At 45.2% G+C, this 69,135-nt stretch overlaps 1 protein-coding gene across 2 annotated transcripts; it reads right to left on the reverse strand.

The window, feature by feature from the left end:
* Positions 1-3,902: 3,902 nt before the first annotated feature.
* LOC141085221 (sodium/potassium-transporting ATPase subunit gamma-like) lies at positions 3,903-27,738 on the reverse strand. Of its 2 annotated transcripts, none has more exons than XM_073570475.1 (6): positions 27,614-27,738; positions 10,972-11,007; positions 8,980-9,054; positions 7,158-7,191; positions 6,334-6,374; positions 3,903-4,681 (listed from the first exon to the last, which is right to left on the reverse strand). In XM_073570475.1, exons 1-6 carry the CDS (start codon positions 27,705-27,707, stop codon positions 4,662-4,664), a joined length of 300 nt encoding a protein of 99 aa, XP_073426576.1. In that variant the 5' UTR covers positions 27,708-27,738; the 3' UTR covers positions 3,903-4,661. The 2 variants fall into 2 exon arrangements, with proteins under 2 accessions (XP_073426576.1, XP_073426577.1); XM_073570476.1 differs by lacking the exon at positions 27,614-27,738 and adding an exon at positions 25,171-25,466.
* Between the last annotated feature and the right edge of the window lie 41,397 nt (positions 27,739-69,135).

The following is a 69,135-nucleotide window of genomic DNA, read 5'->3' on the forward strand; positions in this document are numbered from 1 at the left end:
CACACACCCTAAGGGTACGTGCACACGCTGCGGAATCCGCTGCGGATTAATCCGCACGGATTTTGCAAAAACCGCAGATAATCCGCAGGTCCAAAGACCTGCGGATTATCTGCGGTTTTGCCTGCGGTTTGGTCCTGCGGATTCACTATCTCCATAATGGTGGAGATAGGAACCCGCAGCGGTTTCCGCAGAAAGAATTGACATGCAATTCTTTCTGCGGATTCAAAACCGCAGCAAATCCGCGCGTTTTTTTCCGCAGCGTCGGCACAGCGGTTTTTTTTTTCCCATTCAAATGAATGGTACTATACACCGCAGCTAAAACTGCTGCGTGTCCGCAGCGGCCAAAACCGCTGCGGAAACGCAGCGGAATCCGCAGCGTGTGCACACAGCCTAAGAGAAACTGGGGTCAGAACCACAGAGCTCAGTGGAACAGTCCTAACTTCCATACCAGGGATCCCTTTAAGAGAGTCCTGGGGTCAAAACCAAAGCACTGGATGGATTTACTCTGACTTCCATACCAATGATCCCTTTAAGAGGGAAGATGTGCCTATATGATGGAGGATGTGTGATGTGTATATGGGTACAGGAGGGGGGGATTCATTTCTGTCATGTGCTCTGTGCTCCTTTTTTGGGGGCAGACAATGGCTGGGAGTTTATGTTCCTGGGGATGCTAGACTTCTCCCACCATGTCAGTGTCTGCTGAGGTGTTGTCAAGTGGGAAAACTTGCTCATAGCAACCAATCACAGCTCAGCTTCTTTTAACCAGCTCTGGTGAAATGAGAGATGCTTAGTGATTGGTTGCAAGGAAAACTGTTGCTCATAGCAACCAATCATAGCTCAGCTTCTTTTGAACAGCTCTCTTGAAATGAAAGTTGCTTCGTGATTGGTTGGTGATACACACACACACACATTCAGTTTTATATATAGAGATTATATCATCATTATCAGACATTGCAGCAAGTGCCCTAATGTCCCCAGAATAAAATATCCTGTAATTTCATGTTCATCTGCTTCTAGGAAAAGTGGGAGAAAACCCAAAGTAGAACAGCACATAGGGGGTCCACCAAAACCTCCACATTACAAGGGAAGGGGAGAAGTGGAAAATGGCACACAGGGGGTCCACCAAAACCTCCACATTAACAAGGGAAGTGAAGAAGAAGAAAATGGCACATGGGAGTCCACCAAAACTTACACATTACAAGAGAAGGTAAGAAGGCATTTTCGGACGTATACGCCTACTGGAGGCCAACACCCTGACGCACTCTACTATGACTGAGTGTCCGCCTCCTGTGTAAGTACACGCCCAAAAATAATGCACCGCAGAGCCCACATTCGCCCTGTCAGCCCGATTATAGTCTATGGCCACGTCGGCTCATATGCCTGAATCCCGTTTTGGGTGGGGTTTCATTATAAACCCGACAGAGCCTAAAGGCAATGTGAAAGCAGCCTTAGAAAACTCTTCTGTCCCATGAAATTTACCCTGGTGGTGACTTTTATTTTCTTTCCACGTGTTAGCACCTGTTCTTTCAGAGAGCAGCGCTTTCCCCTACAACACCTCTTCCCCCATATATTTGACTGTTATCTTGGCTCCCCTCAAGATTCCCTGGTTATCTGGACTGTCTCTTTCCCAAGAGGCGATGTGGCTCTGTTATCTGGGCACTATTCCCTGAGGTGGCTCTGCTATTTCTACACTTTATCCTCTCCTTATTTACCCACCTCATAGCAGTGGCTATCTTGTTTTTGAGCTATGGAAACCCAAACCCTTACCCCAGGAATGGCTCTGTTATCTGTACTCCCTCTTCTTCTCCTGGGGCTTGGTGCTCTGTTATTTGGGCGCTCTTTCCTTGGGGGCCGGTTCTGTTATTTGGGCTCTTCCTTACGGTGTGGATTTGTTATTCGGACACTCTTTCCGGCCAGAAGTTGCTCTTTTATCCAGGCACCCTTAGGGGTGGCTCTGTTTTTTGACCTCTTTCCCATGTGTGGCTCTGAGATCTTTCCCAGGGATGGCTGTTATCTGACCTCTTTCCTTGGGATAGCACTGTTATTTGAGCAGTGGCTCTGTTATCTGGGCTTTTCCCTGGAGGACTTGGCTCTGTTATCTGGGCTCTTCCCTGGGGGGGCTTAGCTCTATTATGTGGGTGCTCTCCTTAGGGCTTGTCTCTCTTATCTGGGCTCTTCCCTGGGGGGCTGGGCTCTATTATTTGTGTGGTGGCTCTGGTATCTGGGCTCTTCCTTGGGGGGGGGCTTGGCTCTGTTATCTGAGCTTTTTCCACTGAAGGCTTGGCTCTCTTATCTGGACTCTTCCCTGGGGGGCTTTGCTCTGTTATCTGGGTGCTTCCCTGAGGAGCTTGGCTCTGTTATCTGGGCTCTTCCCCTGGAATATTGGCTCTGTTATTTGGGCTCTTCTCTGGGGGGGCTTGGCTCTGTAATCTAAGCTCTTCCCTGGGGGGGGCTTGGCTCTGTTGTCTGGGCTATTCTCTGCAGGGGCTTCGCTCTGTTATATGGGCTCTTCCCTGTGGGGCTTGGCTCTGTTATCTAGGTGCTTCCTTGGGGAGTTTGGCTCTGTGGGACTTGGCTCTGTTATCTGTGTTCTTCCCTGGGGGACTTAGCTCTGTTTTATGGGTGCTCTCCTTGGGCTTGTCTCTGTTATTTGGGCTCTTCCCTGGGGGGCTGGACTCTATTATTTGTGTGGTGGCTCTAGTATCTGGGCTTTTCCTTGGGGTGGGGGCTTGGCTCTGTTATCTGAGCCTTTTCCTTTGAAGTCTTGGCTCTGTTATCTGGACTCCTCCCTGGGAAGCTTGGCTCTGCTATCTGGGTGCTTCCCTGAGGAGCTTGGCTCTGTTATCTGGGCTCTTCCCTGGAATATTGGTTCTGTTATCTGGGCTCTTCTCTGGAGGGGCTTGGCTCTGTTATATGGGCTCTTGCCTGTGGGACTTGGCTCTGTTATCTGAGTGCTTCCCTGTGGGGCTTGGCTCTGTTATATGGGCTCTTCCCCAGAATATTTGCTCTGTTATCTGGCCTCTTGCTGGGGGGCTTGGCTCTGTTATCTGGGTGCTTTCTTGGGAGGCTTGGCTCTGTTATCTGGTTGCTTCCCTGGTGAACTTGGCTCACGCTTCTAGCGGGGTGTTTGGCTTTGTTATCTGGGCGCTTCCTTGAGGAGCTTGGCTCTGTTATCCTGGGCTCTTCCCCAGAATCTTGGCTCTGTTATTTGGGCTCTTCCCTAGGAAGCTTGGCTCTGTTATCTGGGCTCTTCCCTGGGAAGCTTGGCTCTGTTATTTTGGATCTTCCCTGGGAAGCTTGGCTTTGTTATCTGGGCTCTTCTCTGTGGGGCTTGGCTCTGTTATTTGGGCTCTTCCCCAGAATATTTGCTCTGTTATCTGGCCTCTTGCTGGGGGGCTTGGCTCTGTTATCTGGGTGCTTTCTTGGGAGGCTTGGCTCTGTTATCTGGTTGCTTCCCTGGTGAACTTGGCTCACGCTTCTAGCGGGGTGTTTGGCTTTGTTATCTGGGCGCTTCCTTGAGGAGCTTGGCTCTGTTATCCTGGGCTCTTCCCCAGAATCTTGGCTCTGTTATTTGGGCTCTTCCCTAGGAAGCTTGGCTCTGTTATCTGGGCTCTTCCCTGGGAAGCTTGGCTCTGTTATTTTGGATCTTCCCTGGGAAGCTTGGCTTTGTTATCTGGGCTCTTCTCTGTGGGGCTTGGCTCTGTTATTTGGGTGCTTGCTCTATCCTGGTTCTCCAATACTTTGATTATGCAGGCACAGTTTCATCTTATGTCACTGCTCTTATAACTCAACAGAACCATTATCGCTGATCCCTTTACAGTTAGCAGCCTCCTTTAATGCATTCAGTTACATAGAATTTACTGTGTAATCAATCCCAAGACACAATCACACAAGACTAAGAATTTATAGAAATAACTTGTTTTATTGACGCGTCTGGGGAAGAATAGCGAAAAAAAATCTAAGTTGCATATATAATCCATGCGCATATATCAGATATAGATCTATCCTCTTACAGCCATTTATTAATATAGATTTATGTCACACCATCCACCAGATTTAACCCATTCATTCGTGGAAGAGAGACCTGCAGGAGAGCAGCGGCAACAGACTTTGGTGATCAGCGTCAGACCTGGTAGAGGGCTAATGTTGTATATTCGTGTGGGGAAGAGGAGTCAGTATTACCCATAAACCCCTTAGAGCTTGCGATTTGGAGACATTGGGAATCTGTCCAATTTTTGGGGTAACTGCTTGGACCCTACATTCTAGGTGCGGTAGCGGTGGGGGAGGGAAGGAGGCAGCCCGCAACTTTGTGCTAAGTTTTGATATTTTAGGAGAATATTCCCATTGGATGTATCTGCTCAGCCATGGTGCCCCCTGTCTGAATCTCTTTGTGCATCTCGCTCTGTGTTTCTGGTTGGAGGCGTCTTGGAGTCAATCTTCTAGGATGAGGAGAAATGGAAGCTCTGTAGTTTTTTTTCTTTTTTGGCCAGGGGAATGGGGGAGTCACGCAGGGGAGAGACACACATGCATTGAACACGCTATCCGGGACATTGACATTGATGGGGGCAAATTTTTTTTGATCCCTTCCCCCATCGTTACATGACGAGAGGGAGTCCAGAGACTGAATCCTGCAGCAGAAATGAAGGGTGGAGGACTGTGGACTATACACTTCCGGCAGGAGCTGAGGGGGAAAAAGATACACAAAGGAAACGATTGATATATTACATAATAGATGTCCAAGGAAAGTGACATCATCTCCACCCCCTCTAACAAGTGGAGCAAGGCCAGGTCTTCTTTCCCTCCCAAATATTTTAGGACAACTTCTTTTAAGAAATGTAGCACCACTCTTCTCCCCCTTAAAGGAACCATGCCTCTTTGAAAAATGGATCACGACTCCCTTTAAAAAAAAATTGAAAAAATTGCACCATCCCTTTCCCATTTAACAAAATGTAGCAGTATCCCCAAGGAGAAATCTGGCACCACTCTACAACTTCTTCCACTACCATCCAACTGAGAATTCTTCCTTCAAAATCTTTCAAGTCATCTGGCACCAATGCAATTCCACTTAAATCTGACCCCACCACCGTTGGGAATCGGGCTCCACCCCTATAAGGACATCTGGCCACACCTTCATTAATTTAAAAACGTCTGACTCACCCATATTTGGATATAATGCCCCACTTCCACATTTTTTTTTTGAGAAATCTGTCCCTGCCCTCATTCTTTAGAAATCTGGCTCCATCTCCATTCTTTTCAGGAAATCTAGTCCCACCCCATCAGGAAATATGGCCTCGCCCCCATTCCATTCTAGATAACTGGTTCCACTCCAATTCTTTTCTAAAAATCTGGCCCCACCCCCATCCCTTTTTAGAAATCTGGCCTCACACCCGTTCTTTTCAGGAACTTTAGCCCAACCCCATCAGTAAATATGACCCTGCCCCCATTCCATTCTAGAAATCTGGTACCACCCCCAGTTCATTCTAGAAATCTGGCCCCACCCCATTAGAAAATATTGCCCCACCCCTATTCCATTCTAGAAATCTGGCCTCACCCCCCATTCCTTTCTCGAAATCTGACTCCACCTCCTATCTATTCTAGAATTCTGGACCCACCCACATATCATTAAAAAAATCAGAAAATACTCCCCAATAGTTCCAGGAGCAGCACTTTCAAGCATATGTGGCACCACTGTCTGGGACATTTCCAGTTGGGGGATTTACTAAAAATTACAGGTGAAAGTGGTTTTCGTTACTTAATCCCCTCCCATTTTCCGAAGCAGAGATCTGCTACTATACAAGAGCGACTCTGTCTGGAGCACCCAGCAATGAGGCCTGTGTAAGGGTAAGTGCACACGCTGCGGATTGGTCTGCAAATTTAGCAAAATCCCCAGGTAAGTCCGCAGGATCTGCGGATTAGCCTGCGGTTTAGCCCTGCGGTTTGACACCTGGACAATGGAGCAGGTGTAAAACCGCTGCAGAATCCACACAATTGACATACTGTGGATTTGAAACCGCAGCAAATCCACGTGGAAAAATCCGCAGCATGTGCACAGCATTTTTGTATTGCATTGATTATAATGGTACTGTAGAACGCAGCAGAAACTGCTGCGGATCCGCAGGGCCAAAACCGCTGCGGATCCGCAGCAGAATCCGCAGCGTGTGCACACACCCTTATACATCGGGTCTCCTGTGGTGGCGCTGCAGAAGAATGAAACACTTGAAGATTCAGGAGGATAATCCGTGATCAAAGGAGGACAATCAGTTGTCAGACAGTCATAACAACAACACAAAAAGGGATTAATCAGTAGAGAACTCTATAAATGATTCCACTTACTTTGAGTTTGTAGAGGTTGTCGTCCTTCAGATTGGGATCCACTAAGTTGAAAAGTAAAAAAAAATGTAAATTAGTATTATATTTTATATTAAAATATTTGATTCAATAATGAGCAGCTCTGAAACAAAATATGCTGCCCCAGATGGCAGCTGTAGAGAATGACAGGAGTTACAGTATTTCTGATTAGCCTTGCTGGAATGCTCATGCTCCCTTGTGGCCGCTTAAGTGAATTACTTCTCAAAATGTAAACAGCAAATGTATAGGCATCAGAGGGGGGAGGTCTCAGAAAATGAGGTTTCAAGTAAATGGACCACTAGATAAATGCAATAAGTGCCTTTGAAATCTATTAAATGATTAATGCTGATTTTAAGAGCTATTGATGAATACCAGACAGAGAGGGAGAGGTGGGGGAACTCTATAAATATAACATGTCTGTCTGAGCCTCAGCTGCGGCAGCGGCTGGTATAAAAGAGTCTGGCAATTCATTATAGAAGCTGGCACAGCAGGTGCGATGCCTCTGATGGCAGCGGGTTCACCCAGAGCCGACCTCTCGCCGGGAGCAGATTGACAGCTGCTATTGTTATGAATGGTATCACACTGGCGCTGATACAATGTATTCTTCCTGCCCGGCAGGAGCGGCATCGAGGAGACCGAATGTTCAGTCTGATAGAAAGGTTCCAAAAAAAGGTTATAATCTGGTTAAAGTTAAGATAGAAAAGTGTCAGAATATTTAAGCTGGGACAAAGAGCTGGGCGCGGGAGGAGACAAGTGGATGGGCGAGGGCGGAGACAAGTGGATGAGCGAGGGCGGGGCTTGTCACTTACTTTGCATTCCTTTGTTTGCATTTGAATTTATTACCTGTTGAAAAATAGATAGTAAATGGTTATTAATCGTTGGGGGCCGACAGAAGGATACAGGGCACTTTTGTCTTTGTAATAATGGATTGACATTGTACACAATGCAGCAGCCATGGAGATCAATGTTCATATGTGTGATATATAGACTGATCGAGTTCTCCATACTAGGAGCCTCTTCTAGAGAGCTGCTCTCAGTTCTGGCTCATAGATGGATGGGGGTCCAGGAAGGGAACCAGCATGGATGGGGGGCCAGGATGGAGGGCATTATACCAGGAAGGGAGGGACCCAGGATGGAGAACATTACACCAGGAAGGGGTTCAGTATGGTCAGTATGGGGGACATTATAACAAAATGAGATAGAGGATGGGGGACATTATACTAGGAAGGGGCTCAGGATGTGGAACATTGTACCAGAATGAGGTCCAGGATAGGGGACATTGTACCAGGAAGGGGTCCAGGATGGAGAACATTACACCAGGAAGGGATTCAGGATGGAGTACATTATACCAGAATGAGGTAGAGGGTGGGGGACATTATACAAGGAAGGGGATCAGGATGGAGGACATTATACCAAGAAAGGGCTCAGGATAGGGGACATTATACCAGAATTAGGTCCAGGATGGGGGACATTAAACCAGGAAAAGGCTCAGGATGGGGGGCATTATACCTGAATGAGGTCCAGGATGGGGTACATTATACTAGGAAGGGGCTCAGGATGGGAGACATTATGCAAGGAAGGGGCTCAGGATGAGGGACATTCTACCAGAAAGGAGCCCATGTTGACTGACATTGTAAAAGGAAAAGGCCCAGGATAGGGGATGTTATTACAGGAAAGGGCCAAGACTGGGAGCTTAATTACAAAAAGAGGCCAGGACTGGACATTACTACAGAAAGGGTCAAGGATGGACGGGGGATATTATACCAGGATTAGGTCAATGATGGGGGACATTATAACAGGAAGGGGCTCATGATGGGGGAGATTATACCAGAATGAGGTCCAGGATGGGGGACATATACCAGGAAGTGGCTCAGAATGGGGGACATTATACCAGGAAGGGGCTCAGGATGGGGGACATTCTAGCAGGAAGGGGCCCATGTTAACTGACATTATAACAGGCCCAGGATAGGGGATGTTATTACAGGAAAGGGCCAAGACTGGGAGCTTAATTACAGAAAAAGGCCAGGACTGGGAACATTACTACAGAAAGGATCAATGATGGAGGACATTATAACATGAAGGGGCTCAAGATGGGGGAGATTATACCTGAATGAGGTCCAGGATGGGGGACATATACCAGGAAGGGGCCCATGTTGACTGACATTATAACAGGAAAAGGCCAAGGACAGGGGGCGTTATTACAAGAAGGGGCCAAGAATGGGAGCTTAATTACAGAAAGAGGCCAGGACTGGCAACATTATTACAGAAAGGGTTAAGGACGGGGGATAATATTCCAGGAAGGTGCCAGGATGGGGACACTATTACATAGAGAGTGAAGGTGTATGTCTTATAGGATATAGAACACTGCAAAGGCCTAAACATCTGCCAAACTTGGAAGTGGAGGCCCAGGGCCACATTTTGCACCAGGGTTCATTGGACTGAAGTTATGCCACAGGCCACTAACACTTCCAAAACAGGTGAAATTGTGCGTTTTAATGAAGGGCCCAAATATTTTTCTTGCACAGGGGCCTCTTCTGTCTGTGTCCGCTACTTCCATAATAGGAGCTATGGACAGGGGTCTTCTACATGAAAGTACCCCTTTAATTATGGCCAGGGGATGGCAATACTTACTAATAGCAGTGATGATCCCCAATACAAACATGACGATTGCAAGAATAAGTCCGGTCATCCGTAGAGTTTCATAATCTGAAATCAGAGAAGGCTGGAGAAGTGATGGATCCGCGGAGGCAGTACAAGGACATGGGAGCTTATTGTCCTGTTGCCGCATGCTAAACATAACACAATGGGGCAGGATTCGTGTGACTACAGGGGGGTATTTCTATACGGTCCTCAGATGGGGTCAGTCACTGATTACTGCTCCATTTTCCAGGAGTGATCAGTGCCATCCTCTAGGGCAGAGCTTTTTATTTGCAGACTCTCACAGTTTCTACTAAGTGCAGTTTTCATGCGATCACCGTGTGGCAGCATTATTATTGTGCTGTGTACATTGGTGCTATTAGGGAATAGTATAGAGCTATAGGAATACTATAGGACAGTGTATTTCAGCATTATTTATAATGTGCTCCTTGGTATTATTTGAGCATAGTATAGTGCTACAGTGTGATCACTGTATAGAAATACTATTTGGGCACTGTATGGCAGCATATTTATACTACTGTGTACATTGGTATTATTTGGGCATATTATACTGATAGGCGTATTACTACAAAGTGCTCACATCATGTCATTATAATATTCCCAAATAATCCTGATGTGCACAGTGTTATATATAATGCTGCCATACATTGCATCTACAGTATTGCTGAACAGTAATCTCCCTTTCAACCTCTTAGGGCACTGTATGGTAGCATTATTTATGGTACTGTGTACATTGGTATTATTCGGGCATAAAGTGCTAAAATGTAAGCATGCTACAAAGATACTAGGGCACAGTATTGCACTGGTATTCTTTGTGTGTGGTGTTATGATCTGAGCACTGTATAGCGATAGTATTGGGGCACTGACAGTATTATTTAAAATTTTACATACAATGGGATTATTTGTGCGTGCTATATTGATATATGAGCACTGTATAAGAATACTACTTGGCACTGTCTGGGGGCAATATTTATCTTACTGTGTGCACTGGTATTATTTGGGTTTATTACAGTGATATGAGTGTTATATAGATAACTATTATGGCACAGTATGGCCACATTATTTATAATTTTGTGTAGATTGGGATTAATTGGGCATATTATAGTGAGATGATGTGAACACAGTATAGCAAAGCTATTTGGACACTATATGGCGATATTATTTATAATATTGTGTTCATTGATATTTGGGAATATTATAATGATATGATGTGAGCGCTGTATAGGAATATTATTACTATAATATGAGCTCTGTATAACAATACTTAACACTGTCTGGTGGCAATATTTATATTACTGTGTGCACTGTTATTATTTGGGCATATTATAGTGATGAGAGAGTGGTACAACAATACTATTTGAGCACTATATGGTGGTATTACTTATATTATTGTGCACTTTGGTATTATCTGGGAAAATTGTGATATTAGCACTGTATAGCTATTAGTATGGCAGCATTATTTATAAGATGATAATGTGTGCAAAACTGTAAAGCGCTGCGGAATATGTTAGCGCTATATAAAAATAAAGATTATTATTATTATTATTTGGTACATTATTTGGGCTTATTATAGTGATATGATGAATGCTGTAAAGAAAACTATTAGGGCAGTGTATGGCAGCATTATTTATAATTCTGTGTATAATGGGATTATTTGGGCATATTATAAGTGAGATGACATGAACACAGTATAGCAATACTATTTGGGCATTATATGGTGGTATTATTATTCATAATGTGTACATTGATATTTTGAAATATTCTAATGATATGATGGGAGCGTTGTATAGGAATATTATTAAGGAATTTAATGTAGAATATGGGAATTGGATAGCCGTATCAAATGGCATCTCTGTACAACCCTGAAAAGCTGTATTCAATGATCGCCTTCCAATACTGGCGGTATAAATGCACCTTATTCTCCGAATATTGAATAATATGCTATTATCAATGCTCTGGACTTACCATAGACAAAAGGGTTTTCATTTCCATATATGTTGACTGTGAAAAAGACAGAAAAGTTCAGATTATAACGATCACATGATTTATGCATTAACCCCCTACAGCCCATTCCTTTCCACCCACGAATGTAGAGTAAAATGCATTGATTCCACCATAATACTGCAATGTCCAACCTTGACACTTATTGGCAAATCCAGACCCCAACTTGCAGAATTCCTCCATTGCCCAGAAGAATAAAGATTTATTTTTAGGCTTGGAGCCATTTATTAAGTTTAAATTTTCAGATACCCTTGTAGGGTCTCAGTCGCCCAGACAGGTCTATCTAAGTGTAGAGATCCTTGAGAGCATTAATTCCTGGTGGCTGGAGCTAAAAGTCTGCGATTGATTTTATTTCTAAGTGGCTGAGTCTACTTTGAGCCGTGTGCTGGGAATCTAATGATTCTTGCACATTTTTATGTAGGGTTAAACAGCCCAGATCTGAGTCTTACAAAGCTCGAAGTCTTGTGTGCAAATCCACTGCTGGCCACCAGGAGGCAGAAGAGAGCAAGTATTGGAAGATATTTACTGGAAAGTCAAATTGTGCAGCAAAACACACTTAATTAGTATCAGACCCAGAGCGGAAGATCGAATGAAGTGGTGGATCGTGCGTCTCATTGTGTGCCGCTCAACGGATCATGCATCTCATTGTTTGCCGCTCAACGGATCATGCATCTCATTGTTTGCCGCTCGACAGATCGTGCATCTCATTGTGTGCCACTCTGCAGATTGTGCATCTCACTGTATGCCGCTCGTTTGTAATGACACCCAAAATAAAAACAGACCTGTTGCAAATCACTTCCAAGGAGTTGTCTTTTTTTAATTTTAGGTCCCAAATACAAAATCCATGTCATGTGCTACATTGTGTGAAGCCTACGGTAGTGCTAAAATAAATGCAACCGCCATGTGGTGCCAAATGTAGCTGAATTTAGTCTCTGATCCCTCATGACATGAGCAAAAAGGGTCGAAGGGTCTAGACTACCCATGGACCCCAGAAGACATGCCCAGGCTGCCATAGTAAGAGACAGTACTATTCATCCTTCTACTATTAGACACAGCCAAACAAGATTTAGGCTGCGTTCACACATTCAGGTTTTTTTGCGTTTACGCAACGGTTTTTACCACGCGATTTTGCCAGAAAAATGCGAAAAAACAGCATCCCTTGCAATCCTATGGGATTCCGCGATGCTGTGCTAATGCTGCGGATTTTCCCGCAGCGGAATCGCATCGCGGAAAAATCCGCAGCATGCTCATTAATTTGTGGAATCGCGGCAATACCGCCCACATAGGAATGCATTGTTCTGCTTCCTTTCCGCATGTGGCTGTGCCCACCATGCGAAAAGTAAGCAGAACATTTGCGGATGGTACCCAGGGTCCGGAGGAGAGGAGACTGTCCTCCAGGCTCTGGGTACCATATCCCTGTAAAAAATAGAATTTAAATAAAAAAATCGGGTTATATTTACCTTCCGACGTCCCGTGCAGCATCACCAGGCTTCAGCGATACACGCAGCAGGTCCCGTTCCCAGTAATGCATTGCGATGACCTTTGCTGACGTCGCGTCTCGCAATGCTGTAGCAGTCTCGTGAGACCATGATGTCATCAGAGGTCATTGCCACAATGCATCACTGGGAACGGGACCTGTCGGAGCATCGCGGAGGCCTGAGGACGCTGCACGGGAAGTCGGAAGGTGAGAATATGATGAATTTTTATTTTTTTTAATATTTTTAACATTAGATCTTTTTAAAACTGATGCCGCATAGGCAGCCTCAATAGTAAAAAGTTGGTCACACTTAGTCAAACACTGTGTTTGACGAGTGTGACCAACCTGTCAATCAGTTCTCCAAGCGATGCTACAGATCGCTTGGAAAACGCTAGAATCCTGCAAGCTAATTATGCTTGCAAATCGCTAGTTTTTCCGCGGGAAAATCGCAGGAATTTAAAATGCGATTTTCCTGCGGAATGGAATTCCGGAATTCTCACGGTAACTTCCGCGGGAGCTCCACAACATGTGAACTTAGCCTAAGAGTTCCTCCATAGCTCCTAATGTCAGGCCACAGCCTAATATATGACTGTGGGTTCATCCATAGCTTCTAATGTCAGGCCACAGCCTAATATACACTGCTCAAAAAATAAAGAGAACACTTAAACAACAGAATATAACTCCAAGTAAATCAAACTTCTGTGAAATCAAACTGTCCACTTAGGAAGCAACACTGGCTGACATTCAATTTCACATGCTGTTGTTCAAATGGAATAGACAACAGATGGAAATTATTGGCAATTATCAAGACACCCTCAATAAAGGAGTGGCTCTGCCAGTGGGGACCACAGACCACATCTCAGTACCAATGCTTTCTGGCTGATGTTTTGGTCACTTTTGAATGTTGGTTGTGCTTTCACACATGTGGTAGCATGAGACGGACTCTACAACCCACACAAGTGGCTCAGGTAGTGCAGCTCTTCCAGGATGGCACATCAATGCAAACTGTGGCAAGAAGGTTTGCTGTGTCTATCAGCGTAGTGTCCAGAGGCTGGAGGTGCTACCAGGAGACAGGCCAGTACACCAGGAGACGTGGAGGGGGCCGTAGGAGGGCAGCAACCCAGCAGCAGGACCGCTACCTCTGCCTTTGTGCAAGGAGGAACAGGAGGAGCACTGCCAGAGCTCTGCAAAATGACCTCCAGCATGCCACAAATGTACATGTGTCTGCACAAAAGGTTAGAAACCAACTCCATGAAGATGGCCTGAGTGCCCGACGTCCACAGATGGGGGTTGTGCTCACAGCTCAACAACGTGCAGGACACTTTACATTTGCCACAGAATACCAGGATTGGCAAATTCATCACTGGCGCCCTGTGCTCTTCATAGATGAAAGCAGGTTCACACTGAGCACATGTGCCAGACGTGAGAGAGTCTGGAGAGGCCGTGGAGAGCGATCTGCTGCCTGCAACATCCTTCAGCATGACCGGTTTGGCAGTGGGTCAGTAATGGTGTGGGGTGGCATTTCTTTGGAGGGCCGCACAGCCCTCCATGTCCTCACCCGAGGTAGCCTGAGATGAGATCCTCAGACCCTTTGTGAGACCATATGCTGGTGTGGTTGGCCCTGGGTTCCACCTAATGCAGGACAATGCCAGACCTCATGTGGCTGGAGTGTGTCAGCAGCTCCTGCACAATGAAGGCATTGAAGCTATGGACTGGCCCGCTCGTTCCCCAGACCTGAATCTGATCAAGCACATCTGGGACATCAAGTCTCGCTCCATCCACCAATATCACATTGCACCACTGACTGTCCAGGATTTGGCAGATGCTTTAGTTCAGGTCTGAGAGGAGATCCCTCAGGAGAACATCTGCCATCTCATCAGGAGCATGCCCAGGCGTTGTACTGTAGGTAGGTCATACAGGCACGTGGAGGCCACATACAATACTGAGCATCTTTTCCTTGTCATGAGTCATTTCTACTGAAGTTGGATCAGCCTGTAATTTGATTTTCCACTTTGATTTTGAGTATCATTCCAAATCCAGACCTACATGGGATATTCATTTTGATTTACATTGATAATTATGTTTTATTGTTCTGAACACATTCCACTATGCAATGAATACAAATTTGCAACTGGAATATTTCATTCAGAGATATCTAGAATGTGGTATTTAAGTGTTCCCTTTATTTTTTGGCCAGTGTATGACCATGGGTTCACCCATAGCTCCTAATGTCAGGCCACAGCCTAACATATGACCGTGGGTTCCTCCATAGCTCCTAATGTCAGGCCATAGCCTAATATATGACCGTGGGTTCCTCCATACCTCCTAATATCAGGCCACAGCCTAATATATGACTATGGGTTCCTTCATAGCTCCTAATGTCAAGCCTCAGCCTAACACATGACTATGGTTTCCTCCATGACTCTTACGGTCAGCCTCAGCCCAACACATGACCATGAATTCTGTTCCTCCATTGCTCTTCCTGTGCACCCACTGTTGTCTCTGAGCTGACTGCATCCTTGAATTCTCCAGTTCCTATATCGCATGTGTCAGTGGAAGGAGACATCGTTTCATCCTCTTTTTTATCTAATGGATTAAGAGGAGAGAAGTAGAAGTGCAGCGGGCCGGACCACCTGTTCCTATCCAATAAGAAGTAAGCAATCCCAGGGCAACGCTTCCCACGAGGGACGGAGCTGGGATCGGCCCCGGGATGGATCAGCATGATGGAAGCCCTAGAAGATAAAAGCAGCCACTGTGGGGTATTTTGAGAATTTTTCATGCATGTAACAATATAAGAATAAATCCTTCAGAAATACAGTAAATGTATCAGAAGGAAGACTGTGGAATGGGCTGGAGAGGGGCAGACAGCACTTTGGGGATTTCATAGGTCAGCAGGGACCCTCTGCGCATCTCATGAAGCTTCTCGTATTCATGGCCTTGTAAGAAGACATGGAGTCAGCACATTCACAGCCGACTGCTCCTGACAAGAGCCGGAGGAAAGCCGTCCATTAACCACAAAGTGATCGGCGGCGGCCGGGACGCATCTGCCTATCAGCACAAATTAAGGAAGAATACCATTTCTGAGCCTAAATGTAAAATGAATGAAAGAGACGCTCAGAATAACTGTATAAACGAAATGTAACCTCCATAGTCAATATTACACCAGAAGTATCAGGATTACAGAAGTTTAACAGATAACATTGCGGCCATAAACAGCGAATACAGCATCACAGACGAGGAGGGTTTATATCTAATCCTAAAGTGACATTAATGCAGAATTAAGCAGTAAACAAAGAAACGCGACGCGTCCTCAACAGGGAACGGAAGGTCACGACAGCGATCTGGACGACACTTCACTGAGGCAGCAGATTTAGAAAGTGACTTTTCAATGACATAATGCAAATGGCAAAAGCTACTAAAAGTGATTTATACATATATCTTCAATTTCATCAAATTTAACTGAACAGTACTATAATACTGCCACCTGTGTACAATAATACAATACCATGTACAAGAATATAACTACTATAATACTGCCCTCTATGTACCAGAATATAACTACTATAATACTGCTCCCTATGTACAAGAATATAACTACTATAATACTGCTCCTATGTACAAGAATATAACTACTATAATACTGCCCCTATGTACAAGAATATAACTACTATAATACTGCCCCTATCTGCAAGAATATAACTACTATAATACTGCCCCTATATACAAGAATATAACTACTATAATACTGCTCCTATATACAAGAATATAACTATATGCTACTGCCCCTATGGACAAGAATATAACTACTATAATACTGCCCCTATATACAAGAATATAACTACTATAATACTGCCCCTATGTACAATAATATAACTACTATAATACTGCTCCTATATACAAGAATATAACTACTATAATACTGCTCCTATATACAAGAATATAACTATATGCTACTGCCCCTATGGACAAGAATATAACTACTATAATACTTCCCCTATATACAAGAATATAACTACTATAATACTGCCCCTATGTACAATAATATAACTACTATAATACTGCTCCTATATACAAGAATATAACTACATGCTACTGCCCCTATGGACAAGAATATAACTACTATAATACTGCCCCTTTGTACAAGAATATAACTACTATAATACTGCCTTTATATGCAAGAATACAACTACTATAATACTGCTCCTATGTACAAGAATATAACTACTATGATGCTGCCCCTATGTGCAAGAATACATCTACTATAATACTGTTCCTATGTACAAGAATATAACTACTATAATACTGCCCCCTATGTACAAGAATATAACTACTATAATACTGCTTCTATGTACAATAATATAACTACTATAATACTGCCCCTATGTACAAGAATATAGCTACTATAATACTGTTACTTATCGAATTTCTAGTTTTAAGTTAACTGATATACTGTAGATGCTTTTAGTTTGCTCGGTCATGGTGATGTGACAGTGGTTTTATTTAGCACAGTTAGGAGAGTTACTTTCTGTGTTGTCGCTATGGCTCATTTGTGACGTTTTTTACTTGCTGCCTGGAGCTTCTTTTTGTAGCTTCTACCATTTCCATCTCATGACGCTTCTTGGATATGTAGATAATGTGACATATTCCAGTTTATTTCCATACCTCTTCTTGTCTTTCAGACAACTGATAATGTGTTTCACCCTGGGCTCGATTATCAGGGGGTTTCATTTTTTACACATTGTTGAGTTAAAGCTGAATAATGGTTTATTCCAATATATTGCACACACAGTAGTAAAAGGAGTTTGGATCAGGCCACTCTGTGAGATTAATAGTGATGTCATTATTGTGTTACTGGATTGAGTATTGATTACGGGGCATTTTTTTTCTATGGGAAAAGTATATAGTGAATCGAGTTTCAGACAAGCTCAATATGTTTTTAATAACAGTTGTAACACACTACATAGTTCTTTTCTCCAGCTGTTCACTCAATGATTTAATTTCTAATTTTGACTTGTATTACATATAGCTTTTCTTTTTCACACTTGAGTTGCACAAAATAACAACTCAAACTATCAACTCAAATATTATCTACATCACGATATTCAGCCAAGTTCTCGGCTCTAGCTGCAGCCATGCCCTCTCTATGGTCCTGGAGGACCTGACCCGGAAGTCCCTGTGCTCTTGCCCTATATCAGGCTACCTCTTCCTATGGGAGGTGCCTGATTATTGTTGTGCTTCCTGGCTTGGTCTGCTTGGTCCTTGCCTGGCTGTGCGCTGTATTCGGTTCCTCTGCCTTGTGCACCGTTCCTGTACTCTGCCTTGCTGTGCTTTCTAGTACATGCTCTGTTCTTACGCTCTGCTCCTGCACTGTGTTCTGTCGTGCCTCTTGGCACACGCTCTGCTCTGTGCCCTGTTGTGCTTTTTAGCACACCTTCTGTCTTGCCTTGCACTCAGGCGTGTTCTCTGCGCACGCTCTGTCTAACCCTGCACTCAGCACGCGCTCTATCTACTCAGTACTCTGACGTGCTCCTTTGCACCCGCCCTGCTTTGCTCGCACCCAGACTTGCTTGTCTGTGCGCGCCATACGTGCTCCCGTGTACTCAGCTTTGCACTATCCAGTATCTAGAACACTCCCGTGTACGCGCCTTGTATTGTCCTGTACCATCCATGCTTCCATGCACTCGCCCTGTACTGTTCTATACCCTGCATGCCCCTGTGTCCATGCTTTGCACTCTCCCACTTTCTGCACACTCCCTGTTGCATCATGCAGACACTAATTCGTGTCTCCTGTGAGCCGGCCACCTGGTTCCAGCAGTCGTGGCACCTTACCCCCTTGGGCCTGCCCCTGACACTCCCTGTATAGGGGGTGGTCCTCACTAGGTTAGCTCGCCCTAGTTAGGTTGGTGCCACGAACCAGAGGGTCCACTCCTGGAGTCATCACAACTCACAGGACCCAACAAGCAGCAGTAACTGATCCACTGTAAACCATCAACATAACTTAACTAAGCATCCCAGTGACCAGAGGTGACACTACAAGGCTGTAAGAGAACCATACACCAGGTTATTTACTTAGAGGAAGGAAACACTCTAGGCAATTTACATTCCCTTATGACCACAGGTAACACTTTTTTTTTAGCATCACTGTAGAGATACTAATGCACCACTGTTATGAATGAGTCACTGTAGGAGGCAAAAACAAAAATACTAGCTAAGTCCAGAAAACCAGAGAAGTTGGCAGCTATCGGATTGCAGACCCCTGAACCTATCAACAACAACTAGCAGTAGCCGTGGGGGGTTCCTACGGTGCCCTAGACCCCTCGATCACAGCCGGAGAACTACATAGCCTAAAGACAGAAAGGGAAATCTAAACAGCCCCAGAGCAGACCCCAAAGCAATAGGCAGCCCCCAACATACAGTGGGGAAAAAAAGTATTTAGTCAGTCAGCAATAGTGCAAGTTCCACCACTTAAAAAGATGAGAGGCGTCTGTAATTTACATCATAGGTAGACCTCAACTATGGGAGACAAACTGAGAAAAAAAAATCCAGAAAATCACATTGTCTGTTTTTTTTTCATTTTATTTGCATATTATGGTATTATGGTGGAAAATAAGTATTTGGTCAGAAACAAAATTTCATCTCAATACTTTGTGATATATCCTTTGTTGGCAATGACAGAGGTCAAACGTTTTCTGTAAGTCTTCACAAGGTTGCCACACACTGTTGTTGGTATGTTGGCCCATTCCTCCATGCAGATCTCCTCTAGAGCAGTGATGTTTTTGGCTTTTCGCTTGGCAACACGGACTTTCAACTCCCTCCAAAGGTTTTCTATAGGGTTGAGATCTGGAGACTGGCTAGGCCACTCCAGGACCTTGAAATGCTTCTTACGAAGCCACTCCTTCGTTGCCCTGGTGGTGTGCTTTGGATCATTGTCATGTTGAAAGACCCAGCCACGTTTCATCTTCAATGCCCTTGCTGATGGAAGGAGGTTTGGACTCAAAATCTCACGATACATGGCCCCATTCATTCTTTCATGTACCCGGATCAGTCGTCCTGGCCCCTTTGCAGAGAAACAGCCCCAAAGCATGATGTTTCCACCACAATGCTTTACAGTAGGTATGGTGTTTGAGGGATGCAACTCAGTATTCTTTTTCCTCCAAACACGACAAGTTGTGTTTCTACCAAACAGTTCCAGTTTGGTTTCATCAGACCATAGGACATTCTCCCAAAACTCCTCTGGATCATCCAAATGCTCTCTAGCAAACTTCAGACGGGCCCGGACATGTACAGGCTTAAGCAGTGGGACACGTCAAGGCACTGCAGGATCTGAGTCCATGGTGGCGTAGTGTGTTACTTATGGTAGGCCTTGTTACATTGGTCCCAGCTCTCTGCAGTTCATTCACTAGGTCCCCCCGCGTAGTTCTGGGATTTTTGCTCACCGTTCTTGTGATCATTCTGACCCCACGGGGTGGGATTTTGCGTGGAGCACCAGATCGAGGGAGATTATCAGTGGTCTTGTATGTCTTCCATTTTCTAATTATTGCTCCCACAGTTGATTTCTTCACTCCAAGCTGGTTGGCTATTGCAGATTCAGTCTTCCCAGCCTGGTGCAGAGCTACAATTTTGTTTCTGGTGTCCTTTGACAGCTCTTTGGTCTTCACCATAGTGGAGTTTGGAGTCAGACTGTTTGAGGGTGTGCACAGGTGTCTTTTTATACTGATAACAAGTTTAAACAGGTGCCATTACTAAAGGTAATGAGTGGAGGAAAGAGGAGACTCTTAAAGAAGAAGTTACAGGTCTGTGAGAGCCAGAAATCTTGATTGCTTGTTTCTGACCAAATACTTATTTTCCACCATAATATGCAAATAAAATGAAAAAAAAACAGACAATGTGATTTTCTGGATTTTTTTTTCTCAGTTTGTCTCCCATAGTTGAGGTCTACCTATGATGTAAATTACAGACGCCTCTCATCTTTTTAAGTGGTGGAACTTGCACTAATGCTGACTGACTAAATACTTTTTTTCCCCACTGTATAATGACGGTGAAGCAAGATGAAAAAACACTCACACAGATAGAAAGATAGGCTGAGCAAATGATGGGGCCCAAGCTAACTAGATAGGACAGGATAGAAAAGCTGCTGTCTGTAATCCGCCAAAACCCTATCAAAACAAGAGCCAACAGCTGATAGGGAAAAAAAACCCTGAAGACGCTAGGCTTCAAAAAGACTATATCAGTACTCAGGTATTTTCTGAAGACAGAGCAAAAAGGAATTCAGCTCACCCCAGCAGGGAATGGCAGAAATCAAGGAAAACAATGCAAAACAAAACCAAAACATAAATGCAAAAAGTAGAGCAGAAAACTTAGCTTTTGAGGAGCAGGAATCAAACTGGTCTCCTAGAATCCCTCAGAGAGATCACCAGCAAGGTAGAAGGGCGTCGGCTGCCTTATATCCAGTCAGTAATACCCGTCACCCAGTCATCATCATCCTGCCCAGGTGCTTGGTAATCAGCCTCACTACCTTCCTTCACCAGAAGAGGGAGTTCATCAGACCTCAATGGTGAAGGGGAAAATGAACTCACAACACACCACTAAATGCTACTGGTTTATGTATTGTAGATCATATACGTCAAAAATAATAAACTCACTGGTCTAAATGAAAAGCCATAATGGCTGCACTCTTGATCATCAACTTAAATAATCTCCCCTATGATCACAAGTAAAACTATGGAGTTGTAACAAAACTACATTTCAGGCCATGTAAACAGAGGCTGAATTAAACAGAATTTGACGAACATAATGGAATAACACCTGCATACAAGGTTATCTAATTGACTTAACTAAGCTGGCATATAACCACAGGTGAAAATACAGAATGTTATTTGTATTCTGTGCCGTGTATGGAAAATATTCAAACTTTCTTTAGTTAGTAAATATCAATATTAACTACATTGTATGTTCTATATGCCAACTGCATCTCTAAACTAAACAGTCCAAAAAGCTAGAGGTGATACTAGGGTCCTCATAAAATAATATCTGCATTTAGGGTATTTTATATAAAATATATAATCACAATAATTTTATTAGGAATGACGTTAGGTAGTATAAGTCATCTATGTAACTGTACTAAGTTCTGCTATGACCACTGGTGACATCAGAGAGCTGGTAATTATAAATATGCTGAAGAATTCTGTTGCCTGTATTTTAGGCAATATTCAAAAAAATCAACTCCTAAAACTCCAAATATTGCAGAAGCAACTGTGCTCTAAGTTACATAGCTTAACTAAGCTCCCCTATAACTACACGTGACTATATAGAACTGTGAAACATAAAGAGTCTAATATTAACATAATCTGTATTTTATGCTATGCACATATAATATCAACTCTCTTGACTCAATCAATTTCCATTATTTGTGCTGTGTATATCATCTGCATCACTAAACTAAGCTCCCTATGACTACAGGTGGTAATGTTAAAAATATAAAGTTCCTCCTAATAATGTCTGTATTTTAGTCCATTAACATACAAATATTCAACATACTAGACTCAACAATTAGGAAATACAATGGGCAGTGTAGATCATCTATATAATTAAACTAAGCTCCACTATGACCACAGGTGATGTTAGAGAGCTGTTGAATCTTTTACTTAGCATCTATATATTTGTATTCTAAGCAATATACACAAAAAATTTCAAGTCACAGGACTTAAAGAATAACAATGACTACTGAACTCTAGACAATCTACATAACTAAACTCCCCTATAACCACACATGAAAAACAGTATATTTGTATTCTGGGCTTTGTGCATAAAATACTCAAGCTCCATTTAGTAAAAAAAATATCAATAGTAAATGCATTATATTTTTCGTATGCCAACTACATCACTAAATTCCTTATAACAAAAGGTGAGACTAAAAAATATAAAAATCATTTACAGTATATCTGCATATTAGACCATCCATATAAAATATTCAACTCACAAGACTCAACAATTAGCAATTACATTGGATAGTGAAGATAATCTACATAACTTAACTAAGCTCCCCTATCACCACAGGCGACATGTAGGAAAATGTAAAAAGGCTGATCTTTATATTGTTTGTACTTTAAGTCATGTAGATCATGGTTCCCCAACTCCAGTCCTCAAGGCCCACCAACAGATCATGTTTTCAGGATTTCCTTAGCATTGCTCAGGTGATAATTGCTTCACCTGTGCAATGCAAAGGAAATCCTGAAAACATGACCTGTTGGTGGGCCTTGAGGACTGGAGTTGGGGAACCCTGATGTAGATGACTCACTTGAATCAATATACATCATTACTAATTCCACTGTATTTAATTTACTTCATTAAACTAAGCCCCCCTATGACTACAGGTGACACTGTGGAAAGATAAATCATAATAAAAATATCTAGGCCATGTATATAATAATATAAAAATCACAGGACTTAATCAAATAACAACAAGATAGTTCAGTAATGCAACTAAACTAAGCTCCCTTATGACCATAGGTGATATTGAGAAAATGTAAAAAAATAACCCAATTAGTGCAACCTCATGAGGAATAAGACCTTAAACCCTTACTATTATAATCATTGGGCTTTCTGTGAAATGCATGGATATGGTTGTTCACATAGATCTTAATTGTGGCTGCTTTTGACTTTGGCTCCAAAATGAGGATTTTGAACTAAGCAACTGAAGGGAATCAAATCCTAGTCGCCTATTAGAGTTTTCTTCCAAGCTTGAACTCCTATTAGTTCCTGCAGGGAAGACAATACCTACCTTTTTGCTCTTACCTTGGGCAATGCAACTGAATCTAGGGTTGAGAAGCTCCTGACTGGTCCTGCTTAAGTGACTAAGTTTCATTTTACTCTGACCACATACAAGTTAGACCTCCCATGTGTTCTTTTATGATGCCACCATTCATCTAACCTAATGTTTGCCCAATTCATCTGTATTTCCAAGTATCAGGTATAATTGGCATTGGAAGAACGAGATGCCAACATAAGATTTTCCAAGAATTTAGAATCTTGAACAGTTGCTAAGTGACTGACCAGGCGAAGAAAGAAGCCTTGCAGAAGTCAGAGGCAATTAGTTAGGTGATGCCGCTACTGCATGTAAAGTGATTTCTTTTTATAGGTCGGCAGTTTGGTTCAGTGCCTTCATTACTGCTGAATACATTGAAACATCTGCACAACCTGGCACCCTGAGTGGCACCGGGAGGAGTGGCGGGCATCCTTTTTATTCTTGGAGAACAGATCAGGGAAGCTCAGGAGATCCTATTTCTGGAATCCCCAAGTGGAGCCACGGGGAAAACCTTAGCAGCTGGCTGCCCCATTATTCATTTCAAGCCAATCCATAGATCTTCCCGAAACCTCATCCCAGGACATCATTGCGGACAAGGATCCAAATCCATTACATACTTGCCTGTTATATAAAACTAAAAAAAGTGCATGCATCATCTAGGAGGGGTGTCCGAGTTCCTATGCTAGTCTGACCTCTATAGAACCAACGGTGGCCATTCATATCAGTGCTTGGCCATTGCTGCTAACATGTGCTGCGTAATTCCCAAAGATACCTGCAGAGGTGCTATAGGGAAAGAGAGCAATTACACCATAAAGTCGCCTCCAAGAGGGCTGATCGAGGGGGCACCAATATCAAGACCAACTAATCTTAGGAGGGCCATCTACAGCCCATATCCATTGATACCTCGTGAGCCCCCAAAATAAGTTCTTGCACCTCTTTTGGAGCAATATGTCTCATTAAACCCAAATCCAAGTGTAAATTGATGATATTACAGAATTCTACAATGGGACTGTCTACCATTATACATTTATGTTGGGGTTGGCACTTATTTTGGGTCTTCAAATATTTTGAGATCACCGGCACAATTTTGTGCCAATTTGTTAACATTTGAAAAAAAAGTATTAGCACAATCGTCATGTTCCTCATCATTCATCACACCCATCAGCCTAATCATTGCTATTACTTCCATAGGGACGGGGCTCCTATACCCTAACGCCTTCCCCTCCTCCTCCATTCCCCATTCATCCTTCTCACTTATTCCAAGTCTCCTCGAGCAGCTCCTGCCCATTCTTAAATCTTTAATGCAGCTCAGCCCCAATCTGTCACTCTGCAGATAATCTAGGATGCCCGATGTGTGCCCTCTGCCCAGATATTCTAGGATGCCTGATGTGTGCCCCCTGCCTGTCCCTATGTGACTCCTCAAGTGAGATCCTAATGACTGCAGAGAACTTTCCATAAATCCACCCTCCATGACCCCAATCACTGCATATTGCCCCTCTAAACCTTCTACATGGTCAGTAACCCCCCAGAATTTTCCCTGTCCCCCTCCAGTGAGCCCTCCTAATCCATTATTAACCCCATGTGCTCCAGCTTGCAGCAGCACATAGGAAGAGCTGGGACACTGCAATGCACCTGCAGTAAGGATGGAGGAGGAACATACTGCAGAGAAGACGGTCCTCCCTGCAGAATATGGACCCGAGACCTAAAGACGTGCCATGCGGACCAGACATCACCAATAACTAAACCCAATAACTCTTTACATGCCTCATAAAGGGGTTTGCAGCCAGTAGCATGCACTTGGGTACATTAACCCCCTAGAGTCCAAATCTCTATAACACCTGGCCCCTAAGGGCCACGCACATTTTTTCGATTCTTTTCCTACCTGTTCCGCTTCTTTCGGTTGGGGTGGCCATACTGCAGTGCCGGAGGGAGTGACACTAGTTTGCCTGTCCCTGTATTGGGGTGCAGAGTTCGGTGCCAATCTATGGGGTGCTATATCCTATATGCTGTGTGCATTGGTGATGCCAGGAGTCAGTGCATGTAGCAGAACCCAGTGTGTGCAGTGGATGTAGTGTAGGATCTGCCTGCTCTTATAGAGTGGAGCACTGCAGACCTGAAGTCACACAGCTGGCTAAGGTGGGGAGGAGAGGAGGGGGTCCTTACATTTATCCCTCTCTCCCAGGGGGCTCTGTCTCTCTACCAATCACTGCAAGTCTAAACCACCATCAGCTCCGCCATTGGCCCCCTGATTGGAGAGATGCTCGGGCTGGCTGCAGCTGATTTAGTGCTGAGAGTGCGGAGGAGATGCGGGAAAATAAACTGACCCCTTCCCAGAAACAGCGCCCCCCACCGACCACATAGAGCTCAGACTGGTCACACCGAAACCATTGCTAGAAGGATGGGTTGTGCAAAATGACATACTTAGCTTTGCTACATTAAATGGGGAGTCTATGAACAGAATTCATTTTTTGTGATTAGGCTTCATTAAAGATTTTGCACCGTTTTCTTTCGGTAGCCTATGGGTTGCACTGTCTATTGCTGGCTATACAGTGGGTTAACTGAGAATCTGTCAGTGAGCTCATTCTGAGGGTGCAATGGGAGAGTTTCTAACTCTCTTATCTGTCTTTGTCTGAGCTCCTCTCAGCTCATTTATTACCACAAAAATTGAATTTGAGAGAAACAAGGCACCTGTAAATGCCAAACAGGGCAAAACTGTTAATTAAACCGAATGGCAAAATGATTTACATGCATTTAACCCCTTAATGACAGCCAATACGTCTTTTTACTGACCTGAGATATAAGAGAATATCATTCCCACACAGGTGACAATCCAGCTGCTGTCAGCTGTCCACTATAGCTGACAACTTGCTGTATCACAAACGATCATTGTTGACACCATCCATATCTGTTTAACCCCTTAGTTGCCTCTGTCAAAAGTGACTACATCGGAAAAATGGTTAAAAGGTTGTGGGGGCTTCCGCTTTAATCTAATTGACACACCGAGATTACGATTGTGTGGTCCTGATGTTTGTCATAGCAGTTCATGGCCAAATAGAGGGTCTCCCGGATATAGTGGTCAGATCAGAAGTTAGAGACATTTAGGTGGTAAACAAACACTTTTTCATTCCAGCTATGCCACTTTGGAATAATTCCTGAAAATCACCTGAAGGGTTAATAAACTACCTGACAGAAGTTTTCAATATGTCAGGGGGTGCTGTTTTTAAAATGGTATCACTTTTTGGGGTTTTCCAATATATAGCACCCCCAAAGTCACTTCAAACCTGGATAGGTCCCTCAAAAAATAAATTTGGCAAATTTCCTTGAAAAAATGAAAAATTACTGCTACATTTTTATACCTCCTAAAAGCCTAACAAAATAAACTAGCATTTTAAAAATGGTGCTGATGTAAAGCAGACATGTGGGAAATGTTATTTATTAATGTTTTTGTGTGGTATGACTATCTGGATTAAACAGATAATCATTCAAAATTTGAAAATTGAAATTTTTTTTACATTTTTGTCAAGTTTCTGATATTTTTTATAAATAAACACAAACCATATCAATCTAAATTTACCACTATGATAAATTATAATGTGCCACGAAAAAACAATCTCAAAATCAATGGGATTTGTTGACGCGTTCCAGAGTTATCACCACATAAAGTGATATTGGTCAGAATTTTAAAAATTTGCTCCATCACTAAGGCGTTAAGTCAAATAAAACTGTCCCCAGAGTTGGAAAACCCGTTTCAGGTGTATAGGGCTTGGTGCATCTATCTGGCCCTCACTGCTCAGTTATTGGCTCCTGTTAGAATGACAAACTCCTATTTTCTACATAGTCATCCCTACACTGAATGGACTCTGCTGCATGAGATGCACCTGACCTACAATGACACATGCTCTGCAGCACCTGACATGCCGCTCTGCTCCACCTCATTTGAAATCCAGTCCTGCTACTCTGACAAACTCAGCTCTGCTACACTGCTTTGTAGTTGTGTTCAGTTGCATCCAAAATACGTGGCTCTCTTGCACCTGGCACACTCAGCTCGATGTTCATTTTGGCCCTGTTACACCGAGACTCGTCTCTGCTGTAGCATATTCAGCTCTGCTGTAGCATATTCAGTTCTGCTTTATCCGTCTATGTCTAAAGTGCTGTTCTTGACAAGCTTGTAACATGTACATGAATAAATCATGCTCTGCAAACAGATGCATGACTTGGCCATATCATCCCTGCTCCATCAATATAGTCAGCTCTCTGCTGCATCTGACACACTCGACTCCACCTGATTCAGTCCTGCTAAATTGACAAAGTCAGCTCTGCTGCACCTGAGCCCTCGCCACATGTCCTCTTGTGACCCATCCTGCTGCTCCTTCCATTGGCATCTCCTGATTCCTCCAAATCCAGACTGTACAGCCGCATTCATGCCTCCCTGGTCCAGCCCTTTAAAGCATCTTTGCACCAACCCCGTCTGCATTTCCCCTCCCCATTACATTGCTGCATGACATGATGAACCAGCCCACAGCTCCATGTTCCCATGTCCCAGTTCCATAGAGGATTCTGCACAACATCCCATAAATCCTCCGTGATCAGGATGCGATGCCATCAGAGAAAGCGGAGTTTTTACATTTCTGAGTATGTTCTCCTTTAAGGAACACTGAGCAGAAAATTGATACATTGTATTCTATCAGGCCCCGCCCCCACACTGAGCAGAATACAATGTTGCCTTTTCGCCATAGTGTTCTTTTAAGTTAATTCCTCCATTTCTGCTATTAACTAGTTCTGTTCCAGGCGGGATTTGCCTTCAGACATTCCCAATCTCCTGCTCCTCTTCTTTACTTGTGATTCTTAGAATGTAATAAAATATAAATGAAGTCGTATCAAGAAAATGGTGCAGGATCATAAGTGAAAAAAATGACGCTGGTTGTAGCGTGTAGGAGGCGAGATTTAAGCTTTAGGTTTTCCAGCCCACATTTATCTCCTGTGCATCAGAAGATGCAGATTAGATCCAAAACACAGAAATACATAAAAACAAATAAATGTATCTGTATTTGTACATACAATACTTTGCAGCATTTTTTTAACACACCTGCCTAAGAAGCTAAGTAAGGAAGAATCAAGAAGTTTCCAAAAATAGAAGTGAAAGTTTATTTTCATCAATTAACAAAATGAAAAAGTGAATGAACAATAGAAAAATCTGAATCTGTAATTGGAGAGCGGCCTTTACCTTCAAAACCACATCAGTTCTTCTTCTAGGTACTTGCACAAAGTCAGGGATTGTGTAGGATTATAGTCAGATGTGTAAGTAACCAATTATTGGCAATATTTGGCTGTAACAGAAGTAGATTGTTCCCAGGAGGCTGGAGAGCAGCACAATAATGAGGGTCTGCAGCAGCTGTGACGCACGCTCGAGGGTCCTGCAAGTTTGCGAGTGAATTTCACCAATTGGGGTTAGGGATTTGGTCAGGATTCATGGTGTCCTCAACGCTGAGAAATACAGAAGACACTGACCCATCATGAAATACCATCAGGAGGCATCTGATTGGCTCCAAAACATCCATCCAATGTCATTAAGATCGAGAAGTCCTGGAAGTGATGACCCAACCCCAGACCCCCGACCTCACATGAAGAGACAAAAGGATCCACACAAGCCTCATACACAATAGAACTGGGCTCGGTAACTTTTTGTTCAAACTAATAGCAGTATCCACCAAAATCAAACATTTATTTTATTTACTCAACGGCCTTTGGCTCAATCTCGAGCCATGGCGACTTCATGGATGAACGCGCTGTAGGAAGACTGAACAAAACCAATAAAAAAAGACAATGTGTGCATATACCCTAATGAAAATAAATAAGTAAAAGTAAATGCATTAAATAATTAGCATAGGGGACTTTCTAAACACTGTTTTTTGATCAAAAAAAGCATAAGCTGTCCCACCGCGGCAAGGTGTACCCAATTGGTACCGTAACTACACTCTCTAATGTTAAAACCTACCTAGTGTGAACAGTGGCAGAGAGTCACCAGGTCCCAACCAGACACCCAGCTTTGGAAGGACTATATATGAACTGCCCAGCTCAGTTAAAGGGGGGTCACACCCTATTTGTACTGAATACAAAAATACTGAAGAAAAACAGAAAACTGAGCCGGAGTATGACTTGAATAACATGCATGATGTAAAGGCATCTTCACACTGGCCATGGAAACAAACAAAACAAAAAAAGACAATGTGCGCATATACCCTAATGAAAATACATAGCTTTTTGTTGTTTTTTTTCTGTAGTAAGATCGATCTTGTGCAGCCAAGATAGGTCACCAGAGTCTTCTCTGCGGTATCAGGCCATCGTGTTGTTGCTCTTCCTCTTTGCCTTGTCCCTTCTATTCTTCATGTTAGGAATCTGGGTTCTATAATGCCTATGCGGGAATCCAGATTCACACATTTGTCTCCAGAGGCTAAGTCCTTTGTCCCAGCTTCTGAGCATGCTCACGGGACTAGCTCTCATTGGACTTCAGGAGTCAGGTACTCAGGTCCTGCTCCTGATTTGATTGGTTATGCTCAGGGCTCTGGAGATTTCTGGCAGGTCCCGTACGCTATAAAAAGTGTGCATGGCCGCTATGCCATGCGCTAGTATTTTTCATACTGCTGCTGTATGTATGGTGATGGATGCTTGGACTGGTGACTGACTTATTATGAAACCCCTTCCCTCTGATATTATGATTGTGTGGGTGATTGGGCAGCCGCCAGTAGCAGCGCTAGCGTCAGCGCGCTCCAGCTATACTTTTCCAGCAGCTAACGTCCTGCATCGCGCCAGCGAGTTTGCGGTGTCTCCTCTGTGGCTCCGTGCACACCGCGCTGCGGTTGCAGTCTGTCGGACATTCGCAGTTGCGACGTTCCGCATCTTTTGTTACGGTAGGTCTAGACGGAGTAGTCCTGCGGTTTAAGGCTACTCCTGTGACCTTAAATACCGTATCTGTGTTGCTGTCAGTCTGTGACATAGAACAGACTCAGCGTTATTGTATACTCTGTGCTTGCAGCTCTGTGTGTGAACAGAGCTTGCCTCAGTGCATATTGGGTGCAGTTATACCCAGTGCACACTACCGCCGTAGTGCTCTGTCTCTGTTAGCAGCGGTCTTTCCATCTGCCGCACGGTGGACCCCGGGTGGCGAACACGCTTATTTATATTTTTTTAAGCGTGTTCCGCCGCCGTAACACTTTTGACTATGATGTCCTTCTCCAGTGATGGCTCTCTTTGTATGATGTGTCCACAGGAGACAAGTCATAGCTTGGTGGCGATCCTTGCTTCTAGTGACATGTCTGGCTTGATTTGTTCCAAAATTGATTTGTTTGTTCTTCTTGCCATCCATGGTATCGATGACATCCTTCTCCAGCACCACATTTCGAAGGCATCGATTCTTCTTCTCTCTTGTTTCTTTATCATCCAGGTTTCGCATCCATATGTTTCTACAGAAAAGACCAGACTATGTGTGAGCCATGTCTACGCTACCAGTAAAATGATCCTTGATTTGAAGACCTCGTCCAGTGACTTCATTGTTTATTTGCCCGTAGCTATTCTCCTATTGACTTCCGGTGTCATCGATGCATCCTGAGTGATCTTTGATCTGAGTAGGTTGAAGACTTTAACAACTTCTAGTTCATCGCCATCTATCTCAGATGTGTCCTGGTCGTACCTGATAGTAGTCAGTATCTTTGTCCTTCATTCTATCTACGTATGCTTGTTGCTATCAATGTTGTATCATTTAAGAATGTTGATGAATGATTCATCCAGCAAATTTAATCCCCTCTTTTTCAACAAGTCCAGCCCTCCTGAAAATAGCTTCTGCATATAAATTGAAGAGAAAGATATTACTTTTTTAAAGCCCACCTACAGCACATATTCCTTTTTTCCCTTTAGTCCTGGACATAGAATAGCACTATTCCCCTTTTCTGCCCCATACAGCATTAATGCCCCTTCCTAGTCGCACCCATACAGTAGTAACATAGACCTTTTTTGCCCCCATAGAGTAACAGCATCCATCTTCTATGGCCCAATACTGTTGTATCAGCCCCCATTGTGGCCTCTACATACTAATAATGCCTTCACAGTGGTCTCCATATCCTCATAATGCCCCCATGCAATGATAATCCCCTGCAATGGTACTCTTCACAGCAATTAAGGAAAGCAAAACAACCTTGTATGTCGCCTATCTCTGATTCTACCATGTGTAGCCTGTCTTTCCTCCTCCATCACTAAGCGTAGGCGGTATAACTCAGTGACGTTGCACCACCGGCAGTGTCTTGCTGATGTCAACTGCTGCCCTTTGGTGGGCCAAAAGAGTCTATAGGTATTATGGGACAGGGAGCCAATGGCTGCACTACGCAATAGCTTTCATCTGTACATCCAGCTGAAAACCATACTGGCTACTGGTGGTCCCTCTAAAAATCCAGACCTGGTAGCGGTCCACCCTCTTGTATATGTATTTGCATATATGTGTGCAATAATATAGTGTACACAATTAAAATTCTTAGAAATATATATATTTTTTTACAATCGAACAGGTTATCTTTTGTCCCTGCACTCACTAGTTCTTTACATAAGCAGCGGTGTGATGATCCACAGATGATCAGTGGTGAAGATTCCATTGTTTATATGAAAACTCTACAGGAAACTATAAGTAATACATAAATGTTTCAGTGAAAATGTCCTGGCCGCTCATCACCTTCTCATCGGCAGACGGGCTTCTCATGTGTCCTTGTCCTGCTCCACTGTAATTAGATTAATAGGACAAGAACCATTTGATAATATCCGACATGTTCACATCCAGATTAAAAAGCAAAAAAAATGGAGCAGAATGTACTGACCCTGAAGATGAAGGATCAGGAAACGAGAGGTTTATTGTATATATTCAGTGGCTGAAAATTTGCCATAATCTTGTCCAGTAAAGAGATTGCAGGAGTGAATCAGGTCTCAGTGTCAAATGGTCAAACTCCGAACAGGTTTTCATAAATGCTTCTCTCTGTCACATTAAAATGCATGTATTGCTATATCCTGGATTACACTCCAGGGCTGCACTCACTATTCTGCTGGTGCAGTCACTGTGTACATGTAAAGGGGTTGGTTTAATAACGTTCATTGCTGTATTTATGCCGTTTTGCTTACTGGTTTTGCTACATGTTCTATGTACTACCTAATGTATGATATAGAACTGCTACCCCTTCTGGGTATTACTGTTGTGAACACTTTTGACCTGACTTCTGAGTTTGGGCTCCCTCTGGTGATTGCTGCTGGTAATGGAGCTGGTCTAGCTGACAAAAGTCAATCACCTGAGCAGGATGATTGGAGATCAGGTGTTACAGACTAGAGAGATTTAAGTGAACAACCTTCCTTCAGCTCTTGCCGGTGATTTGGTTTGCTTCCTGAGCATATTTTGAAGTCTGCTCTGTCCTGCATCTTTCAGATAAGTTATTTGTCTTCTTGAATCTTTGTTTGCATTGGATCCATTTTTGCTTGTCTCTGATTTTTGCTTAGCTGGTGTGAGTTCAGCCTGGTTCCCTGCTGAGACCTGCGCTGGACTCTGTTCCATATGCCACAGCGTATGTTAGTCTTTTTAGTAACCAGTTCACACCAGAGTTCTGATTTAGTGGGGGAGAGGTCGTGTGGCCTCAGTATTTTTGCATATCAGACGTGTTGGATTTTTCTTAGGGTTTTTTTTGCGTGATTGCAGACAGTATCCTTTCCTGTCCTGTTCTGTCTAGACAGTTTGGGCCCCATCATTTGCTAACTCTATTCTCTGCCTGTGTTTTGTGTTTCATCTTGTCTCACCGGCAATATATGTTCGGGGGCTATCTATTCCTTTGGGGTTCTACTCCGGGGCAGTTTAGTGGGTCGCCCTCCCAGGGCTGTGGGGTACTCGGTACCTGGCCGGTGTCAGGGGAATGTGTCACAGCAGGGGTGAACCGGTCCGTGGCCCTGGGCGCCCAAGTAATGGGGAAATGTAGTTAATGGAATGGAATAGTTCGTGACGCCACCTGTGGTGCTCGGCAAGAGAGGTGTTAAGCCGACGGTGCATGCAGATCCGCTGGGACTGATGGTAGGGTGCAGCAAGGATGTAAGAGATTCCCACAGGTGAAGCTATAGTCCCAGGGCAGTGTAGAGGTGGTTGGCACGGGGATGTAGCAGTGCCGTAAGGGTAGGAAGCAGACAAGACACAGTGGGGTGCAATTTCTGTACCTTTACTTGATAACTGCAGTCCAGGGTCCTGATTACAGATGGTAACGGAGCAGGCTAGCCTGAAAGCAACTCAGGGATTCTCTCTCAGCAGACGGGCTGTGCAGTCTCCTTCCTAACGCTGGTTTGAATGAAGCACTCCAGTACTAAGTTACTCTGAAGTTTCTCCTGTCAGATGTTCCCAAGAACCTTACTTGCACGGCAGACAGCTGTAGCCTCTCTCGGGAACTCTTCTCCCTCTCTCAGTCCTGGCTCTCTATCCAAGCTGCTGTTGTGCCTCAAGTCTTAGATGGGAGTAGGGCATTTACAGCCTCCTACGCCTCTGGTATCTGCTGTAAGACCGTTAGTATCCGTACAGCCATGGAGACCAGGCTCCAGTTCATGCGCTCTCAAGCTGAGGGAGCGCGCCTTCCTAGCTCAACCTCCAGCTTCTCCCTCCACGTCTGTACACTTCACCCTATGCAGACTAACTAACTCCTCTTCCTCCTGGCCCTCAGAGGGCACTCCTCCCCTTAATCCTGGTTCAGAGTTCCCCCTGCTGGCCTGGAGTGGAACTGTGTTGCATGTATGGATTGACTGCGAGAGAGACCCATCATTTCCTCCAAGCCTGGCATTACCCTCCCTTGGAGGAAGGCAAAGCCACTGTGGCGGCCATACTCCTGGGGGCACCACATTCCCCCCTAGTGCAAGTCAGCACTCCTGGGCTGAACAAAAAACAGGAAACATATATACAGTTACAATAATAATTGTACAAGATTTAAAAATGAAAAAGTTACAAAAACCAAGTGCTTCAAAAATGGTCCTATGATGATAAGTCCAGCATCAATGTCCATGGTCCATTCCTGGGCAAATGGTGAAATATTTACAAGGAAAGTTTTTGACCACACAGAAGTCCTGTGGTTCAGTGTCCATAAAACAAATTCCAAAGGAAACTCTTACAGGTTACCTGTAGGCACAAAACTTGAAAAACAGTTACATATTTACACACACAATTTCAACATTTACATTTATTTTGCTATATGCGATATCTAAGGGGTGGTATACCTTGTGTGGTGCGGGTAGACCTGCGTAAGACTGGTGTAGTGGGTAATGTACTGGATACACTACTGGGGGTTCTATGTAACACAGGGATACTAGACTGACTGTGACCTCTTAGACTCACCAGGGGCACAACAGGTTCACCACTGGCAGGGCGAGGGTTCTCTGGCTCCACTGCTGGTGTGGTATCTGCTACCCAGTTTTCCTGATTCTCTTGAGTCACATATTCCTGTGCTACCAATTGGGGAAACAGCAACACTGGCACCACTATAGCATCGTTCACTCTAGTCCAATTCGCAGGGAGTTCTCCAAGCACTGTGCTGACCTTCTCTTCTTCCACTATGGGCTGGATGTTATCTGGTTCTTCTTTCCTTTCCTTCAACTGGTCAGGACACAACTTCAAATGATCTCTCGATACCGCTGCCAAGGTCTCTCCTCCATCTTTACTCACAAGGCATACCTTAGTATTATCAACGTTCGAGGGCAGAATGGTATAAGGTTCAGCTTCCCATTGATCATCCAATTTGTGCAATCTTCTCTTTCTTTTCAAGACTTGCTCTCCCGGCGACAAAGGAACAGCAGGTGCATTTTGATTGTAAAGCTTCTCCTGCTTTTGTCTTGCCTGGGCCAAACGCTTCTCCACACATTCTTGAACTCTACTGTACTGTTGCTGCCTCTCCGTGTCCCAATCAGCATCTGGGGATGCTACTTCGGGTGTCAGAACTCCCATGTCTAAGTCAATAGGCAGCTTACCCGGTCTTGCTCTCATTAAATAGGCTGGGGTACAGTTGGTAGAGTTCACTGGAATATGGTTGTAGAGGTCTACCAGATCGGGCAACTTCTCTGGCCACAGATTCCTCTCCTCCAAGAGCAAAGTCTTCATGAGATCCATCACTACCTGGTTCATCTTCTTGCACATGCCATTGGTCTGTGGGTGGTACGGTGTTGTCCAGATCTTCCTACAACCATACAGGTTACAGAATTCTTGGAACACTTAACACTTCTGCCTCGAAAGCTGGACCTTGATCTGTCAACACTCTTTCAGGATACCCATGTGGTCTACAGAAGTGCTGTTGGAATGCTCTGGCTGCTGTCCTGGCAGTTTGATCTTTGACTGGCACAACTACCAGGAATCTTGAGTAGTGGTCCACAATGGTAAGTGCATAGATGTAGCCTGACCGGCTTGCAACCAGCTTCACATGGTCCAGGGCTACCAACTCAAGGGGCTGTTTGGTGATGATTGGCTGTAGTGGAGCTCTCTGGCTGTCCCGATCCTTTCTGCGCAGGTTACATTGTCCACACTCCCGGCACCACCTCTCAATGGCTTTCCTCATACCAGCCCAGTAGAACCTCTCTCGGAGCAATACTTCCAACTTCTTCCATCTGAAGTGTCCAGCTCCATTGTGGTATGCTTCCAGGACCATTGATGCCTCTCTCTTTGGGACTATCACCTGCCAAACCAGCTCATGAGTGCGGGCATTGATACTCCTCCGACCCAGCTTCCCTTCATAAATGAACAGTCGGCCCCTCTCCTTCCACAACTGCTGAGTTTCTTCAGGAGCATCCGACTCTGGACGTGAGTCAGCTCGTGTCAGCAGGTCTTTCACCAGGCGGACTGCAGGGTCACTATCTTGCATTTCTGCCCAATCATGATGGGGCAACGGGTTCAGGGTGACCTCCTTCAAGCCAGACTGTCTGTTTCTCACTCCTTGAGCACGCTGGGCCGCAAGGGGCCGGTGAAAGGAAGGTAGCTCTATCTCTTCAAGAGCCTCAGGGTCTTCTCCTGCATCTAGTAGGTTAGGCATTCTGGACAGAGCATCAGCATTGGCATTCTTGTGCCCTGCCTGGTACTTGATGGTAAATTCAAAGTTCGATAGCCGAGCCATCCATCGCTGTTCCAGTGCACCTAGTTTTGCAGTGTCCAAATGCGTCAACGGATTGTTGTCCGTGAAGATAGTGAACCTGGCAGAGGCTAGGTAATGTTTGAACCTTTCGGTGACAGCCCAGACTATGGCAAGGAACTCCAGCTTGAAAGAACTGTAGTAATCAGGGTTCCTTTCAGTGGGGTGCAGCTTCCAGCTGGTGTAGGGATCTTTCTTTCCCATTCTGTACCTGCGACAGTACTGCTCCTAGTCCCACGTTGCTGGCATCTGTGTACAGAACAAAGGGTTTGTCATAATCTGGGTAGGCCAGAACTTCGTCTCCAGTGAGAGCCATCTTCAATCTGGTGAAGGACCTTTCCAACTCTTCAGTCCATTCAAAGGTGGAATTCTTCTGTTTGGTCTTCTTGGACTGCCTCACCAGGAGATTTTGCATAGGGGTGGCTATTTCAGTAAAGCCCTTGATGAATCTTCGGTAGTAGCCTACCAGTCCAAGGAATTGGCGCACTTCATGGAGGTTGCTGGGCTTTGGCCAGTCCGGATGACTGTGACCTTATCAGGATCTGGTGCCACACCTTCTGCACTGACTACATGACCGAGGTACTGCACCTTGGGCTTCAGGAGGTGACACTTGGAGGACTTCACCTTCAGGCCAAAATTGGACAAAGCTTCAAACACTTCAGCCAGGTGCTCCAGATGATCTTCATAGGTTTTGGAGAAAACAATGACATCATCCAGGTACAACAAGACCGTCTCAAAGTTCATGTGTCCCAGGCAGCACTCCATCAGTCGTTGAAATGTTCCTGGAGCAGTGCAGAGCCCAAATGGCATATAATTGAACTCACAGAGACCCATTGGAGTGGTAAATGCTGTTTTCTCCTTGTCTGCCTCTGCCACGGGAACCTGCCAATACCCACTGGTGAGATTCAAGGTGGAAAAGTAATTAGCAGTTTTAAGTGCAGCTAAGGACTCTTCAATTCTAGGTAATGGGTAGGCATCTTTATGTGTAATGCTGTTAATTTTCCTGTAATCAACACATTCTCATGGTACCATCCTTTTTCTTTACAAACACTATTGGAGCTGCCCAGGGGCTACAACTGTCTCTGATGACCCATCCCTCCTTCATCTCCCTCAACATACTCTTAGCACACTGGTACTGTGTTGGGGGTATAGGTCTGTACCTCTCCTTTATGGGTGGATGGTCTCCCGTGGGGATATGATGTTGAACCCCTTTTGCCTGCCCAAAATCTAGTGGGTGTTTGCTGAATACAACTCATACTCTTGTGTCACTATGTAAACCCCATTTTTGTGGTATGAAGGTGTAGAGTCAGTTCCCACCTGCAGTTGCTGACACCACTCCTCTGGCTGCTTCACAGAGCCATTGTCCTCCACCTGATCGGATGAGACCAAGGGCTCTGCTGCCTGCAAAGAGTTGTTATTAACAGTGAGCAGCTTAGAAACTGTGGCGTACCGAGGTATTGTGGCTTCCTCTTCCCCACAATTCAAAAGGCCTACAGGTACTCTCCCCTTTCGCACATCAATCACCCCTCTGGCTGTTAGGACAGTGGGCCTGCTCTCGGAGTATACTGGTTCTACCAACGCCTGGTAATCTCTCCCTCTAAGACCTATAGCTGCCCGACACCAAACCAACATTTCACATCTGGGGGGTATTGCAATGGGAAAAGCATCACTCACTCTGATGCTGCTAATCTCTCTGTCAGAGAGTTCTACCTGTTGCCTTTGCATCAAGGCTCTGATCTCCTTCAGCAGGACTCGTTGTTCTCCGGAACCAGCAGTCTCAGCCAACTGTTGCAACAAGACAATAACCTCAGACAGACAGTTTTCAATTACATTTGTACCAAGAGTCATCATGGGATTACATTTACGTCGATCAATATCAACAACTATTAAACCTTGAGACTTTAGCTCTACCCCCCCACTTTAAAAGTAATTTCCTTGCATCCTATCTGCGGTAAAGACTGACCATTAGTAGCAACTACTGTTACTTCATCAGTTGGGCCACGGGTAAGTTCTGAATCAGCCCAATACCTCTTGTACAGAATGTACGGCATAGTGGTCACCTGGGAGCCAGTGTCCAGCAAAGCGTTCATGGGAATGCCGTCAATCACCACAGGAAGGATTGGTCTCCCTCCCACATACTTGGCTCTCCAGTTCCTTGGGCCTGGGGATCCTACTCCTGGTGGTTGGCCCTCTGCCCCAGGGGTTGCTCGTTTAAAGAACAATATCTTGCAAGATGACCGGCCTTGTAGCAGCGACCCTTGTAGCAGCGACAACAGATGGGACGTCTGTCCTGGTCATAGCGATCTTTGTTCCTCCCTTGAAGTGGCGGGGCTCTCCTCCGGAGCCACGGGACATCCTCTGGACTTGAAGCAAGCTGGATCTTTTCTTTGGAGGACACTTGCAGGGACTGCACGGTTTTGGTAAGTGCAGCCATCCCATTGGTCAACTCCTGGACCTGAAGACGCAGCTCCTCAGTTGGATCTTTATCCAGAGTCTGTGCATCAGCCTCCAAAGGGATGGAAGGAAAAGATGTTGCTTCCTGATGGTAGGTGATCGCTGGGCGCCTAGGGGGCGCTGGACGGCTGTCAGTGGACTCCTGCAGTACCCGAATAGCTCTGTCCTTAAAATCAGCAAAGTCCAGATCAGGGTTTTTCAGGGTTATAATATGCAACTGTCCTCTGTGGTTACTGGATAGGAGTCCTTCAATGAACTGCTCCTTTAACAGTTTATCTTCCTCCTTCACACTGTCAGGATTAACTTGCTTAACTGCTCGCAGCGCCTCCTGCAGGTTGAGAGCATAGTCCCTGATACTATCCTGCGCTTTCTGTTTACAGCCAAAGAACCTCATCTTGATCTCAGCTGCAGAGCGGGTGTCAAAGGTGCTCCTCAGCTTGTTCAGGATCTTTGCAACAGTCTCTCTATCAGTGTCCTGCCAGGCTTTCACCTCCCTCTGCGCTACACCCGTTAGCTGTCCAATCAGGATATTCACTTTCTGTCTTTCAGACAGAGGGTATACTGGCGGTGCTGCGGGGTGGGCACCGGTGCCTGCCACTGCATCGCCGTTGAGCACGGACATCCTCTCTCCCCCCCTAGTTAACGTTAGCCAGGGCCGGGGGTTATGTGAGCTCACCGGCAGCCGCTTCACATGCCTGACGCTCCGGGCTGTAGGCCTCAGCTCCTCCTCCACTCACGCGCTGTCCTCTCTTCCCACGCGGCACTTCTTCGCGCTCTGCGGCAGGCTCCACCCACGAAGGCCTGCCTGTTTCTTCCCGTGCGCGCCAAGCAGCGCGGCAATGGCGGCTATTGACGCCAATTATACACACAGTCTTTTTGCACAAACACAGTCTATGGCACACAGGACCCAGGGGGTACCGGGCTCCGTAATCCTGTTCGTGATGCCAAATTGGGTCGCCCTCCCAGGGCTGTGGGGTACTCTTTACCGGGCCGGTGTCAGGGGAATGTGTCACAACAGCGGTGACCCTGTCCGTGGCCCTGGGCGCCAAGTAATGGGGGAATGTAGTTAATGGAATGGAATAGTTCGTGACGCCACCTGTGGTGCTCGGCAAGGAAGGTGTTAAGCCGACGCTGCATGCAGATCTGTTGGGACTGATGGTAGGGTGCAGCAAGGATGTAAGAGCTTCCCACAGGTGAAGCTATAGTCCCAGGGCAGTGTAGAGGTGGTTGGCACGAGGATGTAGCAGTGCCGTAAGGGTAGGAAGCAGACAAGACACAGTGGGGTGCAATTTCTGTACCTTTACTTGATAACTGCAGTCCAGGGTCCTGATTACAGATGGTAACGGAGCAGGCTAGCCTGAAAGCAACTCAGGGATTCTCTCTCAGCAGACGGGCTGTGCAGTCTCCTTCCTAACGCTGGTTTGAATGAAGCACTCCAGTACTAAGTTACTCTGAAGTTTCTCCTGTCAGATGTTCCCAAGAACCTTACTTGCATGGCAGACAGCTGTAGCCTCTCTCGGGGACTCTTCTCCCTCTCTCAGTCCTGGCTCTCTATCCAAGCTGCTGTTGTGCCTCAAGTCTTAGATGGGAGTAGGGCATTTACAGCCTCCTACGCCTCTGGTATCTGCTGTAGGACCATTAGTATCCGTACAGCCGTGGAGACCAGACTCCAGTTCATGCGCTCTTAAGCTGAGGGAGCTCGCCTTCCTAGCTCAACCTCCAGCTTCTCCCTCCACGTCTGCACACTTCACCCTCCGCAGACTAACTAACTCCTCTTCCTCCTGGCCCTCAGAGGGCACTCCTCCCCTTTATCCTGGTTCAGAGTTCCCCCTGCTGGCCTGGAGTGGAACTGTGTTGCATGTATGGATTGACTGCGAGAGAGACCCATCATTGCCTCCAAGCCTGGCATTACCCTCCGCTGGAGGAAGGCAAAGCCACTGTGGCAACCATACTCCTGGGGGCGCCACATTAGCTTTCCCAGTTCTCTCTTTAGGCTTAGTTAATTCTGTAGCTGTGCCGAGGCGTCTAGGGCATCATAGGTACATTCCACGGCTAATTCTAGTTGTGTTGTCAATTTGGGGGTCTGCAATCCGCTAAGCTACCAACCGCTCTGGTTATCTGGTTGCCTAGTCTATTCCCCCCGTTTTCCTCCTCGGTTACCTAATCATAACAGAATCACCGGCCACAACTGTAGATCCTAGGGTACTCTAAAGAAGGAAAGAATTGCAAAAAAAAAAAAAAAATAGGTGTCAGAATATTTTATATATTTTTTCCTCTTTTTCTCTGGAGGATTTTTTCTGTAATGGATACTACGCAATTGTCTGAGCGTGTTGAGCAGCTTGCTGCTGAAGTTCGGAGAATTTCTGCCTATCTTGCTCAGTTGTCTGCTGTAGAAACTAAAATCCCTATTCCTGATTTATTTTCTGGGGATCGGTCTAAATTTTTGAACTTTAAGAATAATTGTAAACTGTTTTTTGCCTTGAAACCTAATTCCTCGGGGAACTTGGTGCATCAGGTTAAGATTGTCATCTCCCTGTTGCGCGGCGACCCCCAGGATTGGGCTTTTTCCCTGACACCTGGGGATCCTATTCTGACTAATGTGGATGCATTTTTTCAGGCTCTGGGGTTGTTGTATGATGAACCTAATGTTATTGATCAAGTGGAGAAAACCTTATTGGCATTGAACCAGGGTCAGGATGCTGCAGAGTTATATTGTCAGAAATTCTGAAAGTGGGCGGTCCTTACTAAATGGAACGATGATGCCCTAGCAGCTTTTTTTTCGGAAGGGTCTGGCAGAGACCGTTAACCCCTTAAGCCCCAAGGGTGGTTTGCACGTTCATGACCGGGCCAATTTTTGCAATTCTGATCACTGTCCATATATGAGGTTATAACTCTGAAACGCTTCCATGTATCCCGGTGATTCTGACATTTTTTTCTCATGACATATTGTACTTCATGTTAGTGGGAAAATTTCATTCATATAACTTGCGTTTATTTGTGAAAAAAATGGAAATTTGGCGAAAATTTTGAAAATTTTGCAATTTTCCATATTTGAATTTTTATGCCCTTAAATCACAGAGATATAGCACACAAAAAACTTAATAAATAACATTTCCCACATGTTTACTTTACATTAGCACGATTTTGGAACCAAAATTTTTTTTTGTTAGGAAGTTATAAGGGTTAAAAATTGACCAGCTATTTCTCATTTTTGCAACACCATTTTATTTTTCCGGACCACATCACATTTGAAGCCACTTTGAGGGCTATATGATAGAAAATACCCAAAAGTGACACCATTCTAAAAACTGCACCCCTTAAGGTGCTCAAAACCACATTCAAGAAGTTTATTAACCCTTTAGGTGCGTCACAGGAATTTTTTGAATATTTAAAAAAAATGAACATTTAACTTTTTTCACAAAAAAAATAATTCAGGTTCAATTTTTTTTATTTTACCAAGGGTATCAGGAGAAATTGGACTGCAATAGTTATTGTGCAATTTGTCCTGAGTACGCTGATACCTGATATGTGGGGGGAAACTACTGTTTCGGTGCATGGCAGACCTCAAAAGGGAAGGAGCGCCGTTTGACTTTTTCAATGCAAAATTGGATGGAATTCAGATCGGACGCCATGTCGCGTTTGGAGAGCCCCTGATGTACCTAAACAGTAGAAACCCCCCACAAGTGACCCAATTTTGGAAACTAGACCACCCAAGGAACTTATCTAGATGTGTGGTGAGATCTTTGAACCCACAAGGGCTTCACAGAAGTTTATAACATACAGCTGTACAATTAAAAATCATATTTTTTCCACAAAAATGATCTTTTCACCCTCAATTTTTATTTTTCTAAGGGTAACAGGACCCTAAAAGATATTGTGCAATTTGTCCTGAGTGAGATGATACCCCACATGTGGGGGTAACTATTTGGGCGCATGGCAGAGCTTGGAAGGGAAGCAGCGCCATTTGAAGTTTTTGGCTGGAATTGAGATCGGACACCATGTCGCGTTTGGAAAGCCCCTGATGTACCAAAACAGTAGAAACCCCCCACAAATGACACCATTTTGGAAACTAGACCCCCCAAGGAACTTATCTAGATGTGTGGTGAGCACTTTAAACCCCCCCAGTGCTTCACAGAAGTTTATAACGCCCTGGCGTGAAAATAAAAAAATCGTATTTTTTCCACAAACATGATCTCTTAGTCACCAATTTTTTTATTTTCCCAAGTGTACAAGGAGAAATTGGACCCCAAAAGTTGTTGTCCGATTTGTCCTGAGTACGCTGACACCCCATATGTGGGAGAAAACTACTGTATGGGCACACGTCGGGGCTCGGAAGGGAAGTAGTGACATTTTGGAATGCAGACTTTGATGGAATGGTCTGCGGGTGTCATGTTGCTTTTGGAGAGCCCCTGATGTACCTAAACAGTGGAAACTCCCCACAAGTGACCCCATTTTGGAAATTAGACCCCCTAAGGAACTTATCTAGATGTGTGGTGAGCACTTTGAACCCCCCAGTGCTTCACAGAAGTTTATAATGACAGGGCGTGAAAATAAAAATATCGTATTTTTTCAACAAACATCATCTTTTAGTCCTCATTTTTTTATTTTCACAAGGGTAACCGGAGAAATTGGACCCCAAAAGTTGTTGTCCAATTTGTCCTGAGTACGCTGACACCCCATATGTGGAAACTACTGTATGGGCACACGTCGGGGCTCGGAAGGGAAGTAGTGACGTTTTGGAATGCAGACTTTGATGGAATGGTCTGCAGGTGTCATGTTGCCTCTGGAGAACCCCTAATGTACCAAAACAGTGGAAACCCCCCACAAATGACCCCATTTTGGAAACTAGACCCCCCACGGAACTTATCTAGATGTGTGGTGAGCACTTTGAACCCCCAAGGGCTTCACAGAAGTTTATAATGCCCAGGCATGAAAATAAAAATATCGTATTTTTTCCACGAACATGATCAATTAGTCTCCTTTTTTTATTTTACCAAGGGTAACAGGAGAAATTGGACCCCAATAGTTGTTGTCCAATTTGTCCTGAGTACCCTGATACCTCATATGTGGGAGAAAACTACTGTATGGGCACACGTCAGGGCTCGGAAGAGAAGTAGTGACGTTTTGGAATGCAGACTTTGATGGATTGGTCTGCGGGTGTCATGTGCGTTTGGAGAGCCCCTGATGAAACTATTGAAACTCCCCACAAGTGACCCCATTTTGGAAACTAGACCCCCCACAGAACTTATCTAGATGTGTGGTGAGCACTTTGAACCCCCAAGTGCTTCACAGAAGTTTATAACGCCCGGGGCGTGAAAATAAAAAAATCATTTTTTTCCACAAAAATGATATTTTTGCCCCCATTTTTTTATTTTCCTAAGGGTAACAGGAGAAATTGGACCCCAAAAGTTGTTTTGCAATTTGTCCTGAGTATGCTGATACCCTATATGTGGGGGTAAAACACTGTTTGGGCGCATGGCAGAGCTTGGAAGGGAAGGAGCACCATTTGACTTTTTCAACGCAGAATTGGCTGGAATTGAGATCAGACGCCATGTTGCATTTGAAGAGCCCCTGATGTGCCCAAACAGTGGAAACCCCCCAATTATAACTCCAACCCTAACCTCAACACACCCCTAACCCTAATCTCAGCCCTAACCCTAGCCCTAACCCTAGCCCTAACCCTAACCCTAATGGGAAAATGGAAATAAATACATTTTTTTTATTTTATTATTTATCCCTAACTAAGGGGGTGATAACGGGGGGTTTGATTTACTATTTATGGCGGTTTTTATGTTTGGCAGCTGTCGCACGCTAAAAGACGCTTTTATTGTAAAAATAGTTTTTGCATCACCACATATTGAGAGCTATAATTTTTCCGTATTTTGATCCACCGACTCATGTGAGGTCTTATTCTTTGCGGGATGAGTTGCCGTTTTTATTGGTACCATTTTCGGGCACGTGACATTTTTTGATCTCTTTTTATTCCGATTTTTGGGACGCGGAATGAACAAAAACCAGCTTTTCATGAAATTCTTTTGGGGGGTGCGTTTACACCGTTCCCCGTGCGGTAAAATTGATAAAGCGGTTTTATTCTTCGGGTCAGTACGGTTACAGCGATACCTCATTTAGGTCTTTTTTTATGTTTTGGCACTTTTATGCAATGAAAACTATTTTATATAAAAAATAATTATTTTTGCATCGTTTTATTCTGCGAGCTATAACTTTTTTATTTTTTTGCTGATGACGCTGTTTCGTGGCTCGCTTTTTGCGAGATAAGCTGACGTTTTCAGCGGTACCATGGATATTTATATGCGTCTTTTTGATCGCGCGTTATTGCACTTTTTGTTCGGTGTATGATAATAAATCATTATTTTTTACTTCGTCTTTTATTTTTATTTTTTAAGGGGTGCGCTAAAGGGGTTAACTAATGGGACAGTTTTATAGGGAGGGTCGTTACGGACGCGGCGATACAAAATATGTGTACATTTATTGTTTTTTTTTATTATTTTCAAAAAATGAATTTATTGGGGAATATTTTTTTTTTTACTAATTTATTTAGCGATTTTTAAAAAAAATATTTTTACACTTTTTTTAACTTTATTACATTGTCCCAGGTGGGACATCACTGTCCTGTGACAGATCGCTGATCTGTCACATCACAGATCACTGTGACAGATCAGCGATCTGTCACAGGCACTGCTGCAGACTTCCTCATGCCTGCGCTTTGCAGGCAGTGAGAAAGTCAGCTCCCTACAGGCCCGTGAAGGTCCCCGTCGCCATCTTGGATCCGGGGGCCTGTAGGGAAAGAGCCCCCCGCAGCAGCGCTGCACATTGCGCTGCTGTGGGGGGCTCAGGGAAGCACGGAGGGAGCCCCCTCCCTGTCGATGCTTCCCTTTAACCCCCGGTACACCGCAATCGTGTTTGATCGCGGTGTACAAGGGGTTAACATGTCGGGGGCGGTCCGTGACCGCCCCTGACACATTGTGCCGGGTGTCAGCTGTGATAATCAGCTGACACCCGGCCGCGATCAGCGACGCTCACCACGTGGGCACCGCTGATCGCTATGAAGTACTATCCCGTCCCTGGGAATTAAGTCCCAGGGCACATGGATGGGATAGTACGTCTCATGGCAGAAAGGGGTTAAAGATGTTATGGTGGGATTTCCTGTCCCCTCTGGTTTCAACGACTCTATGTCACTGGCCATTCAAATTGACAGACGTTTACGTGAATGTAAAACTACACGAGAGGCAGTGCTGCCTTTTGAACAAACTTCTGAGTCCATGCAGTGTGATAGGGTTTTTTCTAGGGCTCAACGTCAAGAATTTAGAAGGCGTAATAAGTTGTGCTTCTTTTGTGGGTTGTGGGGACGTCTCTCATACTATTTCCGTCTGCCCTAAGCGGGAAAAACGTTTTGCTCACTCATCTGTTTTGGGCAATGTACAGTCTAAATTCCTTTTGTCGGTTTTCTTGATCTGCTCCTTATCTTCATTTTCTGCTAAGGCTTTTGTTGATTCAAGAGCAGCCCTGAACCTGATGGATTTTGACTTTGCCAAACGTTGTGATTTTCCCATGATACCCCTGCGGACTCCTATTCCTTTGATGGGTATTGATGCTACCCCTTTGGCGGAGAATAAACCCCAGTTTTGGACCCAGGTGATAATGCGGGTAGCCCCGGACCACCAAGAGAATTGTAAATTTTTGGTGTTGCATAATTTACATGACATTATTGTGCTGGGTTTTCCTTGGTTGCAAACCCATAATCCTGTTCTGGATTGGAAATCTGTGTCTGTGGTTAGTTGGGGTTGTCAATGTGTTCTTAGTGACACTCCTGTTTTCTCTACCTCTCCCCAGTCTCATGATGATGTCACTGACTATTTGGCTGATTTCTCTGATGTGTTTAGCAAGAGTAAGTCTGCGTCCTTGCCTCCTCATAGGAGTTATGACTGCGCGATCGAGTTAGTGCCCGGTTGTAAATTTCCCAAGGGGCTGCTCTTCAATTTATCTGTACCTGAACATAATGCTATGCAATCCTATCTCAAAGAATCCTTGGAGAAGGGTCATATCAGACCATCCTCTTCATCTTTAGGTGTTGGCTTTTTCTTTGTGGCCAAGAAAGATGGCCATGTCTTGACTATGGTCACCTTAATAGAATCACTGTTAAATATCAGTATCCGTTACCCCTGATTTCCGATTTATTCTACAGAGTGAAAGGTGCTAGATGGTTTACCAAGCTTGACCTTAGGGGCCATATAATCTTATTCGCATCAAGCACGGTGATGAATGGAAGATGGTGTTTAATACTCCTGATGGGCATTTTGAGTACCTAGTGATGCCTTTTGGGCTCACTAATGCCCCTTCCGTCTTCCAATCTTTCATGAAGGATATTTTCCGGGATTTTGTGGACAAGTTTTTGATCATTTATTTGGACAATATTTTGATTTTTTTCCAATGATTGGGATTCTCATATGGAACATGTTCGGACTGTATTCCGGATTTTGAGAGAAAATGCTCTGTATGTTAAGGGAACGAAATGTCTCTTTGGCGTACAAAAAATTTTGTTTTTTGGGATTCATTTTCTCCCCGTCTGCTATTGAAATGGACCCGGTCAAGGTCCAGGCCATTTATGATTAGGTTCAGCCCACTTCCTTGAAGGCGCTCCAGAAATTTTTGGGTTTTGCTAATTTTTTCCCGTAAATTCATAAGTAATTTTTCTGGTATTGTTAAACCACTGACGGATTTGACCAAAAAGGGAGCTGATGTGGTGAATTGGTCTCCACAGGCAGTCTCGGTGTTTCAGGAGCTTAAGCGGAAGTTCACTTCTGCTCCCAGGGTCGGACTGGGGTGTCTAGGGCCCACCAAGGGAATTAATTTTAGGGGCCCACCTACAGTAATGTACAACTCAACATTTAGCCTTTGAGACCGCGGAATTACACCATGGGTTCTTTTGGCGTATATCCCACGCCAAATCTGCATCATTTCAGCATCCTAATTCTACTAAAAGCTGCACCGTTGTTCATATGCTGCAGATCTTTCCGCACTACGATTCATTTAATCCTTTAGGGCCGCAGGCCTGTTTTCACCTTAATGCCCAGGCCATTTTTTGCAAATCTGACCTGTGTTACTTTGAAGTTAAAAAGTGACCCCATTTTGGAATCTACACCCCCATGGATTGACGTAGGGGGTATAGTGATCACTTTGTCCCAACAAGAGTTCCATGGTAGATGCTACACAGCCCAGCCAATCGAAGCGTTCGTATCTGCAGGGGGGGGCTAAAATTCGCCCGGACCATCCAGGCAGCGTTGCTGCCTGCTGGTCTTAGCGGCAAAAGCCTCCCGATACCCGTGCGATTAGCTGCCCCAATAGGCAGCACAGGTCCCCAATAGGCAGCATTGGTCCCTATAGGCAGCACAGGTTCCCAATAGGCAGCACAACTCCCCAATAGGCAGCACAGGTCCCCAAAAGGCAGCACAGGTCCCCAATAGGTAGCACACATCCCCAATAGGCAGCACAGGTCCCCAATAGGCAGCATTGGTCCCTGTAGGCAGCACAGGTTCCCAATAGGCAGCACAACTCCCCAATAGGCAGCACAGGTCCCCAAAAGGCAGCACAGGTCCCCAATAGGTAGCACACATCCCCAATAGGCAGCACAGGTCCCCAATAGGCAGCACAGGTCCCCAATAGGCAGCATTGGTCCCCAATAGGCAGCATTGGTCCCAAATAGGGAGCAAAGGTCCCCAATAGGCAGCACAGGTCCCCAATAGGCAGCACAGGTCCCCAATAGGCAGCATTGTTCCCAATAGGCAGCATTGGTCCCCAATAGGCAGCATTGGTCCCAAATAGGGAGCACAGGTCCCCAATAGGCAGCACAGGTCCCAATAGGCAGCACAGGTCCCCAATAGGTAGCATTGTACCCAATAGGCAGCACAGGTCCCCAATAGGCAGCACAGGTCCCAATAGGCAGCACAGGTCCCCAATAGGCAGCATTGTTCCCTATAGGCAGCATTGGTCCCCAATAGGCAGCACAGGTCCCCAATAGACAGCACAGGTCCCTATAGGCAGCACAGGTCCCCAATAGGCAGCACAGGTCCCCAATAGGCAGGCACAGGTCCCTAGTAGGCAGCACAGGTCCCCAATAGGCAGGCACAGGTCCCTAGTAGGCAGCACAGGTTCCTAATAGGCAGCACAGGTCTCCAATAGGCAGGCACAGGTCCCTAGTAGGCAGCACAGGTCCCCAATACGCAGCACATACAGACAGTAACTCACTGACCCGGCGTTGGCCTGTGTACCAGATACACAGGTGACAGGCTGCGACGCGTCTGACTCTGAAGAAGAAGAAGACTGTCACTGTAATCCCACGGCCGCAGTTGAGGCCTCCTGGATGGCCAGGCCCCGCACCGCCCGTCCTGCTCCTCCGGCCTCCGGGTGTGTGCAAATCACCGGTCCGTCACGCTGCCTGGGCTCAGCTCACATTGACTTGACAAGTCTGGGCAGTGGCGGTGACTCCTCCAGCGAGCTCCAGTTACCCGCCAATGCCGCACTGCGCGCAGGAATCAGTGCGCGGGGCGGGGGCCTCCGGGGTGTGCTGTACTCTGTCCAGTAGTCAGAGACAGAACAGAGAACGACCCGACGTATCAATGCGCGGTATCCGGCGCGGCGGGTGGGACTAGGAAGCAGAGCTAGAGTCCTCCTCTGCTCCTGCTCCTTGCCGGCAGCACTGCAGGAACATCAAAGTACCGGATCGCGGCTGTGAATCTCCCCGGTTCGGGGAACTGGCTGCTTTTTTAACAACCGGTTCCACCGAACCGGGGAGAACCCGCTGAATCCCACCCCTGGGCAGGGCCGGCTCCAGGTTTTTGAGGGCCCCGGGCGAAAAAGTCTCAGTTGGCCCCCCCTTAACACATACCACGACTCATGCCGTGTGACATCCGTGGTGACGGCCAAAAACGGACTTCTCTCTGTGTGGATCACACGGACACGCATGTGATCCACACGGACACTCGCTCTGTGGCAAAACACATTCATGTGATGGAGGCTACTGATTAGTAATGTATGCATGAAAGAAAGAAGAGAGGGGAAATAAAGAACAGAGAAAGAAAGAGAAAGAATGGAAGGAAGAACAGAGAAAGATACAGAGAGAGAAAGAAAGAAAGAACATAGAAAGAACGAACAGAGAAAGAAAGAAAGAAAGATAGAAAGAAAGAAAGAAAGAAAGAAAGAAAGAAAAGAACAGAGAGAAAGAAAGGAAGAACAGAGAGAGAAAGAAAAGAACAGAGAGAAAGAGAAAGAAAGAGGGTAAAGAAAGAAAGAACAGATAGAGAAAGAAAGAGGGGAAAGAAAGAACAGAGAGAAAGAAGAAAGAAAGAAAAAGAACAAAGAGAAAGAAAGAGTGGACAGAAAAAAGGAACAGAGAGAGAAAGAAAGAAAGAAAGAAAGATAGAAAGAAAGAGGGGAATAAAGAACAGAGAGGGAGAGAAAAAAGGGGAAAGAAAGAACGGAGAGAGAAAAAGAGTTGACAGAAAAAAAGAACAGGGAGAGAGAAAAAGAAGGAGGGGAAAGAAAGAACAGAGAGGTAGAGAGAAAAAGAAAGAGGGGAAAGAACAGAGAGGAAGAGGGGAAAGAAAGAACAGAGAGAGAAAGAAAGAGAGGAAAGAGAGAACAGACAGAGAGAAAGAACAGAGACAGAAAGAAAGAGAACAGAGAGCGAAAGAACAGAGAGAGAGAAAAAAAGATTAGAGAGAAAGAACAGAGAGAGAAAGAAACAGAGAAAGAAAAATTCTATAAAGATACTATAGCAGCCCAGCTCCCACTGTAGTGCCTACCTGAGCCTCCTGGTGCAGGACATATCACGATCCGCTCACATGGCCGACATCCCCGATTCCAAGGCAATCTCGCTGTCCGCTGTCAGAGGAGGACATGGTTATGGATCTGAAGCATTCCCTGAAGTGCCTCCATGGTTCCGTCACAATCTCCTACTGAAATGACCTAATTTCTGGTCAGCTTCCAGCACGTCACTTCCGGTAGAACGTTACGTGCAAGTTTTAAATTGCTCCTTGGGGGTCCGCTGTGTACTCCTGTGTCCCGCGAGGAAAGTATGCTCCCGCTGGGGCAGTCTCTCTCTCAAAATTGGGACTGTCTCGCTGGATCCGGGACAGTTGGGACTCGGGAGGTATAAATGCTCCCCACCATACACCTCGTACACGCACGGCTCCGCTTTGTATGCCTCGTACACACACGGCTCCGGTCCGTACACACACGGCTCTGCTCCGTACACCTCGTACACACACGGCTCTGCTCCGTACAACTTGTAAACCCCTCCTGACCCCACCCAAGAACACACACGGCTCTGCTACATCCACCTTGTTAAACCCCTCCCTGACCCCACACAAGTACACACACGCCTCTGCTACATACACCTTGTAAAACCCCTCCCTGACCTCACACAAGTACACACACGGCTCTGCTACATCCACCTTGTAAACCCCTCCTGACCCCACACAAGTACACACACGGCTCTGCTACATCCACCTTGTTAAACCCCTCCCTGACCCCACACAAGTACATACACGGCTCTGCTACATCCACCTTGTAAAACCCCTCCCTGACCCCACACAAGTACACACACGGCTCTGCTACATCCACCTTGTAAACCCCTCCTGACCCCACACAAGTACACACACGACTCTGCTACATCCACCTTGTAAAACCCCTCCTGACCCCACACAAGTACACACACGGCTCTGCTACATCCACCTTGTAAAACCCCTCCTGACCCCACACAAGTACACACACGGCTCTGCTACATCCACCTTGTAAAACCCCTCCCTGACCCCACACAAGTACACACACGGCTCTGATACATCCACCTTGTTAAACCCCTCCCTGACCCCACACAAGGTACACACACGACTCTGCTACATCCACCTTGTTAAACCCCTCCCTGACCCCACACAAGTACACACACGGTTCTGCTACATCCACCTTGTTAAACCCCTCCCTGACCCCACTGTCCCACACATAAACGTTACCTCATCCATCCAGACCAGCACCATAATGAAAAGCGACCAGCACAGCAGAGTCTTGCAGCCACCCTGATCATGTGACCCCTGACTCCTCCCCTCCTGTGACCTCATCACAGGTCCTGTGCTGGCACCGCACACAAGATTAAAGCTGAAGGAAGCGATGATCATTGCTGGCTGTAAGGGGCTGCGTCACTGCGTGGGTCCCTCACGGAGGGCGCAGGATGGGGTCAGTACATGGGGGGAGTGTCGGCGGCCGGCGGGTATCCCAGACAGCGTGAGTGGGCCCTCCTATCTCGCCAGGGCCCCGGCACTTGCCCAGGTGCTGACGCCGGCCCTGCCCCTGGGTACGAGTGACCAGTGAGTGACAGTGACATTCGGGGGCGGGGCCCACCGAGGGATCCAACGGTACCTCGGTGGGCCAGTCCGAGCCTGTCTGCTCCTGTTCTACAGCAACCTGATGTTTCCCTCCCATTTCAGGTGGAGATAGATGCTTCTGAGATTGGTGCAGGAGCTGTTTTGTCTCAAAGAGATCCGGTAACCTCTAAGAGGAATCCTTGTGCCTTTTTTTCTTGAAAATTTTCCCCATCTGAGTGTAATTATGATGTGGGGAATCGGGAGTTGTTGGCTATGAAGTGGACGTTTGAAGAGTGGAGACATTGGTTGGAGGGGGCCAGACATCAAGTTGTGGTCCTCACTGACCACAAGAACTTGATCTATCTCGAATCAGCCAAGCGATTGAATCCTAGACAGGCTAGGTGGGCCTTGTTTTTCATGTGTTTTAATTTTGTGGTCTCCTTTCTTCCGGGCACTAAGAATATTAAGGCGGATGCCCTCTCTAGGCGTTTCTTCGCGGATTCTCTTGATGTGACTGAGCCTACTACCATTCTAAATGAGGGTGTGGTTCTTTCTATTTCACCCGATTTGAGACTTGCCCTGGAGGAATTTCAGGAGGACAAACCTGAACGATGCCCTATGAGGAAATTGTATGTCCCCGACCAGTGGAGGAGAAGAGTAATGTCTGAAATTCATTGCTCCCTGTTAGCTGGTCATCCTGGTATTTTTGGTACCAGAGATTTGGTGAGTTGGTCTTTTTGGTGGCCTGCTTTATCTTGTGATGTCAGGAATTTTGTGCAGTCCTGTGGGACTTGTTCTCGGTCCAAACCCTGTTTTCGTTCTAGTGGATTGTTAGTGCCATTGCCAGTGCCCAGGAGGTCATGGACCCATATATCAATGGATTTTATTTCCAACCTCCCTGTCTCTCAGAGAATGATTGTTATCTGGGTGATCTGTGATAGATTTTCCAAGATGGTCCATCTTGTACCACTGCCGAAGTTACCATCCTCTTCTGAGTTGGTGCCCTTGTTTTTACAGCAGATGGTTCGTTTGCACGGAATTCCGGAGAACATTGTGTCTGACAGAGGAGTCCAGTTTGTTTCCAGATTTTGGAGAGCTTTTTGTTCTAAACTGGGAATTCAGTTGTCCTTCTCATCTGTGTTTCACCCTCAGACCAATGGGCAGACTGAGAGAGCAAACTGGACCTTGGAAACCTATTTGAGATGTTTTGTGTCTGCTGATCAAGATGATTGGGTCCTTTTTTGCCCTTGGCTGAATTTGCTCTAAATAATAGGGCTAGTTCTGCCACTTTGATGTCTCCTTCTTTCTGCAACTTCGAGATTCATCCTCGGTTTTCTTCAGGGCAGGTGGAGGCAGATTTGGGATCAAGTCGTGGATAAGTTGTCTCACTCTCAGGAGAAGGCCCAACGGTTTGCCAACCGGTATAGGACTGTTGGTCCCCGGTTTAAAGTGGGTGACATGGTTTGGTTGTCCTCAAAAAATATTCCTATGAAAGTTGCGTCTCCAAAATGTAATCCAATGTTCATTGGACCTTATAAGATTTTGGAAATCCTTAATCCCGTTTCTTTCCGTTTGGCTCTTCCAGGAGCGTTCAAGATTCATAACGTCTTTCATAAATCTTTGTTGAAAAGGTTTGTGGAGCCAGTAGTTCCCATGGCTGCGCCCCCTGATCATGTATTGGTTAAGGGTAATCTGGAGTATGAGGTAGAGAAGGTATTGGATTCTCGTCGGGCTAGACGGGGACTCCAGTATTTGGTCGAGTGGAAAGGTTATGGTCAGGAGGATAATTCTTGGGTCTTTACTTCGGACATTCATGCCCAGAGATTGGTTCGTTCCTTTCACCGGGCCCATCCTGATCGGCCTGGTGGCATGGGTGAGGGTTCGGTGACCCCTCCTCAAGGAGGGGGTACTGTTGTGAACACTTTGACCTGGCTTCTGAATTTGGGCTGCCTCTGGTGGTTGCTGCTGGTAATGGAGCTGGTCTAGCTGACAGAATTACATTACTGATCCTGTACAGATTATATCCTGAGTTATATCCTGTATTATACTCCAAAGCTGCTCTCACTATTCTGCTAGTGCAGTCACTGTGTTCATACATTACATTACTAATCCTGAGTTACATCCTGTATTATACTCCAGAGCTGCACTCATTATTCTGCTGGTGCAGTCACTATGTACATATATTACATTACTGATCCTGAGTTACATCCTGTATAATACTCCAGAGCTGCACTCACTATTCTGCTGGTGCAGTCACTGGGTACATACATTAAATTACTGATCCTGAGTTATATCCTGTATTATACTTCAGAGCTACACTCACTATTCTGCTGGTGCAGTCACTGGGTACATACATTACATTACTGATCCTGAGTTACATCCTGTAATATACTCCAGGGCTGCACTCACTATACTTCTGGTGCAGTCACTGTATACATACATTACATTACTGATCCTGAGTTACATCCTGTATAATACTTCAGAGCTGCACTCAATATTCTGCTGGTGCAGTCACTATGTACATACATTACATTACTGATCCTGAGTTACATCCTGTATTATACTCCAAAGCTGCTCTCACTATTCTGCTGGTGCAGTCACTGTGTACATACATTACTAATCCTGGGTCACATCCTGTATTATACTCCAAAGCTGCTCTCACTATTCTGCTGGTGCAGTCACTGTGTACATATATTACTTTACTGATCCTGAGTTACATTCTGTATTATACTCCAGAGCTACACTCACTATTCTGCTGGTGCAGTCACTGTGTACATACATTACTGATCCTGAGTTACATCCTGTATTATACTACAGAGCTGCACTCACTATTCTGCTGGTGCAGTCACTGTGTACATTACATTACTGATCCTGAGTTACATCCTGTATTATTCTCCAGAGGTGCACTCACTATTCTGCTGGTGCAGTCACTGTATACATACATTACATTACTGATCCTGAGTTACATCCTGTATTATACTCCAGAGCTGCACTTACTATTCTGCTGGTGCAGTCACTGTGTACATACATTACTGATCCTGAGTTACCACCTGTATTATACTACAGAGCTGCACTCACTATTCTGCTGGTGGAGTCAGTGTGTACATACATTACATTACTGATCCTGTTCTGATCCTGAGTTACATCCTGTATTATACTCCTGAGCTGCACTCACTATTCTGCTGGTGCAGTCACTGTGTACATACATTACTGATTCTGAGTTACATCCTGTATTATACTCCAGAGCTGCACTCACTATTCTGCTGGTGAAGTCACTGTGTACATACATTACATTACTCATCCTGTACTGATCCTGAGTTACATCCTGTATTATACTCCAGAGCTGCACTCACTATTCTGCTGGTGCAGTCACTGTGTACATACATTATTGATCCTGAGTTACATCCTATATTATACTCCAGAGCTGCACTCACTATTCTGCTGGTGCCTTCACTGTGTAATTACATTACATTACTTATTTTCATGGGTGGCCTCATCCTCCTATATATTGAAGGTCTATAAACCTCCATCCCTCCCTCTGTAATGCACACTGCTTTTTCCTGCTCACCCAGGATGACCGGCCAGCCATTATCTTGAGTGATGCGCTTCTCCCTATAGAGCATTAATTCCTTAGATTGAATTCCGGGGCTTAGAATGAGATATGTTTTACGATTACAGAGTCCCTGTCCTTATAGATGTTTGCGGGGAGCGTGGAGTCAGCAGCAGGGGCGATCCTATCATTTCCTCTACAGGAGAGGAGATCTCCAATCACTGCTAGGAATCTGACTCACTACTGCCCCCTTCTGCTCACTGTCAAGAAAGTCCCAGGTGGCAGCATATTAATAATTCACCACAACACAAAATGTAACAATTTTACCAGATATCAAGACATTAAATATTATCTTTATCCTACAAATAAGATTATTGTGCAAAGGAATTATAATTACTTAAAATTGTTATGAGAGGAGTCTGTGGATTATGCACTGTTATGGGGGATCTGCGAGTGGCGCTCTTTTTTGGGAGACATGGGAGTGGCGCTCTGTTATGCGGGGATCTGCGGATGCATTGTTATGGGTGATCTGCGGATGCATTGCTATGGGGGAACGGCGGGTACTTTGTTATGGAGGGATCTACGGATGCACTGCTATGGGGGATCTGCGGATGCATTGCTATGGGGGATCTGCGGAGGCGTTGTTATGGGGGATCTGCGGACACACTGTTATGGGAAACCTGAGAGTGGCGCTCTGTTATGGGGGATCTACGGATGCACTGCTATGGGGGATCTGTAGATGCATTGCTATGGGGGATCTGCGGATGTGTTGTTATGGGGGATCTGCAGACACACTGTTATGGGAGACCTGAGAGTGGCGCTCTGTTATGGGGGGATTTGCGGATGATGCTGCTATGGGGTATTTGCGGACGCCCTGTTATGGGGGATCTGTGGATGCAGATTTCACATACCTTACAGCACTAATTATCCATACACTTCTCCCCATGAGGACAGGATATGAGATATATGGAGAATAGCGGCTGTTACGTGTCAGCTCTGCCGGTGAGGATGGCGATGCCGCCTCGCTGCGTCCCACTGACCTACATGCCACAGATGCCGGTGGTGTGCTGTGCTCAGCTCGCTGGGACTCTCTTCAGCTTCATGGTGTCACTTCAGCGATCCTACTAATCAGGAGATTGTATTCCGACCTCATGCTGGAAATCCAACAGGAACAACACTATTTTCGTTCCATTCTCCATCTTTAATGTTGTCCTTAATATACAGTAATGCAGAGTGCAATATAGTACTGGACCTACAATATACTGCCATACAGTGCCTGTAAAATAGTGTCATAAAGTATCTACATAAAAGTACTAAGCTACTGCTACTGTACATAATACTGCCATACAGTGGCTTCATAATAATGTTTTTAAGTGTCTACTGCCATACAAAAGTGCCATAAATAACCCAAGATATATATTGCCTGCACAATCGTGCCATACAGCACCTACATAATTGGCCATGCAATAGCGCCATACAGGACTCACAAACTGCTATACAGTTGGGTCGCCCTCCCAGGGCTGTGGGGTACTCGGTACCTGCCCGGTCTCTCAGAGGGGAATGTCACAGCAGCGGTGACCCAGGCCGTGGCCCTGGGTGCCCATGTAAAAGGGGAATGAAGTGATGGAATAAAGTTTATGAGTGAATGACTCGTGACACCACCTGTGGTGTTCAGCAATGAAGATGTTAAGCCGACGCTGCGGACAGATCCTCTGGGACAGATGGTGAGGTGCAGCAATGATGGTGTAACCCTCCACAAGCAGGGCTGAAGTCTCAGGGCAGATTAGATGAAGAGGGTAGGTGTTGAGGAAGAGGGTGTAGTGTTTGGCACAGAGATGTAGCAGTGCTGGAGAGGTTGCAGGAAGAAGGCAAGGACACAATAGGGTGCAGTTTCTTTACCTTTACTTTGCTTGGCAAACGCAGTCCAGGGTCCAGATGGCACAGGAGCTGGCCGGCCTGGAAGCAACTTAGGAATCTCTCTATGCAGATGGGTTGTGTAGTCTCCTTCCTAGCGCTTATTTTTAGGTACTTGCAGTACTGTGTTACACTGAAGCTCCACTTGCTTATTCTCATTTAGAACTCCCTCGTATGGCAGACAGCTGTAGCCTTCTTCTTCTGGCTCACCCGTTGCTGTTGTGCCTCCGAGTCTAATGCGGGAATAGAGCATTTATAGCTTCCTATTCCTCCGGTTTCTGTTGCAGGACCATCAGTGTCCGTACAGCCTTGGAGACCAGGCTCCAGATCATGCGCTACAGCTAAAAGTGAGCCCGAACTCTCTGCTCAATCTCCCAGCTCTTCTCCTGACGTCCACACACGTTGCCCTCCTCACACGACTCACTAATTTCCCCTTTCCAGCCCTCAGAGAGCAGCTCTTCCCCCAGTTTTGGGTTCATACTCCTGGGGGCGCCACACAGTGCCTGCATAACAGTGCCATGTAACCACATTATGCTGTTACATGGTGCCTTATATTTGTCACAGTATACTGTTACATAGTGTCTGCACAATAGTGCCATACATTATACTGCCATACAATGGCTAGGTGGCAGTGCCATTAGGGATGGGCGAATCTACTCGTTAGGACTCGTTACTCTGCGAGTAGTAGGGGACTCGCAGGAGTCGGTACTCTGCGAGTTTCCAAGCGATTACTCGCACAGTAACGAGTCCAATGCAAATCAATGGCAATCCTAGTTTTTTCAGAGTTTAATACAAGCAATCCTAGTTTCTTAGCGATTTTGTGTCCCGCTGTCAGCAGCGAGTCTTAGCGAGTCTAGGACTCCTATATACTGTATTCGGGACTCGCAGAATACAGAATATGTTAATTTTCAGAGACAGCCTAGTTTGTTAGGTGAGAAAACTGTGAAGAGCACTACTATGATTGGCTGCTGTCCATCGTGAGGCCTATGTCATGTATCACAGGCAAGGCTGTATATAAACCCTGCCCCCGCCATTTTGGGCACATTCCTGTGACGATCTGAGCTAGTGCAGGGCGAGTTGGAGACATAGAGCAGATCTAGGGACTGTTAGTCAGTGTAGGACCTCAAGATTCCTCACATATAACACAAAAGTTCTTTTCAGAACTACCAGGACGGAGAAGTACTGTAGAGGACTGTAGGCAGGGAGAAAGGCAGGAGCAGCCTTACAGTGCACACAGCACCATCCTCAGAGCTTAGCTTACTCACTCAGCTTCCATCAGAGCTGAAATCAGAAGCATAGCTTAGCAAATTTTCTTTTTTTTTTCCACCAGATAGTATTGGGGTCATATTTACCCCTGCAGCGTTATTGTTTCTGTGGCAGACCAGTGCGTTGCTGCTATCTATCCCACCAGCTAATAGCATGCACGCTGCCTGCTTGTGTGCACTAAACAATTTTTTTCAGGGAGAGTGCGTCGCTTCTCTGCTAAGTTACAGCACGCACTTCACCCCAGAGCGGTGACGCAGACAGCACCACAGTCTACCTTGGTGACTGCCTTTGCGCACTAAACAATTTTTTTCAGGGAGAGTGCAGGGCTTCTCTGCTAAGTTACAGCACGCACTTCACCCCAGAGCGGTGACGCAGACAGCACCACAGTCTACCTTGGTGACTGCCTTTGCGCACTAAACAATTTTTTTCAGGGAGAGTGCGTTGCTTCTCTGCTAAGTTACAGCACGCACTTCACCCCAGAGCGGTGACGCAGACAACACCACAGTCCACCTAGGTGACTGCCTTTGCGCACTAAACAATTTTTTCAGGGAGAGTGCAGGGCTTCTCTGCTACCAGCTAATAGCACGCACGTTACCTTCCTGCTGTGCCAATACGCATCACTAGCCTTGATTGTCCTCCTATTAGCAAGTATTAACTGCTAATTATTGTTCAGATTATTACAGCTAACATCTGCATTTCTCAACAATGTCCCAAAAAAAACAAGTTCCCAAAAAAGAGGTTGCAAAGGGACAGGGACGAGGTCGTGGCCTTGGCAGTCATGCACAACAAGGCACTGGTACAGGTAGACAGAAGAAGATTGATAGATCGACCTTTCTTCTGTCTAAATTTCCCAGTACTGAACCAAAACGTCTCTTAAGGCCGGAAGAGCAAGACCAGATTACATCTTGGATGGCTGAGAAGATCTCAACCACTGGTTCTTGCAGCACACAATTGTCCTTGACAACTAGGTCTAGTGTCGCTACAGACAACGCAGGGTCATCCAATCCTCAAACTCTTCCTAGTTCCTCAACCCATCGGCAGACTGAGGAATATTTTGACCGCGAATTTGGTCACTCTGATGATTTATTTGCTTCTTACCAGCCCCTGATTGAATCTGGAGTTTCTTTGTCACTGCCTGACGAGATACTTGAGATTCATGGACAGAGTTTGGAATCACCTCTTACTGTAGAAAGCCACTTTCACCAAAGGCATACAGCGTCTCAGGAGGTTGCCGACGATGATGATGATGATGATGATGAGACACTCATCTCATCTGTAATATCCACACGTTATGAAGAATTCAAGGTATTAAACTTTAGATATGTTTTATTCTTCGTCCTCCAGCACACAGCATAACAGTTGCATTCCCATGCTACACAGAAGTGAAACTGAAACTTCCCTTCTCATCCCTCTTGTCTCCACCCCCCAAGTCCCATAAGTCTGGCTTGCTTAAAGAGACAGATCTAATTATTATACATTACATCATCCCCTTTTTTTTTTTACTATAAATAACCCATATTACTGATAAATGCAACAACATGAAAACGTCCAAAGAAAATCATATGTCCATTTTGTCTTATTTGTTCAATTCCAAAAACCAGAGAAACAAACAAAAAAACAAAACTGTAGTTACACTTTTTCAATAAGCCTCGATGGAGCTCTTCTCTCTCGTGTAGGATAACGTCTGGGCTCATTGAGAGGGTTCATTATTGATGGACCAGCTACCTCTTGTTGGTCCTCTCCACCATCGGATATCAAATCTTCCACCAAAGGGAGTTCATTGTCATCATTCTGCGGTATGACTTTAAAATATGAAGAATTTCGCTTTATGGAGTGTCAATCTCGTTCAGCTGTGATCATGCTGCCTTTCCTTTTAGTAACATAATATTTTGCAGGACCATATACAGGTGAGGTCTTGTTGGTTGGTCTTTGACGTACCACCACGGCATCCCCTCTTTCGATGGCACTTGACTGTGTCCTTCGCCTTCTGTCTGCATAACGTTTCATGGCTTGTTTGTTGGAGAAATCTGTGGATCTCACTGAGGAGTCACTCGGTCGGGGATGGCTGGTCACATCAGGGAGACGTATACGCAGGGTTCTGCTGAACATTAAATGAGCTGGAGCAGCATTAGTAGTGGAGTGTGGCGTATTGCGGTAATTACGCATGAATTTGTATAATGACTGTTTCAGTGGGATGTGCTCCAGACTCGCTGCCTTGATACGTTTCCCCAGAGTGCGCATAAAACGTTCCACAATTCCATTGGCTTGTGGCCAGCAAGGTGTGATTTTCCTGTGATTGAATCCCAAGTATTCAGAAAATTGTGTAAACACATGTCCATTGAATGGAGGTCCATTGTCTGTTTTGACCACTCTTGGAATACCATATGCCGAGAAAATGTCGTCCAGCTCTGGTATGACATTATTAGCAGATTTTGAAGAGATAAATGAAATGACAGGGTATCGAGAATATTCATCAATTGTTACGAGAATGTATTGGCCATTTGGCAATGGTCCATATATATCGACTGCCACTTCCTCCCAGACAGCAGTGGGTAACGGAGACATTTGTAATGGCTCTAAGTTTGATGATGGAGTGATTAATTGACAAGTAGAACAGCATCTAATCTTTTCTTCCACCAAGTGATCCATATTTGGGAACCACACTTTTTCTCTGAGTAACTTCTTTGTGCCAACAATTCCTAAATGACCTTCATGTGCTATCTGTATGACTAAGTTACGCAAAGTCTTAGGTACAACTAGTTTGGTACCTCGAAGAATGAGGTGTTCTTCAGTGACTGATAATTCCTCACGTACGTTTGAGAATAGTTTTAACTCTTTCAGATCAATCTCAGAATCAGGAAATTTTTCCTTTTGAATTTCATGCCACCTTCGATTTTGGATGATTTGTATTAGGGCACAGAGTGTCTTGTCTTTTGTTGTTTCATTTATAAATTGATCAAGAGAAAGTGCTTTTGGCACGGCATGATCTGTAACAAAACGTAGGTATTCTTCAATGGAGGAATGCACAGGTATATCATCATTAGTAGGATGTCTTGAAAGATAATCAGCCGGATTGCTGTATTTTCCAGGTTTGTGAACAATTTTATAGTTGTAGTCCTGTAGACGTAGGCCCCATCGTTCAATTCGTGCAGGCATTTTAGCTCTGGGATTTCCAAAAATTGTAAGAAGTGCTTGATGATCTGTGACAATGGTGAAGGGAGCGCCATAGAGAAATAAGTGAAAGTGTTCACATCCCCAGACAACTGCCAAGCTTTCTTTTTCAGGTTGAGAATATTTTCTTTCAGTGTTTGTTAAACTCTTACTTGCATAAGAAATGATGTGAGGATTTTGATTGTTATCCTTGTACTGCGCTAGAATAGCACCCAGTCCCACGGGACTTGCGTCCACAATCAGTTCAGTTCGAAGGGCTGGATCAAAATAAGCCATAGTGGTTGTCGAGCAGAGTTCATTTTTAATTGTTTCAAAAGAGGCCTGACAGTCTTGAGACCACTGAAAAATACAACTTTGTTTTGTAAGTTCCCGTAGTGGATTGCTGATTGTTGAAAAATTCGGAATATATATAGCACAGTAACTTGCCATTCCAAGGAAAGAACGCACTTCACTGGCATCCTGTGGAATTGAGGCTGTTCTGATAGCTTCCACTTTCTTGGGGTCTGGTTGTACTCCTTTTGCCGAGAAGATGTGACCATAGAATTCTAATGAACCCTTGTCAAACTCGCACTTCTCTTTGTTTAAAGTGAGTCCAGCAGAAAGCAGACATTCGAAGATTGCATATAGAGCACGATTATGCTCAGCTTGAGTTTTACCAAAAACCAATATGTCATCACTGTAATTAAAGGCATTTGGGATGTGTTGAATGACACTCCTTATTGCATCCTGAAAAATTTCTGCTGCTGAGCAGACTCCAAAAGTCAATCTTTTGTGTCTTCTGAGGCCCACATGGGTGGAAAATGTGGTCAAGTATCGGGACTCTGGACTCAGTTCTAATTGATGATATCCCTTATTGAGGTCGAGCTTTGAGAAGACGGTGGCTCCATTTAATAAATGAATAATGTCATCAATCGTAGGTGAGATATATCTTTCCCTCTGGATAGCGGTGTTGGGCAGGCGCATGTCAACACACAGTCTCACTTGATCAGGAGTCTTTGGTTTTGGAACTACCACAAGTGGAGAGACCCACGGAGTGGGACCAGTAACAGTTTCAATAACGTCCTCATCCATGAGCAATTGGAGTTCCTTTTCTACCTTCTGTCTCAGGTGAAATGGAATACGCCTGTGAGGCTGGGCTACTGGACGAACAGTGTCATCCACATGAAGGTGTACTTGAGAGTCCTTTAGTTTTCCCAAACCACTAAATAGGGAGGGAAAGCAGTTCACCATAGTTTGTACATCCATATCCGCAGGGTCAGTTATGGTATGAATAATCTGGATGAGCCCTAGCTCCAAGGCAGTGTGATAGCTGAGAAGACAGCCTCCCCATCCTTGTAATGTGTGGAAAGTGGTTTTCTGCCTGTTTTCTTTATATCTAATTTCAGCATCAAATTGTCCCATTATAGCTAGAGGTGTTTTAGATCCATAAGGAAAGATTTTAGTCTGCACTTGTTGTAAGACTGGCCTTGTTTTCAATTGTTCATATGTAGTGCCATCTATGATATCCACTGAAGCTCCTGTATCTATTGTAAAGGTAATGTCAGTGTTGCAGATTGAGAGTGTAACACAGGGAGACTGTACTGAACCAGTGACAGAGGTAGTGAACACATAGTTCTCAGTCGCAGACATTTCTTCTGTGTCCTGATTTATCACTTTTACATCTGCAGATTTTGTCATAGGCAGCGGAGGCTTGTAGTGCGCTGATTTGCAAACAGCTGCAAAATGATTCCCTTTTCCACATTCACTGCAGGTTTGTCCCATAGCTGGACATTTGTTCTGGTGGTGAGGGAAATCCTGTCCACATCTATAACATTTCTTCTGTTTCTGGGCTTGTTTGTCTGGTAAATTTTTCTGTTTGAGATTATGCACATGTAATTTATCCCCATTCTCCATTACGGTAGCCTGATGATCTGCTATTTCTATAGCACGGGCCATTTTGAGCAAATCATGTAGAGAGATATCCTGCTGCAGAGCCTTACGCCTTAGGTTATTAGACGAGCAGGTGACAATTATTTGAGTTAGGATTTCATCATCTACATCTGTAAAGGCACATCCATGTGCTAACTCTTTCAGCCGTGTGACATAAGTGTCTATGGACTCTTCTGGAAGCTGCTTGGCAATCCTGAATTTATATCTTTTATATCTGATGTTCTGTTTGGGGTTGAAGTAGCCAGTGAGAGCTTTAGTGCAGTTGCTGTATGTGTCTGTTTCTGCTGCAGGTAACGTACTGTATATGTCATAGACTCCTGTGCCTGCACAATGCAGGAGCAAAGCTCTCTTTCTTTTCTCCTCCTTTATGTCCATGGCTTCTAGGAAATTCTCAAATCTGTTTAGCCATTTTCTCCAGTTATGGGAGAGATTAATGACATCAGTCATATCAAATTGTGGGAATGTGTGCAAGTAGTCAGCCATGATAGAGTCTCTCAGTGGTGCTGGCGTGTGAAGCGGTAAAATATATTCCGTACTCACAGCAGTAGGTGATTATATCCCATCCTCGTCGCCAGTTGTAATATCCACACGTTATGAAGAATTCAAGGTATTAAACTTTAGATATGTTTTATTCTTCGTCCTCCAGCACACAGCATAACAGTTGCATTCCCATGCTACACAGAAGTGAAACTGAAACTTCCCTTCTCATCCCTCTTGTCTCCACCCCCCAAGTCCCATAAGTCTGGCTTGCTTAAAGAGACAGATCTAATTATTATACATTACATCATCTGGCCAGCCTGAACAGTCACGTTATCCTGAAGACTTTGAAGAGGAAGGGGTTGATGATGAGACCACAGATCCAACATGGACTGTTGGAATGCATAGCCAACAGAGCAGCCCGGAGGAGGAAAGTGGCTATGTACCACTGCCAAAAGCACCAAGGCTTACTCCTTTCTCCAGAAGGCAAACTGTGACAACAGTTGCCCAAATTGTGTCAACTGTTGCCCAAATTGGACCAACTGTTGCCCAAACTGTATCAACAGTTGGTCTTGGACAGAGGTATCCTCCTGTGCCTCCAATACAACATAAAGGACGAAAAGCCATTGTGTGGGAATTTTTTAAGGATAGCCCATCACTACCAAATGTAGTGATCTGTAACATCTGCTATGCAAGGCTAAGCAGAGGCCAGGGAAAAGGAAACTTGAGCACCAGCAGTATGCGTAAGCACATGTCTGTTAAGCACCCAACTCAGTGGTCGGCCCGTCAGGTTTCAAAATCAGTGGCTTCTGATCCCAACACTTCCACTCCACCTCAGATCCGTCCTTCACCATCTAGTGTTCATGCAGCAGGTCCTGCTCAGACGTACTCCTCCGAAGCTGCGTTACAAGACAGACATGACAGTAGTCAAGCCACTTGTCAGTCTGCGCCAAACGTGCAGTTGTCTGTGCCACAGCTGTATGAGAGGCAGCGGAAGTTCCAATCGACGCACCCATTTTCTCAACAAATGATGGCTCAAATTGCTAAGTTGTTAGCTGTTGAAATGTTGCCGTTTAGGCTTGTGGGAACAGAGCCTTTTCGGGAGTTGTTGGCTGTGGCAGCATCACGATACTCCGTTCCCAGCCGGTACTTTTTCTCACGTTGTGCCGTCCCCGCGTTACACCAGCACGTGGTAAACAACTTAAAGCGTGCACTAACAAATGCTGTAACCGGCAAAGTCCATTTAACTACGGACACGTGGACAAGTACTTGTGGACAGGGCAGATACGTATCACTAACGGCTCACTGGATCAACCTGGTGGAGAGTGTCCCAAATTCTAAAAGTGGACCATGTGAGATCCTACCAACTCCACGAATAGCGGGCACAACATCATTCCGGGTGTCCGCCTCATCATATACGTCCACTACCCTATCGGCTTCTTCAACTTCCTCTGCCACTGCTGACTTGCCCGCAATATCACGTCCAAGTTGGGAGCTTTGCAGTAGCGCTTCAGCAAGGCGACAACAGGCTCTTCTGAAGCTCATCTGTCTAGGTCACACACCTCACACTGCAACAGAGCTGTGGAAAGGTCTTAAGCAACAGACTGATGAGTGGCTGGTCCCACTGCAACTCCAAACAGGTCTTGTTGTCAGCGATAACGGTCGAAACCTTGTGGCGGCACTGAAGCTTGGGAACATTGTACACGTACCTTGCATGGCTCACGTGCTGAACCTAGTAGTTCAGAAATTCCTTAAAACATACCCCAAATTATCTGACCTACTAGAGAAGGTGAGGAGAATTTGCGCCCATTTGCGACATTCCTCCACGGCGGTTGGAAGTCTTTCTGCCCTTCAAAACCAATTGAATTTGCCCAAACACCGGCTAATTTGCGACATGCCCACACGCTGGAACTCTACATTCCATATGATAGCAAGGTTGAATGAGCAGCAGAGGGCAATAGCAGAATATCAGCTGCAACATGCCCGTCACACCGGAAGTCAGACAAGACACCTTAGTGGTCTGGAGTGGGTCTGGATCGCTGACATTTGTGAGGTGCTGGAGAACTTTGATTACTGCACCAAACTTGTCAGCGGTGATCAGTCGATTATCAGTCTCACCATCCCCATGCTCTGTCTGCTCAAAGAATCCCTCATGAATCTGAAAACAGAAGCTTTGAGGGCCCAGCGGATGGCTATGGAGCCAGATTTGAACATCGCTGATCCTAGCCAGCCAAGCCAACATCAGCAGGCAACATTGGGTCCGGAAGAAGAATGCGATGAGGGTGATGAGGATGAAGATTTCTTGTTCCGTGGCACTGATGTGAACCCTGATGGTACTCCCAACCCCAGCTTTATGTCGGTACAGCATGGGTGGGCTGAAGAGGAGGAGGAGGCAGAGACAGATTTAGAGGCCATGATGAGTAGTGCCCATCATTCGGGTGAAACCAAAGAGATGAGTCTTTACAGCTTAGCACACATGGCTGACTTCATGTCTCAATGTCTGTCCCAAGATCCACGCATCATTAACATCTATGACAGCAACCTCTACTGGTTGTCAACATTTCTGGACCCACGCTACAAAGATAAATTTCCGTTGCTGCTGTTGCAGTCACCAAGGGGCTTAATTATGGATCATTTCAAGAGTCTTGTTGTACAGAATTTGATGACAATATCACCGTCTGACTCCGCTATACACCGAAGTAGCAGCAGTTTGCAACAGCAGCAATTGGTTGGGACACAAACGCCCACAATGTCAAGAAGAGGTGGGGGTAAGATGTCCACCAACTGGGCGATGTTCAACAGACCTTCCAATCAGCAACGCAGTGTGCCTGCGGTCACCTTGAGTAGGAGACAAACATTGTCAAACATGGTGAACGAGTATGTCAGTGACAGTACCAGCTTCCTAACCGACCCGTCTGTACCCTTTAATTACTGGGTTTCCAAGCTTCACACTTGGACAGAGCTGTCTTTGTATGCCTTGGAGGTGCTGGCCTGCCCAGCTGCTAGCGTGACATCAGAGCGTGTTTTCAGTGCCGCTGGGGGTATAGTCACTGAGACAAGGTCACGCCTTACTACAGAAAATGCCGACAGGCTGACTCTCATTAAGTTCAACAAGGACTGGATATCATCACAGTTCCTAAGCCCTCCAGATGACAGTACCCAAACCTAGGGTAACATAATCATGATTATTAGGATTGTGAGATTGCGCTTTTAACATTATGCCCTTTTCTGACTGGAAATATCTCTATGTCCCTCATCTCAGTCGCTTTGGTTAGTAATGTTCATGCAACATTTGCTGCATTATAACACAAATACACAATCAGTTTGATTCATTTTACTTTACAAGTGCATCCACTTGTGAGGATTTTTCAGAGTTGTGTATTTGCATCCAATTCCATACAGCCCCTTGGGCTAATTTTTCCAGGCACCCAGCCTATGCCTACATAGTGGGCATTTCTCTTACTGCAAGCCAGTATATTGTATGGGCCACGCGCCCTTTATTCTTTAATACATTTTTTCTAAAGTCCCTTGGGCTAATTTTTCCAGGCACCAAGCCTATGCCTGCATAGTGGGCACTTCTCTTACTGCAAGCCAGTATTTAGTATGGGCCACGCGCCCGGCTTTACTTAAAAAATTTTCCTCAAGCCCCTTGAGCCAATTTTTGGAGGCACCAAGCCTATGCCTGCATAGTGGGTATTGCATGTACTATGCTCCCAGTACAAGCAAGTATATTGTATGAGCACTAGGGACTGCGTGTCCATGAATGTTTTATACATTATTTCAATACCCCAGAGGGGGCATTTCCCTGGGTGAACCCACCTAATGGAATGTTCATGGATAACCAGTGTTGCCATAAATACTATATCTGCTAACCTTAGCAAACATCACACAACATGGTCCTCCTGATCATCAATGGTTTTGGGGGGTAATACTCCATGTGGCAATGTAAACAATACACATCATCAAATTAGTTGCTCAACAGTTGCCAAACCACAACTAACTGTTTTGATTTTGGTTGGAAAAAAGGCACACACATGTCCGCCCAAATTATGTCTTTCACCATGAACTCGCATGTGCATTTCGGCAGGGGTGCCAAACACTTTACTCTGACGTACAAAATTTGACAAACCATCTGCACATTGGGGAAGTACATATTCTGGGGAAATACATACATCAGTTTGGCTATGTGGACATGTTGTGGTGTTGGACTGGCAACATGTCACCAAATGCAGCTAGGCCCTCAGCATTCTTCTTACACTGTATCTCTAAGTCATTGGCCCGAATATGCACCCGTATGGCCTGTCCAGCCTTACACTTTACTTGTTGACTCAAGCGTTGTGCCTCTGTCCAAGCGCTTCGTGTTGGGTCTCAAAAATGGCTAATGCTACGGTTACATTTGCGTTTACAATTGCAGATGCCGTTCATGTTTTTTTGAGAAAACACCGGTGTTGACCTATTGAAGAAAAAGTATAATTTGGAGAATCTACCCGGATCTGATTTTTGAAGTTCCTCGTGGTGTGGCGCCAAATAATAGATCATGATCGCCAATT

The sequence above is a fragment of the Dendrobates tinctorius genome, unplaced genomic scaffold (assembly GCF_039654945.1).
Source record: "Dendrobates tinctorius isolate UK_male_01 unplaced genomic scaffold, ASM3965494v1 ptg000028l, whole genome shotgun sequence".
Taxonomy (NCBI): Eukaryota; Metazoa; Chordata; class Amphibia; order Anura; family Dendrobatidae; genus Dendrobates; species Dendrobates tinctorius.

What these genes read in the sequence shown, in the direction of transcription:
- LOC141085221 (XM_073570475.1), bottom strand. Translation starts at nt 27,707, where the DNA reads ATGCGGCTGTACAGTCTGGATTTGGAGGAATCAGGAGATGCCAATGGA. An exon ending in TGAAAACCCTTTTGTCTATG is followed by an intron (nt 9,055 to 10,971) that starts GTAAGTCCAGAG and finishes CTCTGATTTCAG; the next exon opens with ATTATGAAACTCTACGGATG. An exon ending in ACAACCTCTACAAACTCAAA is followed by an intron (nt 4,682 to 6,333) that starts GTAAGTGGAATC and finishes TTTCCCCCTCAG; the next exon opens with CTCCTGCCGGAAGTGTATAG.